Raw genomic sequence first — 67,382 nt, forward strand, 5'->3', positions numbered from 1 at the left:
TATATGTGGGATCTAAAAAAACCAAACTCATAGAAACAGAGATCAGATTGGTGGTTGCCAGAGGTGGGGGAGTAGGGGGCGGGGGAATTGGGTGAAGGTGGTCAAAGGTACAAACTTCCACTTACAAGATAAATCAGTCCTGGGGATGTAATGTACAATATGATGACCATACTTAACAATACTGTTTTGTAGATTTGAAAACTGCTAAGAGAGTAGATCTTAAAAGTTCTCATCACAAGGAAAAAAATGGTAACTATGTGAGGTAATGGATGTTAACTAAACTTACTGTGGTGATCATTTCAAAGTACATACATATATCAAATCATTGTGTTGTACACCTTAAACTTATGCAATGTTTTGTGTCAATAATATCTCAACAAAACTGGAAACGATTTTAAAATAAAACAAATATCTCGCAGTCAATCTGGACTCCTCTCTTTCTCTCACACACATAATAAATGTATTAGCAAGTTCTGTTGGTTCTAGTCTCAAAATATATCCACTCTGTCCTCCTGTACCATCCTATGCCCAGCCACCATCTCTCTCCCTTGAAATATGTTGAAAGCCTCCTAACTGATCTCCTTGCCTTCTATCTTTGCCCTCAGATCGTCTATTCTCAACAGAACAGTTCTTCCAAGATTTATGTCAGGTCACGTCACTCCCCTACTCAACACCCCCCACTGGCTTCCCATCTTAGAGTAAAAGCCTACAATCCACAGTCAGCCCTGACTACCATTTCCTGCCACTCTCCCCGCCTCTCTTTCCTCTTCCAGCCTGGCCTTCTCGCTATTTCTTAAGCACACCAAGTATAATGCTGCCTCAGGGTCTTTGCACTTACTATTCCCTCTGTCTAGAACGCTCCATTCCCCAGATATTCGCAAGAATAACTTTGTCATTTCCTTCAAGTTTCTGTTCCAGTGTCTCTGATTAGTAAGCCAATTTATATAACATAGCAAACATTTTTCATCTCCCTGCCAGATACACACACACACACTTTAACGTCCTTAATGTTTCTCTGAAGCACTTATCACCATCTGATATGCTAATGTTTAATGTCTGTCTCCCTCTATTAGAATAGAAGATCCATTCAATAAATGTCACTGAAGGAATACATGTTAGTATATGTAAGGATTTTTTTTCTGATAGTATACAGGAGAGAAGGCCAAGTGGTAAACTTTAGAGAGACTGAGGGTGAAGTGGGAAGGGAGGTTTTGTTCTTTCATGTCTTAACATATTATTTTAATTATCTCGTTATATACATATATCAAATCTATTGCTTTTAAGTCGTCAGGAGTTATCTGATATTTTGTTTTTCATAATGTGTATACTAAAAATAATAAATGATTTTTAAATAATAAAATAGATATTTGCCATGAGACCTCCCCCCTACTTAAGCGGTGCATCCTCTCCACAGATCAATGAAATTAAACCCCCAGCCCATCGCCCCACTGCCTACCAGTCCTCTCCCTGCAGGAGTCCACTCTACCGCAGCACGGCCCATTCTAAAGACTGTGCAAGGACGTGCAATGATTATAAAAACAGAAAATTAGAGGAGTGTTCTTATTACCAACTAGCATCACATGTGTTAACTATAGTATTTCTGAGTCAACCTTCTGTTCACCAAGCTTAATATTCAGCCCATGAGGTATGGTACCTTCCTTACCGTACGCTTCCCATATACGTCAACTTCCCTTTCATGTCAAACCTGCTTCCCCAGGGACCCTTCATCTTCAAGGTGTTGAGGGGCAGCACAGCACAGGTGGACCTCGCTGGAGGAACTGACCTCTCTTCTCTCCATCCTAGCCACTTCTCCCTCAAGTCTAGCCATCCCCTTCCCACCTCCACACCTTATTTCAGTTCTTCAAGTCCTCTCCATTTTCAACCATGCTTCAGGAAGCCTGCCTTTACTGTTGGTGGTTTTTGTTTTTTTTCTTAAACCAAAGGCCCTCAAATCTACCATGGGGTCATAAAAGCCCTGACTCTCAAAACAGAAAGCCCTAGCTATTTCCATGAGATAGATACCCGAGGATTCTACAGCTGAGAAAACAAAATAGAACTCATTTCTCGATCAGGTGCTCACGGCATATACACATAAAAGAATTTTAAAAAATCATTCCTAATCCAACCATGAAAAGGTACCAGAGCTAAAGCTTTGGTACATTTCCATGTTTAAATCATTGAAATCATATAATATATTTAAACGTGCATGGCAATTTTTTCATGTACCATTGGAACACAAGCAATAAAAATTCTTCATAAGCACAGTTGTAAATGAGTACTCACCAGCTCCCTATATGGATCTAACACCACTTCCCTTAATCATTTCCCATTCTTTGGATATTTAAATTGTTTCATTGGATATATATAATTGTTAAATTATAAATGCTGCTAAAATTAATATATTTTGTGAAAATCTGCATTTTAGATCATTTCCTTAGGAACGATTCTGAGAACTGGAAGTGCCATGTCAAACAATATTAACACTTTGGGGCTTTCAGTATATGTAATCAAAATATCATATAAACATGTAATTACAACTTAAACTCTGATCAAGTGTGTTCAAGCATTAGACATTGTTGTTTGATAACTATATACATAAAAATAGTACCTCATTGTTTTATGTTAATTTGATTATTTTTGAAAGTAAGCTTTTTTTAATGTTCTTTAGAAAATCCTCTGAATTGTGCACATCTTTTCCTCTTTTACTGAATTTTGGTCTTAATATATTTTTTATTGATTTGTATGATTTCTTTAAATGCTAAGTACAATATTACCTTACATATCTGTTAAAAATACTTTCCTAATGTGTTAACCTGCCTTTTACTATGTATCATCTTGTTTTTAGATTTTTAATAGAGGGTTTTTAAAAAATTATTTTTATATAAAAAGTCAAGTCTAGTAGTCTTCTCCTCATTGCCTCTAGGCTAAAAAATTCTTTCCTATTCCTGGCTCAGAAGACATTCCTATTCCTGAATATTCTCCTATATTTCTATCTTTTTTCGTGTTTTGTTGATTTTGACATTTAATGTTTTAATCTATCAGAAAATAGATGAGAATTTAGTAAGAGAAAGGATTCTAAATGTTTTTCTAATTATTCTAGAAGTAATTATTAAATAATTCTACGCTTTATTATTGATTTTTTTGCCTCCTTTATCAGGTATTAAATCTTGTTTACATTTATTTTCCTGAATTATCTATTTATTCACTTATCTACTAGTACTGTGCAGATATAATTGCTATAACTTTATAATAAGTGGTAATAAATATTCTAAATAGAATTCAGTAAGGTTGTTTTCTGCCTCATTATATTTCTTTTTCAGCATTTTTTAGTGCCGTTACATCTTACTTGTTTTTTTCTAAGTCATGTTAACAGATATTTTGGCAATTTTTAAAAGACAAAAATCCGTTGGAATTTTTATTGCAATTACATTAAAACTATAAGTTGATTTAGGAAAAGTTGACATTTTCAAATTAATCATGCTTCTCTTCAAGAACATTTTATGTCTATATTATTCAAATTCTTTTATATCTCTCAGTTGAGTTTTGTAATGTCCTCCACAGAGATACACACATTACATTTTAGTGTTATTCATAGACATTCTCCCCCTTTTATTGCTACTGTGAATAGAATCTTTTTTTCATTATTATTGTTAACAGGTTATTGCTATAGAGATTAGCCACAGTAATTTCAACCCAGAAAACTTTTAAAGCAAGTATTACCAAGTGCTCATTTCTATAAAAGAGAAAGAAATCTCTGTGAAGTACTCATAAGGCATCTAACCTTAAGAATTGCATGTCTTTCTGATGAACCCGCTAAAATAAACTGCACGCACTTCCATGTAACTAAATAAGTTGATTTGATCGATTGCTTAAGCCATAAATTTTTGGATATAGGATCATGCTCACTAAAACAATTATTTTTAGTTAGAACGGTTACTCTGAAACCATAGCTTTTGCTAATAATTAGATAACAAAGCCAGGTGTCTATTGAGATTTCACCTAAACTATGAAAATAAAACCATGCCATCTGCTAAAAGAAGAATGCTTGATTTTCTCTTCTCTGTAACAGGGTGAAGTGGAGGGAAACGAGCATGTGCCCACCTCACTTGAAAATTCTACAAAGTCTCTAAGATGCATGTGCCGTAAAGAAGAAAAGCCAGAATGTGAATATTAACACTATGACAATGAATTCATTTTTGCAGGCTGTCAATGAGCATCAATGGTTGCATGTGACAAAACTTCAACTCAGTTCAGCTTAAGATAGAAAGAGCACTTACTGACTCACATAATTGGAAAGTCTAAGAGTAGACAAGACATACTTAAGGTTTCCCCCTACCTCCCCTCTCTTCATCTGCCTTCTCATTCTTTCTTTTGGTTCTGCTTTTCTGTGCTGCTTTTTGCTTATTAGCTTTATTCACCAGTGGAGATAAATAGGGTTTATCTCCACCCCTGGAATTCATGTGTCTTCCCATGTATCTGCCACTTATTTCTCATTCTATCCTGTTAACATGATCTCATCAACACAATGGACCAAAGTGAAGTTCTGCAGAATGTCCAGATAATCCAGTCCCTTCAGACTATATTATGACAGACGGAAGGAGAGTTAGCACATTCCTGTGGCAAGATCATAAATGTACACTGTGATCCATTCCACATAAATGAAAACTTGTTCTGATCCTTTTTCTTGATAAGGATGAAAAAATGCATTCACCATATTGATGGCTCTATATCCTTTATCTGAGGCTGTGTTTATCTGCTCTAGCGAAAGTATATCTGGCACAGCAACTGCAACTGATGCTACTGTTGACTGCATTTGTGGCAGTCCACCACCATCTGCCAGAAACCATTTAGTTTTTGTAGGGTCAAGACTGGTAAACTAAATGGAGATGACCACTTCTGCCTTTTTTTAACTGAGAAGGTCATCAATCTCTGAAATAACCCTAGACTGCAACATCGTGATTTTAGTGTCTTAGCCGGGATGTAGGACAATTTCTGAAACTTACAGTTGGCCTTCCCCACATGATAGCTCTTAAGCATAGGCCAAGAAACCAATGTGGGAGTGCTACCAACTTCCAAGTATGTCCATTCCAATAAGACTTTTCTTCTTTTCTAATATAAGCATTTAAAGCTAGAAATTTCCCTCTAAACATTGCTTTAGTTGCATCTCACAATTTTGATGTGTTGTATTTTCATTATCATTCAATTTGAAATATTTCCTAAATTCCCTTGTGATGCTGGTTTTGACCCATGGATTACTTAGAAGTGTGTCCATTCTAATTAAATATTTGAGAAATGGGGAAACAACCACTAAGTGGGTTCAGGACGCTTTGTGAGCTATACTTGGCCAGGACTCCACTTATTACCTGGACCCTGTACACCACTCCACCTGGGAGGCATTATAATGCTTTTGGTCCCCAGATATCAATGTCAACTTGGACCCTGTGTCAAATAGTCTTCAAAATGTGGAGGTATTTCCCTTTCCGCAGTGGAGGATTTCCCCTGTATAGGGTTACCTGAGTAAATGGGCATGATCCCTTTGAAAGACAACTGGAAAATTCCTTAATGCATATACTTACCATAGTATTTTGGCATTCTTCCTCGTGGGAACCACCGTCTCCTTCAGTCAATGGCTTCTGTGTCTGAGAAGTGACTTAGTCCAAAAATTGGACAAGGATAGTGACATTTTATTGGGCTAACTGGTATCAGCATCTTGATCATCCATCCTTAATTTCTTTTGATTGTATAAATGAAGCAATGCTCTTCTTAAATTCCATCTATCCTGACCCTAATAACATTGTGTGCTATTAACCATTTCCATAGCTCTCTGAAGTTCGGGCCCAGTTCGCTACCATTCCAACCCTGTTGCTCACTACAATAGTTGCACCCATCTTGTTTCTGATGGTTAAGTGGTGCCACCTGGCCTATATCTATCAAGTACGGTTCTATAACAGCATCTTCTACCATCAGTTCTGACATACGAAGCTTCTCAACAGAGGCCTCGCCAATCCTGTGAGGAGCTCTTAACCTGGGATGGACCTTCAGAGCAGTCCCAAAGTGAGGCAAGTTGGCCAGGACTTTGTAGCCCTGAAGCGACCAGTCATTGACTTTAGACTGTCTCTCCCTAACTCCAACCCCTCCAACACAAACCCCAACCCGTACCCTCACCCCAGAAGAAGGAATAACTTTTGGTGAAGCAGCTACCTTCAGTTGGCAACTCCCGAAGAGAGATGCTCTGTGAGGTGTAACCAGCCAGCACTCCTGGCAGCTAGGGTAATGAGGGCCTCAGTCCACAAGGGTGGATCTGGGTGGTGCACCACAGCATCCACCACAGTAACACACATTTGAGGAATGATTAATAAGATAAAAAGCCTATAGATTTTGGAGGGTGGGGGAATAGAGGATTGATTTTTATTTTTAATTGACTGAATTACATTCTAATTCAAATCTGCTGAAGCCATTTCCATACAATTAATAAAAATAAATAAACTCAGGAGATTAGACACATAGCTTCAAAATTGTCATTAAATGGCTCCCAAGGCAGGACACCTTCTCTGAATATTTTCTTAGCTTTATGAAGAACCAGGGTATTTGGATCGCACACTGGTGGCCTAAAAGTCCAAAACCTGCCCACAGATGTATTTTGATTGGCACACAGAATGTTTTCTAAAAATTGAATTCCTTGTAACAAGTTAAAATCAATAAATCTCACAAGAAAATCAAATTGTTGACTTCTCCTGCAAAATGGTAGATCTGGGAACACTTGTCCTACAGGAGTGCATTCTCAGGAGTAGGCTGCCCTCTCCCCATTCTTATACCCAATGGCTGGGACCCCAGCTAAACCGGTCAGTCTCTTCTGGTGAAAGTACTTTCTATTGCCTGTAGCAAAACAGATATAAGTTGGCAGAGGTTCAGGCTGCAAGAAGTTTGCACCACTGTAAGTTTGCAACCAAAAGCCTAGAATATATATTTTACTTTCTGGAGTTTCAGAGCATCACTAATAGAATTTGCAAACACTTTGATCCACCCAATTCTTTAAGACCCCTAATCTCTAAAGGCCAACCATACAAACAGAGTCTGGGACAACTATGTCAAAAGTTAAAAGAACTGATGACATTTTAGCCAGTCCAGAATATCCTCTGTTAACTGTGTTCATAAACAGAAATGAACTACACTATACCTCATAATGCTGGCTCGCAGGTTAGATATTTTTAAAAGTTTCCCTTAAATTATCTCCCACCCTACAATTCAGTATTAAAAGCTGCTTTGTAAGGACTTTTCTATTTTAAATGGGTACATCTCTACAAAAAGACTGGCCCATAGGAGAGTATCCTCTTGCTCACTAGACCCAAAACATACATGGCATTCAGATCCCTGAGAATCATAGCTTTATTGCATAATGTGTAGAATGGGCCAATGAACTTTATGTGACCATGCGCCCAAATATTCAACAAGCACCTTGACGAAAGGAAGTACAAACGTTAAGAGCAATCACACCTAGATGAATAAGGAAAGGAAAACAGAGACTCCTATCATTCATGCCAGGCACTGAGAAGCAGCCTCGTTAATGCTGACAAGGGAAAATGGTAGTAACTGTGATTCCTCACAAAGTATGTAAGGTTTTTTCCTCCAGCATCCAAGAAAGAGATGAAGTCCAAAACTTTGACCATGGTCTGAAACACAAATCTCGTGATATCAACACAAAACATCAGGATCTCTATATAAAAAGCCCAAATGTTCAACAGAAGAGTCTTAATCATTGGGGGTCATGTAGGTGTTTCCTAATAATCGTTCTTCTTTGGTAATAATGTGTTTGGCTGGAGCAAGCAGAACAAAGGGAAAAATGAGATGGTGGCAGCCTGGGAAAAACAGGCAAAGTGCTGAGGTAAGAATATAAGGTTTCTAACGTTGGACACTTTCCAATGATGATAAGATAAACCCATCTCACTGGAGTCTTGTGGGAATGAGGTAATCAAAATTATGCTATGGCTTATTATGCATAGAATGATGAACAGATGTTTTCGATCTCCTCTGAGGAGCCAACAAGTAGGAAAGGGCACACACTGCAGCATAAAGTATGTAATAGTGTTTCTGCAACTTTAACGTGCATCAGCATCACCTGCTGAAGCAGAATCTCTCGGGAAGGTGGGGAGGCAAGAATTTGCATTTTAGCAAGCACCACAGGTGATTGAAACAGAGGTGGTCTATGGGCGATATGTGCATAAACCCTGCACAGAAGTGAACCAGAAGGAGGAGCCATCTAGAAGCTGAGGGTTAAATCTCTGGAGTGAGATAGTGATGGGAATTACTGAGTCTCAGATGTCTTTAGAAGTAAAACAGGGATCCTGCTTGCATAGCGACCTGTGCATAGTTCTGGAAAGCAGAAGGAAAGGGATTTTGAGGCAAATGTGTTCTTTTTTTAGAATAAAACCCCATTGGCTACATCAGCAGGAGGGCAAGAAGTAAAAACTAGAGTGGAAAGAGGTCTAGACTGAGCATAACGTTGTTGAGTACTCCTCTCTCCTCAACTCTGACGGGCAGAGCGAACTTGAACAAATCACCTTACACTTGGTACTTCTTTGGGCATGATTTTCTTCATGAATAAAATGAGATTAGCCTAGAATTCCCAGGTGCCCCATCTTAGTTTTTCTGTTGCTTCATAACAAATTACCACACACTTAGGAGCCTGAAACAACCCAAGTTTATTATCTCACAGTTTATGGAGGCCAAAAGGTCAGGCTTGGCAAGGTTGGATTCTCTGCCCAGAGTCTCACTGGGCTGAAATCAAGGTGTCAGCCTGGGCTACAACTCCAACCTAGAGTTTGGGGTCTTCCTCTATTAAAGACTGAATTGTGATCCCACAAAATTCATATGTTGAAGCCTTAACCCCACAATGTGACTATATTTGAAGATAGGGTCTTTAAGGAGGTAATTAAGGTTAAATGAGCTCATAAGGGTGGGACTCTAATCTGAGAGGACTAGTGTCCTTACAAGAAGAGGAAGAGACAACAAAAATCTCCCTCTCTCTCTCTTTCCCCACCCGACCTCCTCCCCCCCCCCCCCCCCCAGGCCCTAGTGCACACAAAGAAGACCATATGAAAACACAGTGAGAAGGCATCTGTCTGCAAGCAAGAAACTAACCCTGCCAAAATCTGGATTTCCAGAACTGTGAGAAAACAAATTTCTATTATTTGAGCCATCCAATCTGTGGCATTTTGTTATGGCAGCCCTGGCAGACTAAGGCATCTTTCAAGCTCACATGGTTGTGGCAGAATAAGTTCCTTGTGGTTGTAAAACTGAGGTCCCTGTGGATTCCTGGCTGTCAGCCAGGGGCTAGTCTCAGCTCCTAGAGGCCGTGTGCATTCCTTACCATGTGCTCCCTTGCATCTTGAAGTCAGCACATTGACTCTCCCTCATGCTTCAAATCTTTGACTTCCTCTGTCTCTGACTTCTAGACCCAAATTTAAAGAGCTCATGATATTAGGTCATGTCCACCTGGACAATCTTTCCATTTTAAGGTCACTTGATTTGGGATCTTAATTACACCTGGAAAATCTCTCTAAGCAGTACCAACATTAGTGTTTGATTGAACAACCGGGAGAAGATGTATGTATACCAGGGTCCAAGAATCTTGGGGACCATATTAGAACTCTTCCTACCATACCCCTTCAAAGAAGTCAACTAAGCTCTAATGTTTTATAGTTTGATGTTATCGAGAGTTACTCATTATTCTCCTCTCATGTATACTGTCATAGTTCCTGGTAAACCTGGACATATTATATTGTGCCTTCATAAGGTTCCTGGTTTTATGTTTTCCCCTAAAAATGAAATTTGTGGTCACTGCCTTTTTATTAAAAAGATTAAATAGAGTGGTGATGAAAGCTTGTTTGTTTTTTCAAAATCTCAAAAATAAACAGAAAAATACATTTGGACTACTATCTTCCATCTATAAAAGAATAAAACTGAAGATATTTAAAATCACTTAGTCCACTCATTTTTAAATGTTTCTTTAGCTGAGGAATCCTTTTAAGGAATGAAAACTACATAGAACTTCAAATAACAATTAGGCTAATCTGCTGAAGTGAAATGGGATCCCATTGGCCCATAATAAATAAAGAGGCACATCCGTATGGAACATAATCCTACTCCCTCACTTTACTGAAACTTTCAACTTTAAAGACAAATGTGCCTTATTCAGGCCTATATACTCAAATCAGTGATAAAGTCAAGCCTAGAACTCACATTTCCCAGGTCTTAGTTTAGTGTTCTTTGCAGTCAGCATGTGTAGTAGACTGTAGTTCCTCCCTGAATCTTTTCTACCTACAGTAGATATTTAAGGTGTGACAGTAAAACTTGCATGAATTTCTTTTTCCTTCTTCACAATTTCACATACAGAAAATTCATTCTTACTGTAGATTTTACCAGCATCAGCCTGTGATTTCTTTCTTTCCCTATTAAGTCAAGAACTTCCACTTTTTCCCTTAAAGGAAGCACTTTTCGGCTGCTCTTTCACATATCTGAATTGCCAGCATCACTACTCTTGCATTTTGGGGCCATTATTAAGTAAACTAAGGTGACTTGAACACAAGCACTGCGAGACTGCAACAGTCGACCTGATAACCAAGAGAGCTACTAAATGACTAACACAGGTAGTGTATCTACAGCGTGGATACACTGGACAAAGGGATGACTCACCTCCCCAGTGGGAGAGAGCAGGATGGGGCAAGATTTCATCATGCCACTCAGAACGGCCAGCAATTTAAAATTTATGAATTGTTTATTTCTGGAATTTTCCATTTAATATTTTCAGACTGTGGTTGATCAAGGGTAACTGAAACCACAGAAAGGAAAACCTGCAGATAAGGGGGAAATACTGTACTCAGCATTATGTATTTACCATGCAGTAGTTGAAGAATTGGATTAAGCCCACTTCCAGAGATGGAACTTGATTGTTTTAACCTAATCAGGGAAGTCCCCTCACTTTTGCCACAGTTAATTGGTTAAGGTAGACCAGACCTAACTCACTGTAAATAGCATTCCTTAGGTCAAAGTGATTGATTCAGAAATGAGTATATGACCCAATTCAGGCCATTTAGTCTTAGCAGGAACTGTACGGCAAATGAAGATCCCTCACTCTTCTGAGAGAGTCAGTAGAAACCAGTCCTTACAAAGATTGATGCCACGCTTTGAAACATCTCAGTATGTGACTGAATTGAGGTAATCAGTCCCTGGCCTAACTGCCATCCAGAAGCAGAAGTAAATCATCACTGGAGAAAGATGACAATGTCCAGAGCCTCAACTTCTCATTATAATTTTACATATACACTGCAGAGCATGCAATCTGAAATTATTGGACATCAAAAAGATAAGAATTGTCTGAAAATTAAGAAAAAAAACAGACAATGGAAACATACCTATAGGAAATCCAGATACTGAACCTATCAGACACAAAATTTAAAATAACCTTGGTTGATATATTCAACTTAAACAAGCAAGATAGAAAATTCCCAACTGAAAACTATTTTAAAAATCAAATACAGGGGGCCGGCCCCATGGCCAAGTGGTTAAGTCCGTGTGTTCCATTTTGGTGGCCCAGGGTTTCACCGGTTTGGATCCTGGGAAAAGACATGGTACCGCTCATCAAGCCATGCTGAGGAAGAGTCCCATATAGCACAACCAGAAGGACCTACAACTGGAATATACAACTATCTCCTGGGGGGCTTCAGAGAGAAGAAGAAGAAGAAAAGAAAAAAGATTGGCAACAGATGTTAGCTCAGGTGCCAATCTTTAAAAAAAAAAAAATCAAACAGAAATTCTGAAATTGAAAAACACAACTATTAATATTAATCAGCTGGAGATAGAATTAATGACAAGAAGATAATTCAAAAGAAAATATCAAGTGGATAGGAAGACAATATTATCAAGATGTCAGTTCTTCCCAACTTTGTGTATAGATTCAATGCAATCCCAATCAATATCCTAGCAATTTATTTTGTGAATATCAACAAACTGATTCTAAAGTTTATATTAAGAGACAAAAGACCCAGAATAGCCAACACAATATCGAAGGAGAAGAACAAAGTTGTAAGACTGACATTATCCAATGTCAAGACTTACTAAAAAGGTACAGCAATCAAGAAAGTGTGGAATTGGCAAAAGAATAGACAAATAGATCAATGGAACAGAGTAGAGAGCCCAGAAATAGAGCCACATAAATTTAATCAACTGATCTTTGACAAAGTGGCAAAGGCAATACAATGGACAAAAGATTGTCTTTACAATAAATGGTGAAGGAACAACTGAACATCCACATACAAATAAATGAATCTAGACACAGACTTTATACCCTTCACAAAAATTAACTCAAAATGATCACAGGCCTAAACATAAAATGCAAAACTACAAAACTCCTAGAAGATAACATAGGAGAAAGCCTAGACGAAGTTGAGTATGAGGATGACTTTTTAGATACAACACCAAAGTCACAATTCATGAAAGAAACAATTGCTACGCTGGACTTCATTAAAATTTAAAACCTCTGCACTGTGAAAGACAACGTCAAAAAATTAGAAGACAAGCCACAGACTAGGAGAAAAATTTGTAGATGTCACACCTGATAAAAGACTGTTATCCAAAATATACAAAAAAGTCTTAAAACTCAACAAGAAAACAAACAACTCGGTTAAAAAATGGGCCAAAGACTTTAATAGCCATCTCACCAAAGAAGATATACAGATGAAAATAAGATATGAAAAGATACTCCACAACACATGTCATCAGGGGAATGCAAATTAAAACAAAAATGAGATACCACTCAACACCTGTTAGAATGGCCAAAATCTGAAACACTGACAACACCAAATGCTAGCAAGGAAGTGGAGCAACAGGAACTCTCATTCATTATTGGTAGGAATGCAAAATAGTTCAGCTACTTTGAAAGATAGTTTAGTCATTTCTTAACAAAACTAAACATACTCTTACCATACAGCCCAGCAATTACACTCCATAGTATTTATCCAAAGGAGTTGAAAACTTATATCTACATAAAAACCTGCACATGGATGTTTATAGCAGCTTTATTCATAATTGCAAAAACTTGGAAGCAATCAAGGTCCTCAAGGAGGTGAATAGATAAATAAATAAACTGTGGCACCTCCAGACATGGAATATTAGTGTTAAAAAAGAAATGAGCTATCAAACTATGAAGAGACATGGAAGAAACTTAAATGCATATTACTAAGTGAAAGAAGCCAATCTGAAAATGCTACCTACTGTATGATTCCAACTATATGACATTCTGGAAAAGGCAAAACTATGGAGACAGGAAAAAGCCTGGTGGTTGCCAGGGGATGAGGTAGAGGGGACAGGATGAATAGGCAGAACATGGAAGACTTTTAGGGCAGTGAAAATATTCTGTATGATCCTGTGATGGTGGACACATGTTCATTATACATTTGTCCAAAGCCATAGAAAGTACAACACCAAGAGTGAACCCTAATGTAAACTATGGGCTTTGGGTGATCATGATGAGTCAGTGTAGGTTCATCAGTTGTATCAAATGTACCACTCTGATGGGGGATGTTGATAATGGCGGAGGCTGTGCATGCATGGGGCTGGGGGTATACAGGAAATCTCTGTACCTTCCACTCAATCTTGCTGTGAACCTAAAACTACTCAAAAATAAATAAATAAAACCTTTTTAAAAAGAAAATATCCAGAAGGAATCAGGGAGAGAAAAAAAATGGAAAATACAAAAAGTTTGAGACCAAAAGGAATATGATAAAAATATGTAAGACGTGTAATTGGGCACCCAGAAGAAGAGAGAGAATGGAAATAAAGCAATATTTGGAGCTATAACACTACACATTTCCAAAAAACAGTGAAAGACATAAATCCACAGATTCAAAAGACACTAGAAACCCCAAGAAGGATAAATACAAAGAAAATCATGGCTGGGCACATCAGAGTAAGATGTACCTAGTTTATTTACCGAACTAAAACTGCTGAAAAACAAAGGTAAAGAGGAAATTCTTAAAGCAGCCAAAGTAAAAAAGTAAGATCACTTTCAAAGGAGAAACAATAAGACTTGGGATAACTTTTCAAAACAAATAACGGAAGCCAGAAGATGATGAAATAATATCTTTAAAACACTTTAATCTGAAATTTCATACAAAGTAAAATAACTTTTAAAAGTGAAAATTCAATAAACCCATTTTCAAACAAACAAAAATAAAAGCATTCATCACCAGCAGACCTACAAAAGAGGAAGACAGAGAAAGGAATTTAGAATGGTTTGGAAAAATATCAAACAAACAATAATATGATAGGTATAAACACAAAAATTTAAGTAAATACAACAAACTTAGCCTTACTAAATAGCCCAATTAAGAGACAAACATGGGCAGCTTTGAAAAACAAAAATAAAACTTAATTCTATATTCCTCATAAGAGACATGCATTAAATCTAAAGACACCAAAAGGCCTAAAGTAAAAGTTGGAAAAAGATGTACCATGCATACACTAACCTAAAGAGAGTTTATGTACCTATGCTAACGTCACGCAAAGTAGACTTTCTGGCAGGAAGCCTTATTACAAATGAGGAAGGATATTTTATAACGATAAAAGTACTATTTTAGCAGGAAATTATAACAGTTTTAAATGCATTCATATATAATAAATATAACCTAAAAATAAATAAACATTAACAGAACTAAAAGGAGAAATAAACAAATTCATAATCATACTGAGAGCGTATAACATACCTTTCTGAATAGTTGATGGAACAAGCAGACCAAAAAAATCAGTTAAAGATAGAAAAAATTTGAAAAACAATTAATTAAATTCGTCTATTTATATAGAGCACTGACCATAGCAACTGCAAAAGACACATTCTTTTCAAGTATATGTGGAATACGTACCAAAATTAGCCATAAGTTAGGCCATAGAGCAAGTCTCAATAAATTTCAAAGGATCAAAACCATTCAGAATATGCTCTCTAGCATAATGAAATTAAACTAGGACTCAATAACAGAAATATAACTAGAAATTACCCACATTTTTCCAGTTAATATGTTTCAAAATTATCCTTGGGTCAAAGAAGAAATAATAAAATCAGAAAACACTTTTAGTAAGTGAAAATGAAGGTATAAACACACTGGCAATTGTGCAGTACAGCTAAATCTGTTCCTAGAGGGAAATTTATAGTCTTTAGTGACTATATTTGAAAAGAAAGAAGGCTGAAAATCAATTATCTTATCCTAATAAGGATACCAGTCATTGGACTTGGTGCCCACCATGATGCAATATGAACTCATTTTAAGTTGGTCACGTCTGCCAAGATCCTATTCCAGACAAGGTCATATTCATAGGTATCAGGGTTAGGACTTCAACATAACTTTTGGGGGGACAAAATTCAACCCACAACACTAAGTATTAAAAATATAGACTCTCTACCACATTTTTGAATACATATAACGCTATCTCCATCAAAATTGAGGCAGATTTGTTGTGGAAATTGACAAGCTGGTTCTATAATTAATTTGGAAATAAAAAGGCCTAGAACAGTCAAAACAAGTTCGAAGAAGAAAAAAACGAAGTCAAAAGATTTACACACACTGCAGAACATCTAAAATAAAAAGACTGAGTGTCAGCAAGGATGGAAGCAATAGGAACTCTCCTACACTGCTGTTGGAAGGAGAAGTTGGAAGAATCAGTGTGGAAGAATGTTCAGTAGTGAGATAACACAAAGAATCAGATTGTCAGATCAGGCTCAGAAGATTCAAGGCTCTCCCCCCATATCAAAGAATAATACAAGGATACTGCTCATTATGAGACAGGCAAAGCAAGGAGAGAGCGGTGACTGCCACTCTCCAGATTCTTTCTTGTCATGTTAGGTCTGTAAGGAATGCGTATGGGGCATCACATATACACACAGGAGCTGTTTCAGTTGTGAAACATCGACATTTTATATTCTGATAATTAAATAGCTTAGGTGACACTTTCTTGGAAGTTATGTCCCACAAGGACATACATTCTAATTTTATTTACAAAAAGCAACATAAACTGTTAACTACATCCTTCTAAAAGCTTTCCATAGATAAGGACTCTCACACTAGTAAATACTGTTAGTCTATTTGTTAGTGGGTCTTTCACTGGCCTGTTTACAAGTGGATTCACCTGGGTCATAATTCTTCCTTTCTCTGGCATTCTTTTTTGTGTCTGTGTATGAGGAACGTTGGTCCTGAGCTAACATGTGTGCCAATCTTCCTCCACTTCGTATGTGGGACACTGCCACAGCATGGCTGATGGAGCAGTGTGTAGGTCTGCACTTGGGATCTGAACCTGCGAACCCTGGGCCACTGAAGCAGAGTGCCCAAACTTAACCACTATACCACCGGGCCAGCTCTCTCAGCCACTCTTAATAAAGGAAGAAAATTGATTGCAGAATTCCTACCAAATCTTTCCTTCCTGGGCAGTATTTTTGAAAGCTGAAGACATGCATAGCCTAATGCACAGCAACTCCACTTTCATATTCCTGTCCATCAGAAAAGCATTATATGGGCAACAAAAGACACATAATGTGTCTTTATGTATCAGCCCTGTTTGTGGTAACCAAAACTGGAAACAATCCAAATGTCTATCAACATGAGAAAAGACAAATAAATTGTGATATTCACAGATGGAATACCAGAAAGCGAAACAAATTAGTAAATTACTTCTCCACCCAACAACATGGATGAATCTTGCAAACACAATGTTGAGTAAAAGAAACCAAGTATCAAAGAATACAGACTATATAATTCCAGTCAAATAAAGTACAAAAAAAGGCAAAATTAATCTACAGTGTTAGAAGTCACAGTGGTGGTCTCTTTAAGGAGTACCAGCTGCTTAGTGGGGGCATGGGAAGGCTTCTGGGGTGCTGGTAATACCCTATGTCTTTAAACTGGCAGTAGTTACATGGGGAAATTCACACTGTGATAACTTGCTGGTCAGTATGGTTATGATTTGTGTGCTTTTCCATATATATGCTATAATTTAATTTTAAATTTTTGTGTGTTTTTCTTAATTCTCTGCACTCACAAACCCTGCCCAAACACTCGCCATCTCATTATGACTGGATGACTTTGCTGTCTGCTTCACAGAGAAAATAGAGGCCATTAGTAAGGATGCTTTGTACTTCTCACCCGACCTGATCAGTCACTCTCCTTCACAAACTCGTCTGCCTCTAAACCTAACCCGCTCTCCTTCCACGCACAGTGAAGAGCTAGACCGCTCCCGGCTTTGTTTAGGACAACCTCCTTGAGAACCTCGTGCCACGAAGTATCCTCCTCTCATCTTCCTCACTCTGCTTTGTCCTTCCCAGTAGCATCTACGTTTCTCAAGTAGTTCCCATGATGAACAACCCTACTGTGGTCCTCTAATTACTGTAACCCCTCTAGTTACTGCCCTTGTGTTCTCCTTTCCCAGCACAGCAGCTTGAAAGACTTAACCTGTGTTTACTTTATCTACTCATCATCTTACATTTACTATTCACGTCATTGTAATCTGATTTTGTCCATCCCGTTCCCCTGAATGTAACCTGACCACCTGTTTGCTAGGTAATAAAAAGGGTATTTCCCAGCCCTTGTCTCAATCGACTTCTCCGGAGCAGTTGGCTTCTCCCTCCTTGACACACCACACATTCCTCTCTCCAGATTTCCTTTCACTTCCCTAGCTCTTTCTTCGCTGCACAGGCAGTTCACAATGGGGTTACTTGCTTCTTCGAGGCCAGCAGGAGAATGTCTGCTGCTGCTTGTCACTTTTAAAGCCTACCTAATCAGGTCAGGCCCACTCAGGATAATATCCCTTTTGCTTAACTCAAAGTCAACCAATTAGGGTCCTTAATTACATCTGCAAAATCCCTGTACCCTTGCCATACATCATAGGGTGGTCACAGGAGCAATCTCTCGCCATGTTCACAGGCTTGCCCACACTCAAGGGGAGTGGATTATATAAGAACGTGAGTCCCTGGGGCTCATCTTGGACTTCTGCCTACCACAGGCCCCGGTTAGGAAAGGGCTCTGAGAGAACCAATGTTTGAAGGGCAACTTGTAGGATTAGCGTGAGAGTTTGCCAGGAAATAAGAAGGGGGGTGGACTGATCCCCACCCAGCTGGGGGCTCATTTTCTTGACCCCCCCTACAAGCTACGGAGGCCCCACAGCACCTTGCCCGGGGACCAGGAAGTTCTGCCTTGGGCAATGGCAAGCTTCCAGGTGGGAGATTTCCCCTGAAGGCAATGCCCGGATGGGAGCACGGGGTGAACAAAGGGGCAGGGAATCAAAATCTGGAAAGGAATGTGAGGGTTTTTTCTTTTTTACATTTATCAAAAGGAGTCATGGATTTCACAGAATTGAGAAATGCTGCATTAGGGGTTGATGCATAAATGCATGAATGCGTGGTCAGATGTAAGTTGGAGGAGGACAGCGTGAAAGCAAGTGCAGACAGGAGAGCTACTGCAGAGTCCACCCGCTGGTCCCCTCCCCGCCCCGCCCCCAGGGCCAAGTACAGCGTCTGAGCATAATGGGTGAGAGCATCAGCTGCTGGTTACTGAGCTCCTGATAAGGAGCCCTCGCTATTCATGGAGCTTGATGCATCTGCTCTTCTCCCCACAACAACAGGACGTCAATATGACCTTCAGCTTGCAGATGAGGAAACTTGTAAAGCAAATTTTTCAAACAGCCCAGCTAGTAAGTGGCTGAGCTGGATTTAGGCCACACTGTCTGACCCAAAAGGCTGCACTCTTAACCATGATGCTAAACCCCCGCTGAATAATCCCAAGCACCAACTGGCCTCACACAGTGTTAAAGGATTTGTAGATATCTTCTCATTTACACCTCTAGAGGGCTCCAGGAGTAGGCATCAGCTCTGCTTACAGAGCAGGAAAAAGGATCAGAAAGCACCTTGCCAAAAGGCATGAGTGTCAGAACTGGAATCAAATTCTGATCTAAGGTTCATCTAGACGACTTCCATGTTTAAGCGTAGCCCTTTTGTAAGTGAGCAAAAAACAACAATATCTGGAGGCTACTGAACAGATCTGGACCTTGCTACCTCCGAGGGGATGTCTTGTCTTCTCATCCGGCTTCTTTCTCAATACCTTTCCTCATCTTCCCCCTTTTTCTTTGTTACCACCCTGCACCTGTATTTCCTTGAAGCATCTATACATAGAAGAATCCACCTTTTACTCCTGGAGATGGATTTAAGACAGGACTTTAACTTTCTAAGGATATGTACTTTTAAGTCTCATTCCAAATTGCAGAGTCAATAGTCTTGCCCCAGTTAAGGAATTTTAGCAAAATGGGGGAAAATTGGCAGGGAAGATTCCGGAAGTTTTGCCGCAGATTGTGAACTTTTCTCTGGCTCTGTGCAATTGAACATCTGATAATTTCCTAAATACAAATTTTACTTATACATATATATACTTATATATATATATGTAACTTTATATATATATATATATATATATGAGAGGTTTTAGGGGTTTTTTGTTTTGTTTAACACAGTTTAGAATAATAAGAAAAATATTCTACTATTCTTCTGTCTCAGGGCTTCTTCAACTCCCCAGTACTTATCAACAAAATAATTCTGAATGTTAAATCCTCTTCTTTTAAGGCCACCAGTGTAAGGCCCACCCTTATGACCTCATTTAACGTCAATCACCTCCTAAAGCCTTATCTCCAAATAGGGTCACAGTGAGGGGGGAACAAATTCAGTCCACAGTGAGAACTAAGGGTTTCATTAGGTACATGGGGTCTCAGAATGAAAAGCAGCTTGTCTGGTTAAGGAAGAGAATTTGATCACTATGTGATTGCGGCACCTGGTTGTCTAAATTAATCTTTATTGATTGTTTTCTCAAATCAAGCGTCCTGGAGGAATAGGGAATAAAAAAGCAATAAGCTTTTGTAAGACACACATCAAGCAGTGAATGCCCAAATTGATTATTCAATAAAAGGGTAATTTTTTAAAGTTTCTATCCTCTCATTTCTACACGGCAGCCAGTCTTGGCTTCTAGAGCAATCTTCCTTTTGTTAAGAATGTTAGAAAAAGAAACTTCTGGCGCAGTGATTTGTGTGTTTCTGTGAACTGAGCCCGACATCCAGTGGCGAATGTAGGAACTGCAGAGACGCACGCAGCGTACAGTACTCGGGGCAGAGATGGACCGCTTTTCATCAAGCAGTTTCACATAGTCGCTGCTAATTACAACTGCCACCTCCAAGACAAGAAAACACTTCTAGAAAACAGTTCATTTAATCCTAAAGAGTTTGCCTCGGACTTTCTCAGTTGGGAGGAGGATAGAAAACAGGGATAGTGGGGTTGTGGGTAGAATGCAGTGAGGAGAGCGTCGTTCTCAGCCTTAGCTTCCCTCCCATCCACAGCCCTCCCTCTCTCCCGACGTCCCGCCGCCAGAGTCTGAGCAGACACCCGCCGGGCAAAGCCTCCCATCTTTGCCAGCCTCCACGCCCCATCGCTGCTGCTGCTGGGTCTGCCAGGGCTTTGTCTCCCCCCACCCATTTCTCATTCCTTTTAAGCAGACATAATTAAAATCTCTCAGACTCATTATCTTTCCCCCAAAACTTGCTGCTTCACTGGTGTTTGCTTTCTCAGGGAATGGCACCGCCATCTGGTCAGCCGCCCGGTCCGAGCACCTAAGCCCTCCTCTGTCCCACACGCTCACAGCCGCGGTCACTGAGTCCAGCCCAGGCTACCACTGACCGGGTTTCCAACTCTCCTGTCCTCTCTGATGTCCCTATCACTTCAGCCCTATTGATTTTTGTCCCCGTTCTTATCCCGTCTGCGCCCCTCCAACCCATTCTCCATATTGCTGCCCAATAAACTCTACAAATTTGCACTCCCTGCACACTTTTTTGGTGAGCCATATTAGAGAGTGCAGCTAAGCATTATTTGAGGAAGTAAATAGAAGACTCCTCACAGGAAATATAAGATAGACCAAAATAAAATGAATGTAGATGATAAATGTGAATAAGCATTGTGTGTATGTATGGATGTGTATGTACAATACACATATACACACAGAGACACACAAAGATACACCAAAGTGGAAAAGACCTTTCTAAACATAATACAAAATCCAGAAGCCATAACGAAAAGATTAATTTGACTACAGAAAAATTTTAAATTTGATAAAGAAAAGTAAAGCAATAAAAGTGGGGGCTTTCTGGCCAAAGATCAGGGGAGATGCCCTTTCCTTTGGCATATTTTAAAGAAATACAAATATAAAGCTGTAAGGAAAAAATTCAGAATTGCAAAAGATAGACATCAGTCAAAAACTACTACTCAAATGATTGATATCTACTCAAATTATTATAAAGTAATAATCAAGTATCGCAAGAGCTGCTTTCTCAGGCCTCTGCTGGGAGGGGTTCTTGCTTTTCATTCACATATCTGAATGGTGGGACTCCTTCCACCCATCCTTGGAAGGACCGACAGAGAGCTCTGTCTCCACCAAGCCCGAGGATGAGAACTGCTCCCTCTTCCCCAAGAGTGAAGTTACCTGACTCTTTTCACATTGGAGCTGATGAGAGTGATGAGACGAAATTACAACTTTTCTTATTCGGGTCACTTAGAGCTGAGCTCCCTCTGTTTTCTATTAGTAATACTATAGAATAACAAGTGTGCTTAATTTCTCACACAGAGCAAAAGACCTAAGAAATTTAGGGGCCAGCCTGGTGGTTTAATGGTTGGGTTCGCATGCTCTGCTTCAGCGGCCTGGGGTTCACAGGCTCGGATCCTGGGCACGGACCTACCCACTGCTCGTCAAGCCATGCCGTGGCAGGCATCCCACATACAAAACAGAGAAAGATGGCCACAAATTAGCTTAGGAATAATCTTCCTCAACAACAAAAGAGAAAAAAGAAAGAAAGAAATTTAGAGTATATTTCATTTTCTATTTCTCTTTTTGTAACTTTATTATAAATTAACTTTTTGGAATGAAACTGTTCAGGCCTTGCTCTAAGAACAAAAGTGACAGCCTATCAAGTCCCTCTCTCTCCAGGTGAGACAAGGAATGTCAAATGTAAAAGTCAAAGCAAGGGTCTTAAGCTGGACAAGCAGGATTTTTCCAGAAAGAGTCTCCTGACACAGGTACTAAACTATCAGCTTTAATAATCACCTCCCCCCAACCCCTGATGGCCCCAGCGGAGGTCTGACCTGACTCAACTACCCGCTGACTTAACAGGGAGAAGTGAGAAAATCGGGGGAGCCCAGAACAGGGAAACTGCTAGACCAAGCCCAGAAGCATGAAGCCTGGTAAGAAGGTCTTACAGGGAACCAAACAAGAAACCACGCCACCAGTGCTGGGCGGTGACCTCTGGCAGATTCAACCCCCTCCTGACAGAAAAGCAGGATCCAACCAACAGATTAGCCCCTCCCTGAAAACAGGAATCATGAGGGAGAAATCCTGTCACAGCGGGCAAAAATAAGAATGCAGACACCTTCCCTTCACCACACCACCAATAACACACACACACACACACACACACACAGAGACTTGACCCTTTTACCTCAGTGTTGGAACAACCAGGTTGGAACAATGAACTAGGAACGTGGGTCTCTCTCCCAGGAAGAAAACCTGCAGCATATCAAAGCAGTTTTGCTTCCACTTTCACGAGATTTCTCTGTCTATACCTATTATTGCTCATTACGTATCTTCCTTGAGCTCCTGTGGATGAGATTTCTTAGACCCTTCAGCTCTGAAGTGGCCAAAACTGAACATTTGCTGAATTAACTTCAAGGTCAAACTGCACCCTGAGCCCAAATTCACTTCCTACCTATTTCCCATCTTGAATTATGCCCCGCTGCAGGGTCTAATAGAGCTCCCCAAGAAGTGTGCAAGGAGCACAAAGGGCATTTTTAAATCCCCAAATCCGTCAGCAGCAATATAAATATGCACCAAATTTAGACATAATGAATCCCTTCAAATAGTAAGTGTCTAGAGAGAAAATGGACTCCGGAAATAAAATCCTCTTGTATACAGCTGAAAAAATTAATCCCCCCATTTTTTCCCCTCCCAAATCCTTATTTGCTTAGTCTGAGAGAATCTCATCTCACTGCCTGGGTAGGGTCAGACCCTGCCTCAGTCGCCACAGCCTGACTTTCACAAAGTGGATTCCTTCATCACCTCCCAAGCTGAATTAACCAAACTCAAATCTCTCTCTTAAACCACTTGTACAAAGAATTAGAGTAAATAGGGAAAGAAATCGAGCATCAGCACCCCAGGCACAAAATGTAGAAAATACAAATGGTCAGCTCCTACCATGGTTACTCCAAACAAAATAATCTCAAAATCCAGAATTTAAAACAATCCAGAATCACATTAGGAGAACTATGCCATCAAAAAGGTAATAGTGATATTATACATCCCCTCTCCTGGGAAAAATAATTCACCTATGAACACTGCACCCTCTCCCAGAAAGGCATTTGAGACCCTTCTGTCTTCCAGCATGTTGGTTGACAACCTCAGGAGGTTCCCAGATGAAATCTGAAACCGGCCCGCAAACATGGAGAGCAGGGAGAGACCAAAGAAAGGCAGACCACTCCAGACTGGTGGGCGTCAGGTTTAATAAGTGAGGGAACTTACATACAAGGCTTGTCTTGGGTGGCCCCAAGATGAGTAAATCGCCGCACCTGGCTGCCAGAATCTTAACAGTTTACCTAGAGGCCTTAACTGGGTTCCGTCACATATACCGTCCAGATGATCTCAATGACACATTGCTCTCTCAAGGCTGTGTCCTTGCGAACGGCTCCCACTGTGGGAATAGTGGGCAGAGAGTACATTCCAAAGATAGGGGTGGGGGGAGAAGGAGAGGAGCCTCTGATTGCCCCATCCTGCTCTTGGGTCAACCAGGGGTCACGTCCTCTCGAGGACCTCCTCCAACACAGCAAAACGGAGAAATTTGCAAGATGGTGCCTCCAAGTCTCCAGGTTTTACCTGAGATCCTCTTTCCCCCGGCATCCATTCTACATATTTTAAAGCCTTAATATTGTTTCCCCTCGAACCTTGTGTCCCTGACGTCTTCATACTTAACTGGTTTAGAATTTAGACAGGGAAGAGTGATAATTATAAATTAGATACAACTCAACAATTTATTAACAGTCATAAGATCCTCCATTCCAAGCCTGATCCCAAAAGGCACACAGATTTGATATATTTCGTATCCATATGACCTGAGCTCTAAGATCTCACTCTTTCTCCTAAGGAACTTCTTTTCTTCCTCCAGCTCAATCAACAGCCTTTGCTTCATTTTCCTTTTACTTCCCAAGTGGTCCTATTCTGAGCCAAGCCTAAAACTTGATTTTACCAATTCTAATCCTTCTTGAGTTTCAGGGCAAACCTGATTCTTAGAGGTACCTATATTCCAGCTACAGGCTCTTCAATTTTCTCCCAAACTTCAGGGGTTAGAGAATTCAAATGAATTTATTCTCAACCACAGCAAAAAAAAAAAAAAAAAAAAAGATGAGGTAACAGGCACATTTGATGACCCTTGAATTTACAACATTTGACACTAAATAGTTGTGAAATGCAGAGGTAAGAGAAATAAAGGAAAATATATGAGTTGCATGAGACCCAGTTTTTTAGGAGGTAGCTCCTTGCTCCACACATCAGAATAGATATATTCCCTAGGATTGTGATTTATCTCAAGTATATTTGTACTGTCTCTCCTCCAGGTCAGGATCGATATCTTCCCCGTCTTTTATTGCCAGCTTACAGTATCCTACATGTAGAAAGGGCCCGGTAATTTGGGGAGCACCCCATAGGCCTGTTAACAACAACTACAGAAATCCCACCCCTGTATGCTATTGAGACTCTGATTCTTACCGCACACGACATAGTCAAGAGGCCAGGGTCCAGTTTCCGCCCAGGCAATAAGCAGCTGTATGACTGTAGAGTGGGTTCACTTCAGGGGCCTCTCTTGCCTCAGTTACAAAGTGAGAGGGTTGGACCTGACCTGTCTCCCACATCTCTCCCAGCTCCATGTGGCCGTAAGAATTACTCTCAAGTCTTCTTAAGATAATGTGCATTTTGACCACGTTAAGATATTATATTTGTGGAAAGAATGTAAATAACTAGGTAATTAACAAATTAGAAGAATTAACTGACATTGTCCCCTTATAGAGCAGTTAGCTGAACTTCAAAACATGTATATTTTTTTATATGTGAATGTGTGTGTGTGTGTGTCATTAGACTGGTAAATTTTGAGTTTCAAGCAGGAAATTTGGAGCATGAATCTTGTCCCAATATTGGTACACGGGAATAGAATCCTGAGCATCCAGCAGGCAGCCTAAGGCACTCAGTGCTTCAGAGGACTTTTCCAAAGAGGCAGGAAGCTCTCAGAGGAAGATGACACCAGGACTTGGCCCATCTTTGTCCTCATCACAAGTCTACCAAGGGACAACTTTGGTCCTGCAGAAAGCAGGGAGCTGAACTGATTGCCTTACCTCTGGCATGACCCAGGAAGCCACCGTTTGCAAATTCCTTTCCATTTTTCCTCAGGGAGGTCAGTTATTCTTTTGAAACTATGCTTTTCTCTCTTAGATTCCTGTACATTGCTGGGTCTGACTGTCGTTTTTGGCCCTGTCACCATCCTCAACGTTTCAGCCCAGAGTGGGTGCCTCCGTGTGTGTGTGTGTACCGTAAATAGACATGCTAATTCTAGCGGCTCTTCAGACTGTACTTGGCTTCCCCAGACTTTCAAATACCCCTACTTTAGCAAGAATACCCTCTCCTTCAATAAATGACCAAGTGTCACTGCATTTCAAAATGCCAGTCCTGAACACAAATGGCACACTGTCAGTTCGGGACATTAAAAGGCCTGTTAGGGAGAAAAGCTGTTAGGGGCTGCTGGTGGGCCTGACTCTGTAAAACAGGGGGGTTAATGACGCCTTTATCCAACAGCTAAGATCAGGAATTAAATCTTAATTCTCTATAAGAATAGCAAGTTGGAATTGGATCACATTTAAAGGAAAGTTGTATACCACCACTGAGAAGTGAAAAATAAATCAATTCTTCAATCACATCCGCAAAGTTTCCCAGGGAGAAAATCCAATGGGATTTTTTTTTTAATCTATATCCTCAAACTCTACCCAGGCTACTTACCAAGTACAATTACACAAACAGACATGCATGCACACACATTCATGTACGTACACAGATGCAAAATATTTAAATCCAACCAAGAGTTTCATCCATAGAGTTACACCATGCAGATCCTTATTTTAGCTTCTGATAAACAGACAATCTGTTTTCAAATGTTTTTTATTCTATTTCTCCTTACAATACTGAGTACACTAAGTGCTTTTCTTAACCTCACTGAATACTGAAGTCATAGTTCTCTCTTCTTCATCAATAAATCGGACCGTATTTTTTCCATGTAACCAATGTCTCTCCGACTCAAGTGTCCTAGATTACTTCTTAGCATAACCAAAAACTTCTTGAGAGAAGAGATTTCCATTAGCTTTAGACTCCTTTCAGAGTTTTTCTAGAACTCTAATGGGAACTTCAAGGCAAACATAAAAACCTCCCTCCATGTGAGAGATGAAGGCCTTTCTAAGAGACACCTATTAGAAGGGAGTCTTCGCCTGGAAGCGTGCCCTCTGAGAAAGGGAAAACATGGAACATACTCTGGCTGCCCCTCAGAACAGAAAACCCTCTGTACATCAAGTCACGTAACCTTGTGGAAAAAGCCAAAATAGACACAAGAATAATCCTCTCCCAAGTCTTAACAAATAACAGATCCATCGACAATCTCAACGCCTTCCTTATTTCCTATTTAGTTGCAAAGAAGTGACTGTCATGAGATGGAGGAGATAACCACGATCTTTTTTCTGCCAAGAGCCTTCATGTAGCTGGGTCCTTTCCACGTGCTCCATGAATGGACACACAGATATCCATGGGACTCTGCTAGCCACTCGCAGGCAACTCTCTCACCCACTGTAGATCAGCGCAAATACAGCCGGTGCTTCCCTTCACTGCTTTCTAGTAAGTCAAGCATACACTGGACACTGGATCATTAAGCTTGCTTAGGAAAAGTACACCATAGCTTGATCTATTATTGTCAGAGAAACCTAGGAAAAGCAATTTCCTTTACAACTGGTTAGCTAGCTAACATAAAACTTACTGTTTAGACACCAGAGCATTGGGCATAAAATAAAGAAGTTAATATTTGAACACTGATGCCCTTATAATCAATACTTAGGGCACTTTTTTTTTTTTGGCTTAGAAGTACACACTGCATCTTTTTATAAGATGAGTATCAAAATTGAAGTAATTCTTTTTCTATGTGTTAGATATATTTGAATGTGTCTAAATCAAATTTCAAATAAACCATTTTAGGGAGTCGCAAAAGGAAAACTTTTTCTAAAAAACACAGACCTATAGTTTGTGATATAAGCAGTCAGGCCCCTAATGTATATCTTTGGCAAATTTTCATGTTTATTTGTTAAGATATTTTATTAAAGTCAAGCCCGCTTTTATTACCTAAAAAATATTGACCAATCGTGAACCAGGACTTCTGACAACAAAGGAAAATCCACCTCCATTATCCTCCAGTGCTGCCCTCTGTCTCATAGAAAATGTTGATGGATTTTGGGTGTATGAAAATATGGGAAACTCTACTTCTTACAGCTAAAGACACAACAGGAGCTTCCTCTGAAAAGCTCCATCGTAGTAACACTGCACTAGCGGAAATGCCAGCCATTCTGAGGCACGGGGAAACCGCGAAGGGAAGGCCCAAAGGAGAGAGCACCACTTTGTCCTACAAGACTGAAAAAAGAAAGATTCTGGATTCTCCCCTCCCTCATTTCTTTCTGTGGCCTCTTACAAAGTCTATCCAATTTAAGCCTTTTTAATTGTGTTATTTAAAGCTATTTTAGATCACCTCCTAACGAACAGCGCTGTTGTTTCTCACAGCTCTGCTGCTCTGAAACAATAAACAGGGGTAGCTGGAGGTGACCTCAAACCACATATTGTTACAGATCACGGATTCCCGTTCTGTAAGGCATGGAGCACGTTAAAGCTTAGAGCAGATGGCCTGAGCCGCATCACATCTGGTGAAGGCTTTTCTAGTAAATCAACTCAGAGACTAGAGTGTACATCCAAGGAAGGATAACTCCCAAAGCCCTTGGGAAGTGAACCTTCTGGTGACCCCAGGAAGGCGCTGAAATGGATGTTTGTTTTGTAGACAGATTCTCTTCTCAATCCCTTCCTTGTGGCCATTACCCTGGGAGCGTTTGGAGGTTGGGTTGATATAAACAGGCTATCGGACAATCGGTGCGTTTGAAAGATGTGGAGCTTGGCTACTTACCAAGATCTGAGAGAACTTTAGCCTGCGCTGCCTGAGAGCCCTAGCAAACAGGCGAAATCCACACAGGACCCCCAAGAAACAAGCGCTGGACAAGCAGAGGGATGCTTCTCCCCAGGAAATGGGAACTAGTTTGAAAGGAGTGAGTAATGCTGAAATAAAGATGAATTTCATATTGAACCCAAACGGATTCCCCTGGGGTCTGCTTAAGAAAGCTTGAGTTCCTTAAGAGCAGCCTGGGAAAGGGAGTGACTCACTCTCTTCTCTCCCAGCTTAAGCACAAGCCCCTTGGAAGAAAGGCACTGGCAGGCACCATTTAACATGACAAAAGGCAGAAAAACCTCAGCTAATTACAGCCCTGGAGGGAGGCAGGTGGCCAGCATTTTCTCGTCTCTACACCCGGCTGTCACAGAGAGTGAGTCACACTCTGAACCCGGCTCGCCTCAGAGGCAGCTCAGTGCCCCCTGAACCTGCATTTATTCAGCTGGCCCACCATCTGGGCCGGCCCAAGACAAAACCACGACCCAGTCGAGTTTGCCTTGGGGATCCTCCCAACTGCACTTTTGCAACCGCTTTTGGCTTCTGAGCAGAAGTAGAACAATATCTCCCCTTTCCCTGAGATATGTGACTTTTCTGGTTTGTGTTATTGCTAGGACATTTCTAAAGAGAATTAGAGTAATCACCACCTCTATCCATGTCACAAGAACATCTCCAAGCCCAGGACCCAAATCTGCATCTCCAGGTTGGAGATCCTTCCTGGGTTCCCAAAGTCAGTCTCCTCTACATTGCTACTGACATGTCCCAGAAGTATCCCCAAATTCAGCCTAGACACAGTGAGTATCTTCTCAACCCAATCCTACAACACCTCTGGTATTCCGAGTCTTGGTCAAAACACCACTATCCAACCACTCATCCAAGCAAGACACTGGGCACCATTCCAGGTTCCGCCCCTCAATCCAGTCTCCAAAGCCTAACAATCACAGCATTTTAATATCTCTACATTGGGTCTCTTCTCTCTACCCCATCACCTCGTTCCTGAGAAGATCCCAGGTTACAAAATTCAAGTAATTCCTTTTAGCTGTGATTCTTTTTTTTTTTTTCCTGACTGCTTGGAATAATAAAAGACTATTTTTATATTGGAAGTTATTTCTACATTGAAAATGGACTAAATGAGGCTTTATCTAGAACTGTTCAGAAATGGGACCACTACTTTCCTATAAGACGTTCTTCAAGGGACATAGATCAACCTAAACAGAAAATTCCTTGTAAAGTTTATATATATATTCTCTAAGCCAGACAATACAGAATAGTATATAGGTATTATAAATCTGGGAGAAATTTGACACTTACTTCTGGCAGGCAGGCAGGCCAATATTTTAGACTATGTTACAGTTAGCCCCTATTCTGAACATCTTCTATTTGCTCTCTGATATTTATTCTTAACCTTTCTCTACCCTAATGTGAGCCTTAGGAGGTTGACTAGAACAAACTACATCAATGGGATCCTGTGGCTTCTGACTTTTGGTAGGATTTGGCCAATGGAAGGCACTGGGAAAAGATCAGAGGAAAGGAGTGAGGTCAAGGGACTCATTCTCTCTCATCTCCCTCAATATCCTCCCTTCCAGGTTGTTTGAGTTGGCAGTCTTCTCCCAAAGGGTTCCACTTCCTCCCCTTACATCTTCACGAGGGTGGTATCAGCTCTCCACAATTCCCATACTATAGTACTGCTTTATTCTCTGTTGGTTCCTTAAACTTTACCTACACCTGTATAAATAGTCCCCTGTTAAGCTCTCCTCAAAATAACTACTTTGAGTATACCATTTGCTTTCTGACAGGACTCTGACTGATAAAGTAAATGGTGCCTGGACTGATCCCGGGAAAAAGACTTTACAATGGAATTCTGGGATTTGAGAAGTTCACAAATAACCTCCTTGTTAAGAGAAAATGGAATTCAAGTAATCCATGGTATGTGTTGGCATCACAATTACACAAATTATCACATCGCACGGGATGAACTGGAGGTAGAAGGCAAGTTGCTGAGAGAAAAAATGTCTGGAACATATCACTGCTATGGCAACAATAGTGCTTGTAAAATTTGTGGGGTGGCTTATAAAGATCGTGGGGCCAGCTGGCTTCTGATGGCCCAAGAAAGTATACACAGGGAGAAGAAGAAATTGGAGTTTGTGACCATCCAACTCAAAACATGAGTGGAAAATCAGAACGATTCAAAGGCAGGGTTTAAAGAGTCCCACGTATTATGGAGTCACAGAGAAGATATGGCTGAGGACCAAGAGCAGGCCTGATTTTAGGACATGTAAAGTTAGAAAACCTATTAAGTGCTCAGCCCTACCATGTCTCTTCACCAAGATAAGAGTATCGGCTGGTAGTGAAGGAGTGGGAACCTGAGACATGGGAAGCGGTCATTTGAGCAGTTAGAAATGAGGCTGAGAACTTCAAACTCCCAAATATTTCTGAACCTTCCTTAAGAGTGGAGCTAACCCCTCCCCACTCTCCATCTGAAGGATACAGCCTTCTGGGAGAGAAAAAAATTTCAATGACTGTACCTGGGGTTGTTGCTTCAAAAATGGATGCTTATTCTCCTCAAGACCTCAACCATTTCTTGCCTCCAAGTTCATAATAGGAGTTTGGTACTAACAGAGCTCAGACAAAGAAGTGCATTGTCTGCTTCAGGATTCTGAAGAGCACTTATATGAATGATCTGAAGAGTGTGACACCAGGGAAACTGAAATATAAAGTTTGATTGGACTACATTTATTGATATAGGTCCACTTACCCAAGAGTTAGAATTTAATGCATTGGCTTCAGCACCCAGAAGTGGTGGTAACAGTCTACTGGATTGGTTAATTGAAGCCTGGACTCAACAGTGACAAGCAGTCAATGAGGCTAAAATGTCAAAAATTTTGGTTTACTGTAGAAGGAATCCAAAAGCTCAATGAGATGGAAATGTTGGACCAGATCTCAACCTAACCTTACCCTCTAGAAGGACCTGAGGACACTTCATTCATCGAAACACTAGGAAATTAAGATATTTATTGATGAGAAGGGAAGTTATTTATTGGTAGGGAAGGGAGATAATCAGTATCTTTGAAAAGCTCTATGGCAGCTGGCCTCTATAAGCCCATGACAACAGGGGGAGATGCTGCAATGGAACCATGCTCCCTGGTTTCAGTGGAAAGAATGGGATCCCTGAATAGTAGAAGACAGGTGGTAGCCATCGCCAGCACGGACAAGATGGGCACAATTACCACAATAATGAGGTGAGAGGATAAATGGTGTGTTGGACCAAATGGATCACCCAGTGGGTCCAGTGAGACCAGAGATCCATCCTATCTGTGGTTATTCCCTCAATCCCAGAATGTAGAGTGGGAATAGATGTACTTAGTAACTGGTAGAATCTTCACTTTGGTTCTCAGGCCCGTGAATTGAGGGATATTTGGGTAGGAAGGGCAGAGTGGAACCCTCTAGAACTGCCTCAACTCTTTCCAAAATAATAAGCCAAATACAACAGTACACCTCTTGGACAATTGCAGCACTTAGCACCACCATCAAACATTTGAGAAATGCAGACAAGAGACAGAAATTCTTTTCTTCTAATTGTTTTAAAAACACATAATCGATAATTTCACATCTTACCCATTTTTAAGTATACAATTCGGTAGTGTTAAGTATATTCACATTGTTGTGCAACAGATCTCCAGAACGTTTTCATCTTGCAAAACTGAAAATCCATACCCATTAAACAATAACTTTCCATTTTCCCCTTCCTCAACCCCGGGCAATCATCATTCTGCTTTCTGTTTCTATGAACTTGACTACTGTAGATACTAGGGATGGTAATTCTTAACACAATACCACTTAACAGGTGTGTTTGCCCAATGCAAAAGCCAGCTAGGGCACAAAGATGACTATAGGTTATTACAAACAGTAGCAGATGGTGATGCCAACCACTGCTGTCATTCAGATGTGATATCTTCTCTGGAGCAAATTAACATAGCCCCTGGCAATTAGTGGAGACTTAGCAATTTTTTTCATTCTTATTAGTAAATACAATCAGGGGTAGCTGCCTTCGTGTAGTAGGAAGAACAGTATACACTGTCTGACCTCAGAACTATGTAAACAGATACCAAAATTCAACAAACAGACTGGGAATAAAAAAACAAAGAAACGTACAGGAAATCAAATTTAGTAAGAAAATTAAAGGATCAGATCAGGAGATCTAAATCAGAAAAACATGATCTCCTAAAAAAAAAACAAAGGAAAAGAAATAGAGAAGAAAATTTTTTTAACGTCCCAGAACTGAAGACCATGAATTTCTCAATTGAAAATATCCACCAAGTGCCCAACAAGGTGAATGAGAAAGGCTATTTAGCGACAGACCCTCTAAGGAAGTAATTAAGGTTAAATGAGGTCATAAAGGTGGGGCCTGGGGGGCTGGCCCCGTGGCCGAGTGGTTAAGTTCGCTCGCTCTGCTGCAGGCGGCCCAGTGTTTCATTGGTTCGGGTCCTGGCCGCGGACGTGGCACTGCTCATCAGACCATGCTGAGGCAGCATCCCACATGCCACAACTAGAAGAACCCACAACGAAGAGTACGCAGCTATGTGCCGGGGGGCTTTGGGGAGAAAAAGGAAAAAATAAAATCTTTAAAAAAAAAAAAAACATAAAAAAAAAATAAATAAAATAAAGGTGGGGCCTGATCTGATAGGATTAGTGCCCTCATAAGAAGAGACACTGGAGAGCTCACTCGCTCTCTCTCCACACTCACCAGGGAAGGACCAGTGAGGACATAGCAAGAAGGCAGTTGTTGGCAAGCAAGGAAGAGTTCATACCAGACACCGAATCAGCTGGAACCTTGATCTTGGACTTCTAGCCTCCAAAACTGTGAGAAAATAAATGTCTGTTGAATAAGCCACCCAGCCAGTGGTATTCTGTGATGGCATCCTGAGCAGACCAATACAAAATTGAAAGCATTCAAGTATAAAAGAATAAAAACACGTTCAAACATGCAAAATATCAAAAAGTTAACCTCACAGGCATCCTTCTCCTAGAAGTTTCTGGAGGACCAAGTATGGAAGTAATCTAAGAAAGAAGATGGCATGGAATTCAATGCAGGAAAGAGGCCAAAAGAATTTCGAGGGTGATAGTAAAAGGGAAACCAACATTCGGAAACATTCCTGGAGAGAATCTATAGTGATTGGGTCAGGAGAACTCAGGGCTGCAGCAAGAAAGTCACCAAGGGGGAAAAGAACAGGGAGGGGGAGCTAGAGGGTGAGAGAGAAAGATAGGGAGAGAAGGAGGGAGCGGAGAGAGAGAGAGAAAGGAGAGAGAAAGAAAGAAGACCTTATGTGTTTGAAGGTATTGTGACAAAATTTACATTTCCGACCAATGCAGTTTGGGACTAAATTAAATAGGTCAATAAAAAAGTTAGAAAATTAAAACAAATACTATATTTAATACATAGAAAACAAAAAGTTGTATAAAAAAGTAAACAAAATTACAGTACACTACATAGTTGAGCTGTGAACAATATGTACATAGTCGTAATAAAATAAACATAAATATTGATTTATCATATATGTGATAATATTAGTAGGACGACGTGTTATATGTGTAGGGATGGGGGAGTATAAAAGAATGAAATATTCATCTTCCATTGTGGAAATTGGGGATGGAGGAATTACAAAATAGTGATATAAATATGTTATTTAGGAATATTATGGTAAATAGCAAAGGGAAAAGCTAAAAGTCAAAAACAGAAGTTAGGGTGGGAAGCAAGAACACCTTGCCAAATATTTTACTTTATATACTCTATTTTATTGTTCTTTAATTTAATAATAATTATAATAGCGCACCAAAGAAAGAGTACCCTCTTTTAGAATTATTAAACAACCATTTCAGCGGTAGCACCTAATCCTTGATATTTGTCTAACAGTTCTGTCTAACAGAAAGAGTATAGTCAATGGCATTTTTAAAAGAGTAACCCTTTGATCCATGAAAATTCCCTTCCTCAAATTAGCAATAAATTCAGCTTTTATGATTTTTTTTCAGATGTTAAAACATCAACACACACCTGTGTTTTGTTTTTTAAATGGAAAGAAAAAAGAATTCTCCTCCTCTGTGTTGTGTGGCTTTTATGCCACAGACCAGGAGGGGCAATAATATACTCCTGGCCCTGCTATCTAATTCTTATATGAAGGTTTTACCCAAAATCAGCTATTCAAAATCAAAATCAGAGGTTTTGATAAACGTCATCAAAAACTACTGCCAAAAACCACCACATTGCAAGCTTATTTGGTTCCTAAGAGGTGTGTAATACAACCACTTTATCTTGAAGGATTCACCAAAAACTAACATTACTTAAATTTAGATGTCTTTTTTTTATGTTGGAAAGCATAAGGATATCATGACCATGCTATATTGTATAAGAATTTGGAATTCATTGTCCAGTTTGTTTTTGTGTTGGAAAATCTCCTGCATTTTTTAATAATAATAAAATACGATTAAAATAATAAACTCATGCTTAATTCATGAAACAAGCTTGCAGTTTTCTAAACATGACATTTGACTACCCCAACTCAACTATCTAATAAAGTATATATGTCTGCTCCAAACTGAAAATTAGAGCATCATCAAGCCCCAAATTGGAAACTTAGAGCATCATCCATCCAGAATTTGTGAAAGAGTATAATCTCACAATTCTGCCATTCAATGCTGATCAAAAGTGCAGTTTCAAAGCATGATTTTACGGGTAATTGCTTGGTAATAAAAAGAGCATTCTTTCCTGACAATCATAGAACTAGATACCAGCACCACATCATTTTTAGTCCTCAGAATGGCTTACGCTGAATTGTTCTGTGACATTGTGCCTGCAGCTGGCTTTGAAAGATAATGATAAGCAGCTCTATGAATTCCTTTATAATAACCCCATTTAACACATGCTTGATCTGCACGGATTTGTTATAAAACACCTTGTGATGGTTAATTTTATGTGTCAACTTGACTGGCCTAAGGGATGCCCAGATAGCTGGTAAAACACTATTTCTTGGTGTATCTGTGAGGGTGTCTGTGAAAGAGATTAGCATTGGAATCAGTAAACTGAGTAAAGAGATCCCCCTCACCAGTGTGGGCAGGCATCATCCCATCCGTTGGAGTCCCAAACGGAACAAAAAAGTGAAGGAAGGGGGAAATCCCTCTTCTCTTCTTGAGCTGATACATCTATCTTCCTCTGCCCTCTGACAACAGAGCTCCTGGTTCTTGGGCCTCCAGACTCCAGGCCTTATACCGTCAGCCACCCTGGTTCTCAGACCTTTGGGCTCAGACTGAGTTACAGTAGTTTCCCTTACCCACGGGGGATAGGTTCCAAAACCCCCAATGGATGCCTGAAACTGCAGATGGTACTGAACATAGTATATATGCTATATTTTTTCCTAAACATACATACCTATGATAAAGTTTAATTCATGAATTAGGCACAGTAAGACATTAACAACTGATAATAAAATAGAAACAATTATAATATACTGTAATAAAAGTTATGTGAATATGGTCTCTCTCTCTCAAAATATCTTATTGTACTGTACTCACTCATCTTCTTGTGATGATGTGAGATGATATGATGCCCGCGTGATGAGATGAAGGGAGGTGAATGATGCAGGCATTGTGACCCATGTGTGTCCCAGGCAGGACGGGATGGCATGAGATTTCATCACGATACTCAGAATTGTGCGCAATTTAAAACTTGTGAATTGTTTATTTCAGAAATTTTCCATTTAATATTTTCAGACCGTGGCCAATCTCAGGTAACTGAGACTGTGGAAAGCGAAACCGCAGATAAGCAGGGACAACTGTCTACCACCAGCTTTCCTGATCCTCCACCTGCAGACAGCAGATATGGGACTTCTCAACCGCATAACTGTGTGAGCCAATTTCTACAAGTAATAAATAAATATATATACAGGTTCTGTTCCTATTGGTTCTGTTTCTCTAGAGAACACTGACTAATACATATCTGATTCTGAAATATTTTTCTAAAAAATAAACGACTTTAGGGCTGGTCCCCTTGGCCGAGTGGTTAAGTTCACATGCTCTGCTTCGGTGGCCCAGGGTTTCACCACTTTGGATCCTGGGCACGGACCTACCACTGCTTATCAGGCCATGCTGAGGCAGCATCCCACATGGTAGAGCCCGAAGGATCTACAACTAGAGTATACGGCTATGTACTGGGGGACTTTGGGGAGAAGAAGAAAAAAGTAAAATAAAATAAAAATAAGATTGGCAACAGATGTTAGCTCAGGTGCCAATCTTTAAAAAACAATCAAAGAAACAAAAAGTAAGTGACTTTAGTATATAAACAACTTCTTATGGAGTTTTCATGCTTCCCCAATGCTCTGCCTGCTAAAATAACATTCTTAGGCATTCTTAATGCCTCAGAGTCACCTGTTATATTAAATAGTCGTTCTGTCTCCAACTTTGCTGTCTGCTGTCACTAGCAGAGTTTCTTTTCTCCTCAAATGTCCCTTGTGATTTGCTACCAAGCTTTTCTTTCATGAAATCAATTTCACAAGCTGCTTCTGTATGGGCAGAGGCTCCATAGGCCTCTCCGAGGGCAGGCTCGCTCCCAAATGGAGGGTGGCTCTTAGAGAGATCTGGCTACATCTTGTTGGAGCCTAGAGTCCTACCATCGAACCCCTCCGCTGATTCCACAGCTTTCAAGCCAAGCTGTCATCTTCCTAAACTACTTTGAGTTACCTCTTTCCAATCCCTCTTCCATTAGAAACCTATTCCACACACCCTCTTTTGCTTCAACTATTAAGTGTTTACATCCTATTGAAGTTCTTTTTTTCAATATCAGTTAATCTCCCTCCAAGTAAGAGTTGATCTCCCTTTCCCGAGGGGCCACCTGGTTGACTACACAGACAAAAGGCCAGGTTCTAATGCCTTCATTTCGCAGTCTAACCTCAATGCTACCTGGCCTGCCACTGGGTTGCTTCTGTAAGAGATTAAAAGTTCTACTCCAAGCAGCCTGCAACTAAGTCCATCAGGTCTGCAAGCTTTTTTAACAAAATAGAGGTGCCAAATCCAACACAGCCTGGAGCTTCTAGGGGCAACATTAAACCAACCTCATTGGCAATAGGCTAGGCTCATTGCAACAAGCCTCCTGTTTTCTGATGGGTAGTTTCAGGAAAATAAGCCCAAGTATAGCTCACGACCACCAGAGGTAGTCTGAAGCCCAGGCCAGGACCCTGAACTCCAGGATGGCCCTAAAGTTTACCCTCCTTGATGATACAGGGTCCCAGTTATCAGTCCCAAGGCTTCAGGATCCAGGATCCAGGGAAATTAGGATACTAGAGGCCCATCTTGGGACCTTCTAGAAACACTTTTTCCCCAGTGTCTACTTTCTCTAGGATCCACAATAACATAAAACCAAGGCCGGTCCACCAGAGCCCCAAGTCAGCCCCCAGAGCCATCCTCCTCCATTTCCAGCAGCGTTTGTGCACAAGCCTAAGTTTCTAATTGAGCTGAGTTTTCTGCTGCCCAGACCATAGGGACCAAAATCAGGACCCCACTTCCACTAATAGCATAGCACATTGATATGAAAGCAAGTGTAAAGAAAATTCAGAGCTGCTTATTGAAACTAAACTGGAATCCATACATATTCCTTGTAAACCTCTTTAGTCACCATCAATCTCCAGGCCAGAACTGGACCTTTATCGCTTGCTGGTATATACAACCAAAGGGAGAGGAATGAATCTAAATGCACTGTGGACACTAGAAGACCGGGGACAATCTGAAACCCAGACATGCCAGTTTCCTAAAGTAAAATTTTGAGCCCCCCGAGGCCAAGTTGACAGGGCCTCATTTACCCTGGTCCCCAGTCTGGGACACTGTAATGGATTAAGAGGGGCTTGTGAAGTCAGGTGCCCAAGTGTCTGCATGCTACAATCTCAAAGTGGAAGCAAGAGTTAGACATTTTTCTAGGCATTTTATAGGATGATTCTTATAGGCTGATAAATCAGAGATATAAATCTGTGTATATAGAATTTTCTGATAGAATGTTGCCTTCAGACAAGGTCAGAAGAGATAGTGTAGTTGATGTGTGTACATGGCAACATAATGGATAAGGGTAGTCTTTAGGGATCCACCAAATAGCAGAACAAGGGAAGAAAACTTTCCAGAACCAGGGGTTTGGGGCCCAGAGAGACAGACAGAATCAAAGAGTCAGTGGGAAATCTGAGAAACTAACACCGGAACCTATAAAGATGGGGTGTGGAGAAAACCCTCCTAGAAGCCATTTGGAAAGAAGGAATGGACACATGTCTGGCTTAGTGTCTGCCACAGAATCTTCTCCAGACTATGTAGGTAGATTTCTCCACTTAACAACTTCTGATAATTAAAATAACCACTGGAAATAAAAGTGGCTTATTATAATAAACAGAAGGATACAATACCAAGTAAAATATCTATGAGGAAACTATGAAGGCTAGATGTTACCTTTAAGCCATGAACTGCTTTTTATTTGCTTTACTTAAAACAAACATTTTTATTGCATTTATTATGTGCCATGAACCATTTCTAAGAAGTTTTCAAATGTTAACACATTTACTCCTCATAACAACTGTAGAAATAAACAAAGACTGCTCAAATGCAAACAAGTAAAGGCTGTATTTTCCCGTCCCAGCTTGCTATAGCAAGGGAATCAGCCACCATCATTTGCTTTTGGCAGAGACTCAAAGTCAGGCAGAGGAGTGAGGAAGTTTTATAGTGGAAAAAAGGGAAGTCTTTGGGTATATCCTGATTTGAGGCTGTTGGCATGGGGGAAGCTGTAGGCAGACTAACCAGAAGCAGGGTATCCTCTGGGATTCATTAAAGATGAGTATTTGTCTTTCTCTGGTTGGTCTTAAGTTGGAAGCAGGAACAAAAATTGGAGATGCTGTCGCTTATTAATCAAGTGCTGATCATCTTAGGCTGATTGATACAGCTTTTACTGTTTGGCTTCCTGGATTATTTACTAGAGATAGTGGTCTAACTTCCTACAAGTCTAACTTCCAGATAGTAGGCTGGCTTCCTGGGCTGGTTACTGTAGATAATGGGTTGGGCCAGTTGCTGTGGATTGTGGGTCAGAGTTCTCTTTTTTATATATGGTCTGGCCATTATTCATTTGTATATTCAGTCTCCCAGTCCTACCTTTTGGTCATTCTCTCATTTGCAAGAAGCTGATCAATTCAGGGAAAACGAGGGATCAAGATTTTTACCACTCAGACTATCCAGTCATCTTCATAGTCAACCATATTGCAAGATATTCTCAACTTTTTTGTTGTTTCATCATCATGGTGATCATCTGATGAGAGAGCAGCTACATATAAGCATTTAAGAGTCTGGATAGAATGCAATGGACCAGTATCATGACCACTATGACAAAAACAAGAACAATCAATAGTCCCTGTAAGGTGCTTCAAAACCAAGAACACCAATTACTCAACCCAGGCCAAGAAAACAAATCCCATAGGCCATGAGGATCAATCTTAGAAAGCCAAATAGCTTTTCTCTCAAGGTAATCTATACCCTGTTCCACCTTGCCTGTTTCATTGATCCAAGCACAAGCATTAACAAAGGCACAGATGCCACCACGACTAATCAACAAGAAATCTAGAGCAATGCAATTGCCCATCACAACACATGCCAATGAGATGAGACTGGTCTGTATTCTATCTAGGGCAGAGATGGTGTCTTTAATGACTTCTGCCAGATTAATGATAGATTTCTTACAGCCTTTTCTATTTGTATGATTCCCACCAATGGGAACACTGCTCTGATTGTTTGCATAAACAATCAGTCAGTAATTCCCCCAGGTAGTATGCCTGAATAACAAACAGTGGTCTCATTTTGAGGCTCATATCTAAGTGCAAACTTGATGACTTACAGAATTTGAGTCTCTGTGTTCAGACAAGCCTCAGAATACTATTCTTAACATGTCTGAGGTGTTAGTCTGAGGCAAACAAGACCAGGTATCCAGGCCACAAAGGAAGTGGTGTCCAGTAGGGGCACATAGATGTACAGGAAAAAAAGGAGTTATTCATGACATGAGGTCAAAGCCAAGACCTTACCTTTGCTAGGTTACATATTAAGATCTCTATCAATCTCTTCCGGGCAGTAAGTATTTGTCCCACTGCCCTACGAAGTTTGTTGAATTCAAATTTAGAATTACCTAGGATCTGATCAATAGAATGTAATTATTGGTTATTTTTATGAGATAAAGGAATACTAGCAAAGTCCCATGTTAATTTGTTTAAGGCCAATTTTCCATGTAGGTACAAGTGAACACACTATCAGCTATAAATCCCTTTGGTCCCAGTTAATAAAACCAAAATTGCCCAGAGGTTTTTATCACAGGGTCTAGTAATGGTTAGCACGCCCAGGAGTCAGTAAGATTGAGGGCAATGGTTACTCTCTGTATAATCTAAGAATGATGTTGGCATGAGTATGTTCTGACCTAACAATTATAGTAAGGAGGTAAGAAAAGAGGAAAAGGGCCATTATGAGTGGACAAGAACAAGGGGCCTATAGAAAATGAGAAGAATGATTATAAGCAAATAGATAAACAAAACAGGAATTAGATAGGGGTCTTGGTCCAACATCTTGGGCAGAAGTGCCCACTATCCATTGTCATCTGCTTATTCTGAAGGTCTTGGGTCAGCTGTCTACTTCTGAAGAGCAGCTGCTTCTGGAGGATCACTGAGAATTCTCAGTTTGATTTCCCCTATTGGAAGAGCCTTCCAATCGTGTGGAATTCTGAATTTCTTCTTTAGTTGTGAAACACGGACCCAAGGATTAACTCCCTGGAATTTCACTGCTGTCCTTTTTGTTAATGGTGTCTGATAGGGCCCCTTCCAACAAGTTTCAAAGGCAGTCTTTCTCTGATGTCTCTTCCAATAGGTGAAATCTCCTGGTTGAAGATCATGAAGAGGCTATTTAGGAAAATGTTGTGGGGAGGTGACCTTAACCTGTTGGTGATAGGACTGGGTATAGTCCATGAGTCCCTTGCAATGTTTTGCCATGTCTACACACAGCAGGGCAGAACCTCATATTGGACGTGACAAACAAATGGCAAGCAATAGGATATATTGGAGTATATGAGGAAGCCATTTGTTGTAAACCTAATTAGGTCTGACCTTGTTTTCCAAAAAAGGCCTGACGTGGCCCTTGAGCATGCATTCTACATCTGCTTTAAGCATTTTTTATGTCCCAATAACAAGAACAAATGGCCTTAAGATGAAGATGCAACTTCCCCCACATTGGCATTTCCTTAAGGATAAGCATCTTTCCCTAGGCTAGGAACTGATTGCTGCGCCCACCCTGTGAGCACCCAGCTGGAGACAACAAACTTGCTACCCTGCTGTGTCCATGGAGACAACAGACCTACTACCTGCTCTGTATATTAGGCGCTGTGCTGACAGAGAAATCTTATGACTACTGTAAAAGGGACATTTCAATCATATGTGAAACATGCTCTTTGAGGGTATCTAACCACTCTTTACACCTCCACTTCTTTGGTGCCCTTCCTTTCTTGGGGAAGAAAGGCCCCAGACTAAGCTAGTCCTCAGATCTGGCTCAGAATAAACTCACCCCAATTTTCATTTATAGATTGGTTATGGATTATTTTCATCAACAAAGGTGAAATCCTAAATGCATGGACCTTCCAGTTACTAATTCATAGGTGGATAATCAATGTGTCCCTGAGAGAGTAGACTGTATGGCCATAAGGGCTGGTGGGAGTACTTTTGGCCAAAGAAGCTCAAGAGTTTCTGAAAGTTTTACTAATTTTAATTTAAAGATGCCATTGGTCCTTTCAACCTTTCCAGGTTTAGACTGTGAGTGGTAAAGACAGTGTTGTTTTTGAGCAAGAGGTAATATCTTACAGAGTTCTTTTATAATGGTTCCTGTAAAGTGTGTGCTGCGATCACTCGATATAAAAGTTGGAATGTCCTAGGTTGGAAACCCAAAATCAAGCAGTTTTTTAATAACTGTAAGGGCTTTAACTTTTCAGCAAGGAAATTCTTCAACTCATTCTGAAAATAGACATATAATAACTAAAACATGTTCGAATCCCATGGAGGGTGGAGGGTGGATGAAATCCATCTGAAGGTGCTCAAAGGGACCTGGAGGTTTTGGCTCCTGATCATGTCCCACCTTTCCAGTTTTTCCAGGATTATGCTGTTGACAGGTACACATGATCCAAAAATACTCTCTGCTGTCTTTCCAAACTTTCCCCATCAATGTTGATTCAAGATACTAACCAATTTGTCTATTCCATGATGAGTAGTTTCATGGAGAAACTTAGTTAATATCCACTTGAAATCATCTGGTGTTACCAACTGGCCATCTTAAAAGTGCCAGAGAGTGCACTGAGTGAAGGGTACAACTAGATGCTTCCCAACCTCCCCTTTCAAAATGAGGACCAAATGGTGCTATTTTAAAATGGCCTCTTTGAATCCTTCCAGGGATTTATCCTTTGAGGGTTTAGATAGGATCATAATTTTGGTTAAAGCAGCTTGTTTGGTATAATGGTCTGCTAGAGCATTTCCATATTATCTTTTTACATGAGTCTCAACCTCTATAGCCACCTCTCTAGGAAATAGGAGTGCATCTAAAAGTTCTTTAACTTGCTGTCTATTTTTAATGGGAGTTTCAGCAGAAGTGAGAAATGCTCTTTGTTTCTCAAGCGTCTCAAAGTCATGTACTACCCCGAGAGCCTATCTGCTATCACGTACATATGTTTACTCTCTGGTCTTCGGCTAGTTGACAAGCTCTATAAGTGCAATAAGTTCTTTCATCTGGGCTGATCTTACCTCAGGTCAAGGACTATATTCTTAGATTAGTGATTGCATATCCTGCTTGATAACTTCAAGTTTCAGTTTTGAGGTATGATCCATCAACAAATAATATTGGGTTAGTATTCTCAATAAGAATCCCTAATAAATCTGAGTGAGGGACAGAGAGTTCCCTAATGGAGGTACAACAATCACGAGGCTCCCCTTCTTCTGGTGGGGGCAGGAGACTGGCCGAATTCAGGGTATTACGGTGGTGAATAAAATTGTTAGGATTAATAGAATCTCTTAAGAGGTTAATTGGCTGGCTGAAATTGTTTTGCGTTCTCAGTCAGTAGTAATATCTGCACTGCCTGAGGAACCATAAGGTCAAGCCATGAGCAGCAAAAGCATCAACAAGTTTTGCAGCAGCAGCAACTGCCCTAAGACAAGGGGAATAAGTGTTCGCAACTGGATCAAGGGTGAGGCTATGGTAAGTGATGGGTTTTTGATGGTTCCCATGAAGTTGAGCTAAAACCCCAAGAGCTTGTGCAGATCACTCATGCACAAATAGACGAAATGACTTTTTGCAGTTCGGGGTGCCTGGGGGAGGAGGCTGTTAAAGAGCCTTCTTCAGGTTACAGAATCTGTTCATGTTCGGACTCTCAGAGCAGACGGTGCCTTACTTCGAACTTAGTCAATTCATAAAGAGGTGCTGCAGTCTTAGGAAAATTGAGCACCCCTTGTCTGCGACATTTAGTTAAATGCAGAAATTCCCTCAGTTGTCATTTTGGAGGGATCTAGGATAAGTCTGGATAGCCTTTATCTTTATCTTTATCATCTTTATCTTTATTAGGAGAGAGTGTTTTTCCCTCTTTAAGTAAATCATGCTGTAAATAATGAAATAATGACAAAATTGTAATGTATCTTTTGAAACCTCATGTCCCTTTCCGCTTAGGCTGAGAACAAGCAAACGCGATCCTTTCTATAGGCTCCCTTGTTCCCAAACAAAGCAGCAGATCATCTATGTATTGTATCAAAAGTGAATCACAGGGGAAATTTAGATCTTTTAAATCTTCATCGAGGACTGGAAAAAGTAGGAGAAGGCTTCAGTGAACACCTGGGGCATGACTGTCCAGCTACACTGTTGTCCTCTCCAGGTGAAGGCAAAAAGGTGTTGACTCTCCCAGTCCAGAGGCACAGTCGAAAACGCAGAGCAAAGATCCCCTCGGTGAAGCAAGTGGTTTCAGGAGGAGTTGATGACAGGATGGTATCTGGGTTAGGTACTGCCAGGAAGTGAAGGATAACAGTTTTGTTGATGGAACCAAGATCTTGACCAAATCAACATCTTCATCCATTTGGTGTCTTTACTGGCAGGATGGGAGCATTACACAGGCTAGGGCAGGGCATAAGAACACCTTTGGATAAAAAGCTTCCAACTATAGGTTTGCTCTCTTTACTTCTGGCTTCAAGGGATATTGCGGACATCTAGGTAATAGTTTGGTAGGATCTATGTGATCTTTTAGAGGTTCTGCTCCTATTATTTTGACAATGTCTGTGGAAATTTCGGCCCATAGAGTGTCAGGTACAGCATCAAGATCCTTATCTGGGGCATACATTAAGTATAATGGAGGGGGCAAAGGCATATCCAGAGAAGACACAACTTGATTATGAACTGAAGAGTCCTTTGAACCTTAAAAAACAGTCCCATGGATGTGCATTTAATATTATTCCATTTGCAGGGTAAGGGTCCCCCTATTAAATTTGCAGAGGTGGCATCACAGAGCAGGAAGAGATGTTTTTCAGTCAAGAGCCCAAGGGTTACAGTGAGGGTTGGAAGAGAGGGAAAATCTCTGTGTTATTAGAAATATCAACCACTGTGTGGTATGTTCACTGTGAAGAAGATGTGGAGCAATGGTGACAGGGTGCAATGCAGAAACAGTGGTACCCACATCTACCAGGAATTGATGAAGACGTCCATCTGTATTTTTATAGTTACTTCACCTTCAGTATTTAAGGGTATGGTAGGATGTGGGGTGCTTTTTCCCTGCTGGGAGACCCGCATTGATCTGAATTGAGGGATTTTTCTTTGTTTTGGTTTTTCCTTCATAAGATGGGACAATCTTTTTTCCAGTGTCCTTTCTGTTTACAATGTCTACAAATGTTCTTGTCAGTAGGTGGTTGGTTGGGAAGTGGGCCACCTAGCTGTTTAACCTCCAGTGCCACAAGTTCACTTTTGTTTGTGTCTCGCTTTTGTTCTAAAGCCTTTTCAGAATGTTCTGCCAGGTGTCATAGTTCAGCTAAAGGAAGTATTTCCCATTCTCTATTAGTCAGAATGCTCCGGAGAAACAGAACCAATAGGAGATATCTATATCTATAAATACATCTATATATCTATATCTATATAAAAATCTATATCTATATAAAAATGGGGAGAGAGAGAAAGATTTATTATAAGGAATTGGCTCATGTGATTATAAAGGCTGACGAGTCCTAAGATCTGCAGCTGGCAGGCTGGAGACCCAGGAGAGCTGGTGATGCTCCAATCCAAGTCCAAAGGCCTGAGAACCAAGAGAGCCAATGGTGGAGGTCCAGTTCAGATGCCAGCAGGCTCAAGACCCCGAAAGAGCCAATGTTTCAGTCCAAGTTCAAAGGCAAGAAAGAAACAGAAACAGATGTCCCAGCTTGAAGGTGCTCAGGCAGGAGAAATTCCCTCCTACTAGAGAGTCTTTTTGTTCTTTTCAGGCTCTTAATTGATTGGATGAGGCCCACTCACATTAGGAGGCAATCTGCTTTACTTAGTCTACCCATTAGAAGGTTAATCTCATCCAGAAACACCCTCACAGACACACCCAGAACAATGTTTGACTAATATCTGAGCACCTCCTGACCCAGTTAAGTTGACACATAACATTAACCATCATATATTCCAATTTTTGTTTTTAAACTAAGTCTCCAATTTCAGGTTTAACTTCATCCACAGAATGAGAGGAAAGGGCTGCTGTTACATTAGCTCCTTCTTTAACTTTCAAATGTTGGAAGGCATTTTCCGATCTATCCCAAAAATCTTCTATAGTTTCATCATTTTGTTTGTTTGCATGACTTAATTATGGTTCAATCCATTTTCATTAGAAATATTTCAAGTATAGCTCTTAGGAGACTTTGACCTACTTTTCTGGCCTTTTTTGAACTTCAGGTTGAAAATGAAAAGAAGGGTCCTATAGATTTCTACAGGATCTCAGGTTCTGAGTTAGTCCAAGCAGCTTTAGCCATTCAGAATTTAGCATCTGAGGTTCCGACTAAGGTGCACAAGTTGAAATAGGTTAGATAACCCTGGGTCATATGCATCCAAAAGAATTCTAACTACGTCCATGAATATTTGCTAGTCTTGTTTGGGTTTAAAATCTTTAATTCTAGCTCTTAATTCAGCTTAGATCCAAAGCTTAAATTCTATAGTAGTTTGCATGTCTGGCTCATGGGAAGAATGGATTTTTAGAAGCAACTGTCATTTAGGGATCTTAGGAGAGTTGTTGGGAAAAGGTAAGCGTCCGCACACAGGGCAAGGAAGGAGGAGGTTCAGAAGGATAAGGAGGAAGGGGGAGAGCTGGATACAGGGAGGCACCTGGAGGACTGGAGGGGAGGGTTTACTAGGAAAATAAATCTGGTTTGCTCTTGCTTATGTTTGTCTAACCGCTCACCAGCATTAGCCGAAGAATCTTTTAGTGAAGCAATTTGTGCCTTAGAATTTTGTTTGGAGGCCTCTGCATACCAATCAGAAGACACTGCCCATTTTCCCTTCCTTTTCTAAGGGACCTCTCCAAAGAACAATTTTCTTCAAATCAAATGTTCCCCCCAGTGGCCACTGAAGGTCCATATCATCCTCAGTGAACCTATGCTATTTAGAAAGATTGACACAAGAATTCGCGCTGTGATGAGAGTCCCTAAAAGATGTAGGAGTTTTTCCTGGCAGAGGAGAGGTTTAGACCTAGACAACCCCATGAGATGTGGCGACCGTCAGCAGGAATGTAATGCGTGGGCACCTCGTGACTCGGGCTCCCAAACTAAGGGTTGGCTGCCTCCAAAAGCAGACCTGACAATCTGCACCCTTTGCCTCCCACCCTAGGCAGAAAATCAGAGAATGCTCTCTCTGGACCAAAGCCAAGCTCTCTGGACACAAAACTGACGTGACAGGAAAAGCTCAGCTGGTTTTATTGGTGACTCATAGTAAAGCTTGTCCAAATGGATGCCAGTCCAGTGAGAACAGCAAACTTTGTGAGGCAGCTTCAAACAACAGGCTTATAGGGACTATGCCTGTGTTCCACCCTATGATTCTCCTTCTGATGAAAAACTTGGAGATAGTATAACACAAAATAGCAGTGCAAAAGATAGCGAAAAGTGATGAAATGACTCCACCAAGGATGCCACACAAATGGGAACCAATCATGAAACCCAGTACCAAACTGAGAATAAATAGTCAAAGAACTCAAGGCAAAGAGAAGAGTTCAGACCCAGTATTGACCAGCGATGTCCTCACGGACTCCGTGAGGTAGGAGCGACAAGGCACAAGGGGCCTCTGTGGGTACTGCACCTGGTTGAAGGCTGGGGTCTGCGGCAACAGGCAGTCCAGCCCAGGTCTCTGTGGGACCTCCACAATAACTGTGAAATAAAAAAAGACCACACCAATGAGAACAAGCAGAGGCTATTGATTCAGAGCTTGCGAGAGAGCAAGGGAGTCAGCCACTATCACTTACATTTGGCAGAGACTCAAAGGCAGGCAGAGGAGGGGGAAAGCCTTACAGTGGAAAAAAGGGAAGGCTCAGGTGTGCCCTGACTGGAGGGTGTCGGCATGAGGAAGCTGTAGGAGGACTAACTAGAAGCAGAAAATCCTATGTGATTGGTTAGGGGTGCAATTTGTCTTTCCCTGGTTAGCGCTAAGTTGAAAGCAGAGACAAAAATCAGGGAAGCTGCCAGTTATTAATCAAGTCCTGGCTGTTTGGGGCCAATTGCTACAAGGGGTTACTGTTTGGCTTCCTGAATTGTTTGCTAGAAACAGGGGGTCTGATTTCCTACAAGTCTGACTTGAGAATAGAAGGCTGGCTTCCCGGGCTGCTTCCCATAGACAATGGGTTGGTTTTCTGGGCCAGTTGCTATGGATTGTGGGTCAGAGATGTGTTCTTATATATGGTTCGGCCACTATTAGTTCATATATTCGGTCTCTCACAGCCCACAGGGTAAATAATATTATTCTCACCTACAAATGAGGGGAGTGTGGGACAGAGACACAGTTTGTAAACGGCAGAGCTAGAGTTCAAGCTAAGGCCCCTGTCTACACCTGTGCCTTCAGCCCTGCAGGCAGCTGCTTCCAATGTTGCTATCCTGGTGTTGGGTCCATTCTGGACATTCATTTTCTGTGAAGAAATGTAAATCTCAGTTCTTCTTCCCAGCTATTTGGGGTCCTACCCCCCATTTTTGTGGCCCAACCAAAGAGGATGAGAGCTTGACTCTGGTATGCTAAAGCACAATGCCGTGTAATGTATTGTTACTTTAATAATTTATTAAACAATTTTTTTAATTTTGTTTTTGATTGTCTTCCCTGGTAAGACTAGGAAAGGAGAATTTTCACAGTTGCGCTCCCCGGAAGCAGACTCTGAAGCAGATTAGTACACAGTAAGTTGATTAGAGAAGACTCTTGGACTCAGCCCCTGTGGAAGGGAGTGGTGGGAAGCAGGACCGAGCAGAGAGGGAAGTGCACTGTGAGGCAGCCTCAACGAAGGACTCAGCCACCCCTCTGAGGCACAGGGAAGCTGGGACAGCCCTTCAGAGTTGGCCTGCATTGCAGCAAGGGCATCTGGCCTTATATTCCCCCTGAAACTGGTGAGTAGTGCAGGCTGCCCCCCAGAGCAGCCATGGGCAATTTCCAGAGGGAGCCAAGGCTGAAGGCTGTCTTCTGGCAGCACCCCCAGCAACTGGGAGAATGAGGCCTTCCTCCATAGGGGGAATCAGCGTCACAACGTCAACAACGGAAAATAAGTGTGGTGTGTGTTTACTGAAAACATCAGTCTAAGAGAGCGAAGCACTAAGAAATTACTCCTCAGAAACTACTAACAATAGAAAAAACTTCTTAAAGTGCTAACTCCTGGTGGCGTTATATTTGGCTGCACTAAAAGAGAAACAGTTGAGGCAGTAAGGAACAAGCCCTGAGTGCTGCTGTGACAACCTTCTGGGTAAGTGAGCTCCTAGAAATACGTACCCAGAAATGTCAGGGTGGTGGGGGAGGCCACGCGGCTTATTGCTCCAGCTTGTTCTAAAGATGCTTTTGTCCCAGCTTGACCCTCATTCACACCACAAACTTTGTGATTTCCTTAAGACACCAGTGGAAGGACACAACACTTGGCTCCTGAACTGGAACTAGACCACAGCATGGGTCAATCAGTGAATTCCTTGGGATTTAAGAGTAGCTTCTCTACGTGCTCTAGGTTTAAATCTTGGGACCCCTGAGCCAGGGGCCTCTCCCCTGAACTCTGTCCAAGTCAGGGGTGATCTGGAAAGAGATCGACAAAGTTCCACGAGGAGGAGGAGAGGCAACAGAATGGAAGAAGGAAAGAGAGTGTGCAGGAAATAAGGAGGAGAAAGGGGGAAAGGCGAGAGGAAGCAAAAGACTGAAAATGAGGAGGCTGCTTACACAGTGTCCTACCTGAACACAGGAGACAGATCAGAAGACACGGCAAAATTCTTTCATCCTCTTGATTCTAAGATTAAGTTGACTTTGCAAGTAATTTCCTGGTAGAGATCATATGCCCCTCTCCCCACCTACCAAGGCTGGTTTGGATTTGGAGAATAAAACGTTGTTCTACCTACCAGCACTCTCCTACAGGAGAACACAGTAAAGCTTTGTAACATTTCCCTCCTGTCGCTTTGAGCAAATAGTCTACAGAAAGACACAAATCATTCACTGAAACCAAACCCTCCCCACTTATAAAGAAAATGGGTGGCAGACAAAGCCAGGAAGAGTGACATCCCATAAAAACTGAGTAGAGAAAGCTGAAAGCAATCTTTTCAATTCACACTAACAGTAAGACTATCAAAAGGAATCATCTATTTTTCAAGTGATTTGCTCTTTATAACAGAGTTCAATGCAAAAACAAAATGCTTAACAGTTCAGAAAATAGCTTTGAAAGTTCATGTACATTTTCAAAATGTATATGCAAATTCATATACATCTGAGGATTTTCTCAGAACGACCCACAAAAAACTGTGTACCATTTGTGGGAGGAAATAAGCTATTTTCAAATATTGAAGAGCCCAATAAATGTATCTCTTAGATTTCCTAAATATCCTAATAGAAATTCCTTCTCTTTATTGCACTGAAAGTTCCCTTCAGAATGTTAGGCATACATTTATTCCAAAAGTGCCCTCCTCTGAGATTTGGATTTTTCTACTTTTTTCACAGGTCTCTTAGCAAAACATTCAGGTTCTCCTGGCCTCATGCTGACTCAGACAGCTGAAGACTTGTGTTAGTTAAGGCAGGTTTTGGAAACTTGCTTTTTTGACTTATAATATGGCTAATTCCCATATTAATTTTTAAGAAGTCATTCTTACACAGATTTAACTAAAACTCAGGTAACCTGAACCAAACTCACCTTGGAAGGATGTTAGAAAGTATAACCCTTGTGCTATGCGACAAGATTATTCTTTCCTTATTATTATTGGTATTTGGCAGCCAATTAAATATTCGTTATTTACACCAAGTTGTCCATTGTGGGCACTTCTGGAGAGAAGATTTTGGTTTCATTTTATTTTTCTTTATTTTGGTGCTTGTTAGAAGATCCTCCTTTCTTTTTGCATGGGAACATTCATTTTTTAATTAAGTAATTTGAGGTTTTTTACAGATACAAACCGGAAATTTCATGGAAGAAATTTGTAAGGTTGAACCATTTAGCCAAGAATATGCTCTAAGTTTTTACTTGGCGGAGAGGGGATTACTTCATAATTCCCTTTCCTTTTAACCAATCTCTGTTTCTAACACCATCACCGAATCTGCCTCAACTGGAGAGGACAGCGTCATCTCTAAATATGGCACATCTTCCTTCTCTTTATTTACTATTAGGAGACAGTACCTGTATCTATTCCTATAGAGATTTAAAAGTGGGTTCAGTTAGACAGTCATTCCCCACCCACCATAAAATATTGTACAAAGCAAAACCCCAGTTCCATCAATATTCTGGGACCCTGGGATTTCATGGTGTCTCCAATTTAGTGACTTCTCCGCGTCAACAAGGTCCCGAAATCTTATATGACCTATTTCTGTAATTTTTCCATTTTGTGCAGCACCACGTATCCCCTGGCAGACAACATTTGGCAGGAAGGGGTTCTGGGCATAAACTGAAGCATTATGTCACAAGGAAGGCAAAGCTCCACAGAAAATGCAGGAATAAACTGACACTTGCAGTCTGTCACAGGGATGAAGGGTCAATACTAAATCATCACTTCAGCTGTGCTCCGGTTTCCTAAACACCAGGACCCTTGCTGGGATGGTGAAGGTGACAGTTCACAATTTCATAGGACCCGGGGCCGAGAATTTAATTTTCTTTTCCATCATGTTTTGAAGTGATATTGCTCTACTTTTCCCATGAGCACAGAGAGACTAACATAGATGCAAAAGTGACCACTTTTTAAGCAAATTAATCCAGTTTTGCTTAGCATAGACTTTGGTGACATTCTAGGTAGGGTCTGTGTTGTGCTAAACCAATAACACAACTAAGGTGCTAAGAGAGTATGGAGGAGTCAGCAAAAGTTTCCATTTGAGTAGATCTATGAAGGCTTCACGGTGGAGGTGACATTGGACCCAGGCCTTGAAGGAAGAGTAGGATTTCACTCAATAGAGAGCTTTCTATGAAGACAGAGCAGCAGGAAAGTGTTGGGCACTCATGGCAAAGACGTGGTTGCGTGCAGGTGCACACGACTTTTCTGAACTCCTGGAAAATAACAAAATATCCTTCAGTCACCATTAGTCATAAAAATAATGCAAAAATTAAAATACCTAGTCCCATATAATAGTGGAAGTTCCAAAGTTCAGCTTAGCATTATATTTTCTCCAACCTTCAACGTTTTCTGGCTTCAGTTCAGAAGTGAGGAAGGAGCTGTGTGGTTCTTCTGCCCTCTACACTCTCCCAGCTTACTTCCTGCCCTACAGGGAAGCTGCACTTTCAGACTGCTCCTGGGTCAAACCGGGATAGCAGCAAGTGAGGAAAGAAGGGGTTCTTGCTTGACCAGTATTCCCAGATTGGTCTGCCTGTTAACTACACACGAATTGTGGTGGTGCTTTCCTTGGGCTCTTCAGAAGTTCCCATGACCCCAGGGAGCCTCTTAGCAACTCCTTATTCAACGCTTGGGCATCCAGAGGCACGCTACCAGTCTTCTTATGCTAAGTTTTCCTCATTCTGCCAGTCAACCCTATAAAAAAGGCCTCCAAAAGACAGCACACCAGGTCTCTCTCCGACTTGGTCCACATGTGTCCATAGGAAACAACCAGGCATCCTTTACCCTGACAGACGCTCCCCACAGAGCAAGCACCAGGCACTTTTCCTGGCTCTGCCATCAGAGTAGCCTTTAGTCCTTCTCTCACCCTCTGGAATTCCTATGCAGCTATCAGACCCCAAGTCCTCTGTGTCTCTCAGCTGTGGGGAACACATTTCAAAGCTATCTAACTGGCCCCACGGAAGCTGTGATGGGTTGGAGTTAGAAAAGAACACCGTGTCACCCGTCTTCCAAAGGGGGCATTTGTCTGTGCATATGTATCCATTGATGGATGAAGGGATAGATAGAATAAATTACATTTACTTAAATGGGATCATACCACTTTTAATAAAACAGACTGAATTTAACAGAAGGAAAATTGTGAACATAAAATCAGTGTTCTTTCTTCATAAGATACATTATTGCTTAAAACATCTTTCTAAGGATAAGAAAAAAGATAGAGGAAAAAGTTTTCAGTCATTAGTTTTTTCTTACACGCTTCAATTTCAGATAATTGACTAACTCCTTGTCATAAAAGAACATGTCCTGTCATATCTCTTCTTCTAACTCCTTGATTTTTCTTAGTTGTAATATTATTTTACATTGTTTGGATTTATATCATTTACTTTATATTCCGTAACCATGATTCTTAGGGTTTTAGCATGAGATCTATATTTGAATGGATTCAAGTCACCTCCCAGTCATTTTATTTTAGCATCTCTATTCTGGTGTTTTTTATTTTGATTCAATTCTTATTTTTCTAGATTCATTGGCAAATAAATTTTCATGAGTACTGTAATTTCTTACATGGTTTATGCACTTCGAAACACTCACCAGAAGTCTTTGGTTGAAGGACCCTCTTCGTTGACTATAATTTTCTTGGGTCAAAATTTCTTCCCCTCAGAATTTTGTGGACATTGTTCCATTGTTTTCTGGCATTAAATATTGGGGAAGTCGGGGAGCAGCAGGGGCCAGTCGGATTTTCTCCCTTGCAGGTGATTTGCTTTTTCTGTTAGGACACCTGAGGGTGCAACATGGAGATAAAGAACGAGGGCACACCATGGGACCTGGCAAAGATGAGGATGTTCACAAAACAGTGTCACCAAGCAGTGGCTGTCAGCTCATCACAGGACCAAGTGTTCTCTTTCTCTGTTTTAATCACTCTGCCGAAGGAGGAGCAAAAGTCTGCAGGAATGTCCTCTCCCCAGAGAGAGGTGCCGCTTCTCAGATCCTTGTGGTTGCTGGGGACGGCCCAGATAGAAGTCTGTATCTTTCCAATAGTTCTAACACAAAGAGAATATTTTCAATAGAATTTAAAAAGAAAATGAAGAAAATTTCAGTCAAGGCCTATTCAGTATCTCTCAGTCAGAACATCCAGTGAGTCAGAACAATGCAGCCTACACATTTAGGACAAGCACCACTAAAACTAAAGCAAAAGTTCCTCTGGTTCAGGTTTGATTTGAAGAAAATCATACACATATACCAATATGAGCCTGAAGTTTACCAAGGACATTTTATTTAAGGAAAAAAAAAATGAGAGCTAGTCACTAGTAATCTTTAACAAGATTTATAAATTTAAATATTGTAACAAATTTTTAATACAGCTCAAGGAAAATATCAATTAATACTAACTAAAAATTCACTCCATATCTACTGATGCGGGGTCAGTGAGTCAAGGAGTCAAAAGAAAGATTTATTGGACTCTCAAGGTCTGGCGGTAGTGCTGTTTTATTTACAGAATAGTGTGGAATAGCATGGGGACAGGACCCATGGGCAGTCAGAGCTGCTGCTGCAATGTGTTGAGGGTTAGGGCTAAATTGGGTACATGATTTATTTTTACTGGAAAAAGAAAAGATGATGTAAAAAGTCATTAAATGGTTTCAGTGCAGATGGGGTCTGGTTATTGTGTGGTCGTATAACTTTAGATATGAATCTGGTCATACAGATCGGCATGTAGGCGAGGATGCCCTGGGCTTCTCTCCCTGGGGCAGCCTTGATCCACATCATCTACTGTGACAAATTATCTTAAAATAATTCTAAATTATTACAGCACGAACTCTTTTACAAAAAGAGAGCTTTTTCCCCCGTTCTAATTATTCTGACTCCACAAGCTGGTGCTTCCCTGAGGTTATCTATAATTCCCAGTCGTAGTTACTTGGAATGCTCTGCAGAGGACTTGCCATTAATGACTTTACACATCTTCACTCACAGGATCGTCCCTCTCACCAAGGTTATTTCTGTCAAGACCATATCATCAACTAAAGTTTACACATCAAAAATTTTTAGACTTCTGTTTCCTCCGTGATGGGAGTAGCCCCATTCCTCTCAGGTCCTCCCTCTTACAACTAAAAAGCCCTGGATATAACATAAAAAGCTTTGGAATACCCTGAAAGGTGGAAAGAAGAAGGTGGAAGGCCCAGGGACCTCAGGACTTGAGAACCGACACAGTGGTGGGTCCCCTGGGTGTATTAGTCTCCAAAGAAACAGAACCAATAGTATATAGAGAATGAGATAGAAAGAGATTTATTATGAGGGATTGGTTCACATTGTTACTGCCTAAGGGGGCTCGTCTGCTCACTGCAAGACAGGCCAATAGTCAGGAGGCATGGTGGTAGGAGAGAAAGGACATTATTACAGCTTGCTAGCAAGAGGGAAGATGGCCGACTCATGTCCAAAAGAACCATCTCCCAGAACAAAGACTACAGGCCAGCTATATAAGGGGCTGGTCTCTGGGTGGGGAAGTGGCTGGTCTCTGGGTGGAGGCAGACATCTGGTCCCAGTTCCTGATAGTCCTTTGTTTTACTGGATGTGCATCAGAGAATGCAGCAACACCCTATATCCTGATCTTTCAGTTGTCACTGATGATGGCTATCAGCATAGGCTCTCTGCCCAGGGGTCATCACATGCCTAAGGAACTCAAAAGAACAAAGTTATCATCTTAAAGCAGCTTGGGGGGGCCACAAAATCTACAAAGCATATCCAGGATAGTTAGTCAGCAGTCATTTAAAGTTACAATAGATTTCCTTTCTACAATATGGCTTCTCTGATATCAACCTTGTGTTGAGCCGGTATCATGATTACGGAGGCTGACAAGTCCCAAGATCTGCAGATGGCAGGCTGGAGACCCAGGAGAGCTGATGATGTTCCAATCCAAGTCCAAAGGCCTGAGAACCAAGAGAGACAATGGTGTAGTTCCAGTTCAAATGCCAGTAGGCTCAAGACCCCATCTGAGGCCATCTGCAAGCTAGTAGCCCAGAAAGTCCAGTGGTGTAGTTCCAGGTCAACTCAAAGGCCTGAGAACCAGGGGGGCCATTGGGTTAAGTTCTAGTGTCAGTCTGAAGGCCTGAGAACTAGGAGCACCGATGAGTGAGGGCAGGAGGAGATAGATGTTCCAGGTCAAGCAGAGAGCAAATTTGCCCTTCCTCCTCCTTTTTGTTCTAGTCAGGCCCTCAGTGGATCAGATGATGGCCCACATATTGGTAAGGCAATCTACTTTACTCAGTTTACTGATTCAAATGTTAATGTCTTCCGGAAACACTCTCACAGACACATTCATAAACAATGTTTACCAGCTATCTGGGCACCCTTACTCCAGTCAAGTTGACACATAAAATTAACCATCACAGTGGGTTTCCTTGTTGCATTCCTTATGCACTGGACATTGTGCTGCAGAAGCCTCCAACCCGGAATCACCAACAAGCAGCACAGATGAAAAAAGCTCCAAAGAAAGTCTGTGCCTCCCAGCCAAAGGACAGGGGAAAGGGTGACCCAACAATAGAAAATCTTTTGGGTAATACTTGCCTTACTCCAGCCAAACACCAAAAGGAAAAACCACAGCTACCCCCATCTCCCTGTGGTCTCAATGGGGCTGGGCAGGGAGTCAATCTGCCATTCCACCACCACTCCATCCCTCAGAAGAAGGCATGTAGTGGTGTTAGCATCAGTGGAGCCAAGCAAGGAGCTGATCTTCCATCACCCCCTGGAGGAAGCAGACGATGCTCCGATTCCCCCACCAGAATAGGGTCAGCAAGGTCCACGGGAGCTGAGCCTCCAGCCCCACCTGGCAATAACAAGATTGAATGAGGCCATGCAAATCAGGGCCTTTTGTCACTCCTGCCCTCCCTCTCCCAGTATCTGCTGGGCCCAGTGGGAATCAGAGCCTTCGTCCCTACTCAGCAGCAACTAGGTGAAATGAAGTGGTATCAGGTGGGTTAGTCAACACTCCACTCCCACTCCTCCCCTCGCTGGTGGCGGCAGGGCCAAGTGGGGAGCTGATCTTACACTCCCACTTGGAAACAATGAGATGGTGTGACTCAGTGCCTCACTTTGGCCAAGAAGGTGACGATGGGGCCAAGGGCAAACGCTGAACTTCCACCCCCCATTTCTGCAAGGAGGCAACATGAATCAGTGCTTTACTTTTTCCAAACTGGTGTCAGCAGAGCCCAAAAGAAAATTTAACATACCTGTCCCTCTAGCCACATCTCCACGGGGGGACTGCCTACTAAAAAGAGAAAATTAAATCACATTCAGAGTCTTATAATATTCAAGATATCCAGGAGACAATTAAAAAAGTTACTTGCTATATCAAGGATCAAGAAAATTACAACATGAATTTAAAAAGGCAATTAAGGCCAAGATGGGTTCACTGGTGAATTCTACATTTAAGGAAGAAATTATACCAATTCTCTATCATCTCTTCCAAGAGTTAGAAGCAGAGGGAATACTTCCTAACTCATTCTGTGGGCCAGCAATACCCTAATACTTAAACCAGACAATACATTACAAGAAAAGAAAGTTATAGACCAATATCTCTCCTGAACATAGACGCAAAAATTCCAAATAAGATATTAGCAAATCAAATCCAACAATGTATAAAAAGAATTATATACCATTACCAAGGGGTATTATTCCAGGTATGCAAGTCTGGTTCAACATTCAAAAATCAATTATTGTAATCCATCACATCAACAAGCTAAAGAAGAAAAATCACATGATTATATCAATAGATGCATAAAAAGCATTTGACAAAATTTAACACCCATACATGATAAAAAAACAAAAAACTCTTGGCAAACAAAGAATATAGAGGAACTTCCTCAATTTGATAAAGAACATGTACAAAAAACCTACAGCTAACATCATATTTAATGGAGAAAAACAAGAAGCTTTTCCACTAAAATCAAGAATAAGTCAAGGATGTCCCCTCTCATCATTCCCTTTCAACATCACACTGGAAGTTCTAGCTAATGCAATAAGTCAAGAAAAGGGAACAAAGAGTACACAGATTGGAAAGGAAAAAATAAAACTGTCTTTATGTATAGCTGATATGATTGCCTATGTAGAAAATCTGAAAGAAATGACCAAAAAAAAAACCCCTGGAACTAATAACGTGAGTATAGCAAAGTTGCAGGATATAAGGTTAAAATACAAAAGCCAAATCACTTTCCAATATACCACTTTCCTATATACAAGTGGAATTTGAAATTAAAAACACAATACCATTTACATTAGCATCCCAAAAAATGAAATACTTAGGTATAAATCTAACAAAATATGTACAAGATATAATGAGGAAAATTATAAAACCTAATGAAAGAAATCGAAGAAGAAGTAAATAAATGGAGAGATATTCCATGTTCACAGACAGAAAGACTCAATATTTTCAAGACATTCAGTTCTTCCCAACTTGATCTATAGACTCAATGCAATCCAAATCAATAGCCTGGCAAGTTATTTTGTGGATATCAGCAAACTGATTCTAAAGTCTATATGGAGAAGCAAAAGACCCAGAAAAGCCAACATAATATTGAAAAAGAACAAAATCAGAGAACTGACACTACCTGACTTTCAGACTTACTATCATGCTACAGTGATCAAGACAGTAGGGTACTGGTGAAATGATAGGAAAATAGACCAATGGAACAGAATAGAGACTCCAGAAATAGACCCACACAAATATAGTTAACTGATCTTTGACAAAGGAGCAAAGGCAATACAACAGAGAAAAAAGTCATCTTTTCAACAAATGATGAAGAAACAACCAGACATCATCAAGCAAAAAACCTGAATCTAGACACAAAGCTTACATCCTTTCAAGAATTAACTCAAAATGTATAATCAACCTATACACAAAACACAACAACTATAAAACTGTAAAACATAAAACTATAAAACTCCTAGAAGATAACATAGAAGAAAATCAAGATAACCTTGGGATTGATGATGACTTTTCAGATACAACGCCAAAGGCATGCTCCATGAAAGAATTGATAAGCTGGATTTCATTAAAATTAAAAACTTCTTCTCTATGAAAGACACTTACTAAAATGAGAAGATAAGCCACAGACTGGAAGAAAAATATTTGCAAAAGACAGCTTCTGATAAAGGACTGTTATCCAAAATACACAAAGAACTCTTAAAATGTAGCAATAAGAAAATGGACAACTCATTTAAAAAGTAGGCCAAAGACCTGAACAGAGAACTTAACAAAGAAGATATATAGATGGGAAATAAGCAAATGAAAAGATACTCCACAACATATGTCATCAGGGAAATGCAAATTAAAATAGCAATGAGCTACCGTTACATATCTATTAGAATGGCCAAAATCTGGAACAATGACTACATCAGATGCTGGCAAGGATATGGAGCAACCAGAACTCTTATTCAGTGATGGTGGGAATGCAAAATGATACAGCTGCAAAACAGTTTGGTGGTTTCTTACAAAACTAAACATATTCTTACCATACAGTCCAGCATTGTGCTCCTTGGTATTTACCCAAAGGAGTTGAAAACTTATGTCCACATAAAAATCTGCACATAGATATTCAAAGCAGCTTTATTCATAATTGCCTAAACTTGGAAGGAGCCAAATGTCAACCAGTAGGTGAATGAATAAATAAACTTTGGCACATCCAGACAATAGAATATCATTCAGTGCTAAAAAGAAATGAGCTATCGAGTCATGAAAAAACATGGAAGAAACTTAAATGCACATTACTAAATGAAAGAAGCCAATTTCAAAAGGCTACATACTGTATGATTCCAACTATATGACATTCTGGAAAACACAAAACTATAGAAACAATAAAAATATCAGAAGTTTCTAGGGGCTAGGGGAGTGAGGAGGAATGAACAGGTGGAGCACAAAAGATTTTTAGGGCAGTGAGACTATTCTGTATGATACTATAATGGTGGATATGTGCCATAATACATTTGTCAAAATGCACAGAATGTACCACAGCAAGAGTGAACCCAGTGTAAATTATAGACTTCGGTGACAATGATGTGTCAATGTAAGTTCGTCAATTGTAACAAATGTACCACTCTGGTGCAGGGTGTCGATAGTTGGGGAGGCTGGATATGTGTAGAGGTAGGAGACATATGAGAACTCTTTGTATCTTCTGCTCAATTTTGCTGCAAACCTAAAACTACTCTAAAAAATAAAATTTCACTTGTTTTTTTCAAAAGGTAACCAACAGATGCCAACACCCATTGGATTATCCAACAAGGATTTTAAAGCAGCCGTCATAAAAATGCTTCAACAAGCAATCACGAATTCTCTTGAAGTAAATGAAAAAACAGATAATCTCAGCAAAGAAATAGAAGTTATAAAAAAGAACCAAATGGAAATTATAGAACTGAAAAATACAATAGCCAAATAAAAACTTGCTGCTTAGGCTTAACAGTAGAGAAGAGATGACAGAGAATAGAATCAGTGAATTTGAGAGCAGATCAATAGAATTTACACAATTGGAACAACAGAAAGAAGAAAGACTGAAAAAAAAGAATACTCTCAAAGACCCATGGGACAATAAGAAAAGGGAACATTGTATCATTGGAGTCACAGAAGGAGAGAGGAGAGAGAGTAGGACTGAAAAATTGTTTGAAATTTGGTGAAAGACATAAACCTACAGATTTAAAAAACTGAATAGCCACAAGTAGGAGCAACCCAAGGAAATTCACACCGACACATCATAATTAAACTTTAGAGACAAAAAAAAAGTCATGCAAGCAGCCAGAGAGAAAAGATACATTATTTATAGGGAAATACCAATTTGAATGACAGTGGATTTCTCATCTGAAACCATGAAGGACAGAAGGAAGTGGCAGAACATTTTTCAAGTAGTTTTAAAAAAAAATAATAAAGATGGGGCCGGCCCAGGGGCACAGAGGTTAAGTTCCCACGTTCCGCTTCTCGGCGGCCCAGGGTTTGCCAGTTCGGATCCTGGGTGTGGACATGGCACCGCTTGGCAAAAAGCCATGCTGTGGTGGGCGTCCCACATATAAAACAGAGGAAGATGGGCACGGATGTTAGCTCAGGACCAGTCTTCCTCAGCAAAAAGAGGAGGATCGGCAGTAGTTAGCTCAGGGCTAAGCTTCCTCAAAAAAAAATAATAAGAACAATAATAAAGAACTATCAAGTACAAATTCTATATTTGTGAAAATATCCTTCAAAAATGGAGGGAAATACAGATATTCTCAGATGAAGAAAAACTAAGAATTTGTTGCTGGTAAATCTATCTTTAAAGAATGGCTGAAGAAATTTTCTAAATAAAAAGGAAATGATAATCCAAGATGAATTTGTGGGACTTCAGGAAAGAAAAAAGAATATCAGAATGGGTAAAAATAGAGGTAAATATAATAGATTATCTTAATGCTTATGAATTTCTTAAATTATATGTTATGGTTAAAGCAAGAATTATAACAACATCTGGTATGGTGATCAATGACTGTAGAGAAAATACTTGAGACAAATATATTTTAAAAGTGGGAAGTGTAAAAGAACATAAATGGAGTAAGTTTTCTACACTTCACTTGAAGTGGGAAAAAGTTGCTATCAGTAGAATACGACATGATGTATAGATATTGCAACACCTGGAGTGAGCACTAAGAAAACTATAAAAAGAGATGTACTCAAAAACACTATAAATAAATCAGATGGAACCCTAAAAATTGTTCAAATAACCCACAGAAAGATAGGAAAAGAAAACAGAGGAATGAGAAACAAAGGAAATAAACAGGAAACAAATAACAAAATGCCAGAGTTAAGCCCTAACATATATGAAAAGACAAGTTACAGACTGGGAGAATATATTTGTAAACCACATAACCAACAAAGTGTCAGTATCTAGAACATATAAACAACTCTCAAGGGGCTGGCCCCATTGCATAATGGTTAAGTTCACAGGCTCTGCTTCAGCGGTCCAGGGTTCGCAGGTTTGGCTCCCAGGCATGGACCTACACACCAATCATCAAGCCGTGCTATGGTGGTGTCCCACATACAAAACAGAGGAAGACTGGCACAGATGTTAGCTCAGCAACAGTCTTCCTCAAGCAAAAAGAGGAAGATTGGCAACAGGTGTTACTTAAGGATCAATCTTCCTCACAAAAAACAAAAAAAAACAAAAAAAACAAGAACTCTCAAAACTCAACAATGAAAAAAAATCCAATTAGAAAATGGGCAAAATATATGAAGAAACATTCCATCAAAGAGGATATCCAGATGGCAAATAAGTACATGAAAAGATGCTTAATATCTTTACCCATCAGGGAACTGGAAATTAAAACCACAATGACATAGCACTACACAAATATCAGAATAGCTAAGACTAAAAATAGTGAGAACATCAAATGCCGGCAAGGATGTGGAGAAATCAGATCACTCATACACTGCTCGTGAGAATATAAAATAGCACAGTCACTGTGGAAGACAGTTTGGCAGTTTCTTGTAAAACTAAATATACAACTACTATATGACCCAACCATTGCATTCTTGGGTACTTATTTCTCAGAGCAATGAAAATTATTTTCATACAAAAACCTGTGCATGAGTGTTCATTTCAGCTTTATTCATAATAGCCAAAAACTGGAAACAGTCCAGGTATTCTTAAACAGGAGAATGGTTAAACAAACTATGTCACATCCATACAATGGAAACTCGTCAGCAATAAAAAAAACAAGCTATCAATACATGCAAAATCTTGGAGGAATCTCCAAGGAATCATGCTAAAAGAGCCAATCTCAAAAGATGACAAACTGTAGGATTCCAAGTACATAACATTCTTGAGATGACAACATTGTAGAAATGGAGAACAGATTAGTGGTTGCCAGGGTTCAGGGATGGGAGGTGGGGTGGGTGTGTCTATAAAAGAGAAACTCCAAGGTTTTTTGTCATGATAAAATTGTTCTTTATCTCGACTGTATCAATATCCTGGTTGATATATTTGCAAGATGTTACCATCGGGGGAAACCGGTGGAGGGCACACAGGTACAACTACATTTAATCTACAATTATTTCAAAATGAAAAGTTTAATCAAATTTTTTCAGAACTTCTTTCTGGGGAATGTTACCCATTCTTATTTATTGGACTGTAGAAAAATTAATGTTTAATATCTAACATAGGCACATTTATTTCCAACTCTGCTGTTAATTCTGGTCCCAATGAAGGATAGCCGACTTGTTTCAACTCCACAATTGCTAAAATTAACATATATTACAAATAAGCTCTGTCTAATGCTTCCTGATCCTGATATAGCCAGATGAAACCACCACTAACCATCAAAAGACTGGGAGGCTGCTAGCTAATTTTCATACTGTCTTACTAAGATCAGGAATAGTAACACCCTCTAAAAAAACATAAATTAGTATGCAAGAAGACAGTATCCTGCTCTTGGCCAGGTAACCAGTGATCTCTGCGATGCCAAATCTGGTGGGCACTGTTCTGTCCCCACCTTCCACAGCTCTCAGCCGACCACTCTCTTCTCTTGAAGCTCTTCAGACTTGGCATCTGTGCCATTGTTCTCTCATGGTTTTTGTCTACCTCATCGGGGCCTCTTCTCAATGTCTTTTACAGGCTGTTCCTCTTCTACCCGTTGTCCAAATGGTGGCTATCTCAGAGCTCATTCCTGGGCCCTCTTCTCTTTATTTATAGTCTCCACCTGGGCGATGCCGTCTATTTCCTAGTATGTAAATACCTACCTTATGTGGACGTCTCCCAAATTTACATTTCCTACGTACATACCTCTTCCCTGAACTACATGCTCATGTACCCAAATTCCCACTCAAGTATTTCACAGGCATCTCAAAATTAACATGCCTAGAACTGAACACACGTGTGATTTACACACACACACACACAAAAAGACATGTTGCCAAGTCTTCGCTGTCTTAGTAAATGGCACCATTATCTATCCATTTGACAAGCCCAAAATCTGAGCACCGCCTTGATTTCTCCCCAAATCTAATTGTTCAGCATGTTGTTTATTTCTACCTCCCATATATCTCAAATCTCTTGACATGCCTCTTCTCTGCTGTCACCCTATTAGCCCACACTAACATCAACTTTCTCCTGGACAACTGTAAGAGCCTCCATATTGGTCTCCCTGTTCCCCCCTTGGCATATAAATTGGACCAAGTCATTTCCCTAATGAAAACCCTTCTAGTGGCTTCCCGCTATACTTCAAATAAAATCTAGATCCCTTACAATGGTCTCCAAGACCGAGCCTGGCCCTTCCTACCACCCCAGCCTCACCGCTGGTTCACCTTCCACACTTCTGTCAGGATGACTTTGAACTACCAATTCTTCACTTTAGAGCCTGTCAGTTTCTTCTGACTGAATCCCTCTTCCTCTTACTTTTCATATGGTAGGCTCCTTCCCACCTTTCAAGCCTAAGATTAAATATTGCCTCTTTAAAGAGATCTTCCCAAAAGTACACCCCCACACTATTATCTGTTATTACGGCCTATTCATTTACTTTATTTCACTTATAAAAATTGTGTATATATAAATGTTTGTTAGGAACTGGATTTTGCACACAACTGATTTCCCAGCACCCGATCCAGTACAATAGGACATTCAACAAATGCGTATTGGACAAATAAATATTTGAATGCGTGAACGAATATGACAGAAACAAGACTGGTTAGCTTCAGTTGTAAATAGAGGAAAAGTAGAAAAGGACAAAAGAGAGAAAGAGAGGAAAAAAACGAAAAGAGAAAGAAAATGAAATTGAGAAATAAAGAAGAAATACATACAAAATCAAACTTGGATCTTTTATTTTAAAAAGTTGGTTTGGGGGCCAGCCTGGTGGTGCAGCAGTCAAGTTTGCACATTCCACTTCGGTGGCACGGTTGCCAGTTCAGATCCTGGGTGCAGACCTATGCACTGCTTGTCAAGCCATGATGTGGCAGACATCCCACATATAAAGCAGAGGAAAATGGGCACAGATGTTAGCTCAGGGCCAGTCCTCCTCAGCAAAACAAAACAAAACAAAACAAAACAAAAACAACGAGGAGGCTTGGCAGCAGCTCAGGGCTAATTTTCCTCAAAAAAAAGTTGATTTTGGCTTAGGGTTTAAGAAATTGTTATGAAGACACAACTCAATTCATTAGTCAGGAAATTAACCTGGCTCGTTCAAGTTTGGCATTCACGTCATTGTTTCACTTCGTCTGACGAGTTTGATGGATAGGAATTTGTACAGCCATGTAAGTGAACACACACACATCCAGTAAGCACTGGATTGCAGCAAAAATCATAAAGATGACTCAACCTCTATTCCCACCCCAGAGAATTTATCTGGCTTAATAAAATGCCCATAAAACTGGTGACTTTTGAATAGATCTAGGGCATTTTATCACCAAAAGACCAGGGTGAGAGGCATCTGAATTAGACAAGTTCTTCCCCATTAGAAGAAATGAACTTTTGGAAACAGGTCAATTTGTAGGTTCTGAAATCACATCTCTCTAAATACAAGGCAATTTTTTTTATTATGTTATATTGAATTAGCACACTTTTGAGAAATTAGTTACCTTTGTAATATCATCAAAGCCGGGCATCACATTATTTTATCTATAAATCAATATCTCAGTTCACTTGACAGAACTCTGAAAGGTCTTATTGACTCATCAGCAGGCTAGGATCCTAGCATATGACCTATGGAGCAGACTTGCCAAGGTACACAGCAGGATTAATTAGGAACAACATGACAATTTGATCACACCATTTTTGAGGGGCAGAGTTCATCTGATTAATTAGAAAATTACACTGGAACTCAAGAACGTTCCTGGGAATTGATGGTCATGGGGGAAAACTAAGAACTTCAGACTTCGTTTACCCCATTATGCCCAGCCATTAACCCCAGCTGCTCGCTAATCCCTCTGGAACTCCATTTTGCTGATCTCGCTCTACTGTTGGCATCACTTCCCCAGCCCTCCTCCAGCCCTTCCACCACCACACCGCAACCACCATCACCCTGCCATTTGAAATCAATCTAAAGTCCTTGAAAGAGAATGGCTAAGTGATACAATAATACCTCTCAGTATTGGGAGCAGAGGGGAAATGGAAGCAGCTCTGGGCTGTGATAAATCTATAAAGAATTAATTTCCTTAACCCCAAGTGATCAGATATAATTATTACAGATATAATTATAATTATGACTATATTCCCCTTTTTACCTGGAGAATAACTTCCACCTTAAATCAAAGTATTATATTCACTTACTACTGTTACACACTTTTTCTCATGAATGTTTAGAAATTATTGCCAAATAAATTAAAATATACAAACTCAACATTTATTGAGCACCACGGGACATACAAAGAGGCTTCTTGCCCTTGGTAAGTTTAAAGTGCAGGTGTAGAAACAAAATTAATGCATGTATTGAGTGAATAACAATAGAAGGAAGACAACAGGTCAGCCCTCAATAAACTGCCAAAGAGCTGTTCAACCAGAAAAAGGTAAAGGTGTTCAAAAAAGATCTGAATGACTTTGGAAGATTTTTATAGCGTAGAAGGTATTGTATCGGCTTGTGAAGAATGCTAGAATTCAGAGAGGTGGAGAAGAAATCGAAGAACCCAACCAACCACAGCAACGTAGAGTGAGCTGCTGGCAACTGGGTTAAACAGTCTGGGTGACAGAGTTTGAGGAGAAAAATGGTCGGAAATTAAGCCAAAGAGAGCTGGTTGCCTACTTCAAGATGGCATTAGAAGTCCACCTATTTAACTCCCTCTTAAAAATAAAAATGTGGCGGGATCTTTATCAGCTCTGAGCATAATATGGTATTTATTGGAAGTCAGAAATTTCTAAAAACATTCTACAAGATATAGTACAACTGGAATCAAATTGAAGGAAGGCCCCCCCAGGCCAACTTTTAATGTATAAAAGCAAAGTGGGCAGGAAATAAGGAGTTGGGATTCCTAAGAAAAAAAAAATTATACATCCAGCAAACTCTGAGTCATGGGCCTGGAGGCAGCGGGGGCTGAGCAAGGAGAGCAGGAGCCCACATCACCCTTGGAGACATGTTTGGAGGGCAGGAGGCACCCCGGCCCCAGAAAAATGCCCTCCCTCCAGCCACACTAAAATGGGCGGGGCGTTAAGGTTAAGGAGAGAGAGGGGATTTTATTCATCAGAATTCCTCTGAAGTGGAGTGCTGACTTTCCCCTCACAACAATGTCTCCTGAGGTTCTCAGGAGAAATTAGGGTGAAGGAGGAGGGAAAGGACTCTTAAATCTGGGCACAGCATGAGGACACACCCCAGTGATGTGATGGCCGAAAGGAGATCTTGCAAAAAACAGGAAATCAAGGAGATGGGTTTACTTGCAGTGGGGTGTGCAGCATAAACTCCTACCGCATGAACACACACCTGCAAAACTCTTTAGGAAAGTCTACATGTCTCTTAAATTTTTCTGTGTGA

General features: G+C 40.5%; 1 long non-coding RNA gene across 1 annotated transcript; it reads right to left on the reverse strand.

The window, feature by feature from the left end:
- Positions 1-51,945: 51,945 nt before the first annotated feature.
- On the reverse strand, positions 51,946-60,368 carry LOC139042295 (uncharacterized). The gene is made up of 5 exons (XR_011498855.1): positions 57,152-60,368; positions 56,490-56,748; positions 55,743-55,852; positions 53,523-53,971; positions 51,946-52,147 (listed from the first exon to the last, which is right to left on the reverse strand). It is a non-coding gene; the product is annotated as an uncharacterized lncRNA (long non-coding RNA).
- Between the last annotated feature and the right edge of the window lie 7,014 nt (positions 60,369-67,382).

This window comes from Equus asinus, chromosome 27 (genome assembly GCF_041296235.1).
Source record: "Equus asinus isolate D_3611 breed Donkey chromosome 27, EquAss-T2T_v2, whole genome shotgun sequence".
NCBI classification, from domain to species: domain Eukaryota; kingdom Metazoa; phylum Chordata; class Mammalia; order Perissodactyla; family Equidae; genus Equus; species Equus asinus.